Source organism: Glossina fuscipes, unplaced genomic scaffold (genome assembly GCF_014805625.2).
Source record: "Glossina fuscipes isolate IAEA_lab_2018 unplaced genomic scaffold, Yale_Gfus_2 177, whole genome shotgun sequence".
Classification (NCBI taxonomy): Eukaryota; Metazoa; Arthropoda; class Insecta; order Diptera; family Glossinidae; genus Glossina; species Glossina fuscipes.
The window spans coordinates 472,191-526,196 of record NW_023998520.1 but is presented as its reverse complement, the minus strand read 5'-3'; the positions used below and the strand labels follow the sequence as shown (position 1 = coordinate 526,196).

The 54,006-nt window shown below is 36.5% G+C and overlaps 1 protein-coding gene and 2 long non-coding RNA genes across 3 annotated transcripts in view; 1 reads left to right on the top strand and 2 right to left on the bottom strand.

The window, feature by feature from the left end:
• LOC119641769 overlaps positions 1-2,784 on the bottom strand; it is a 36,352-nt gene extending 33,568 nt beyond the window's left edge. The window contains exon 1 of the mRNA XM_038040609.1: positions 2,197-2,784. The gene's annotated coding sequence lies outside the window, so the exon portion shown is untranslated. The remainder of the gene's footprint in view (positions 1-2,196) is intronic.
• Positions 2,785-23,722: 20,938 nt separating this feature from the next.
• LOC119641771 lies at positions 23,723-27,096 on the top strand. Its single transcript, XR_005247885.1, has 3 exons — positions 23,723-24,029; positions 24,090-26,289; positions 26,349-27,096. It is a non-coding gene; the product is annotated as an uncharacterized LOC119641771 (long non-coding RNA).
• A 2,737-nt stretch (positions 27,097-29,833) lies between these two features.
• On the bottom strand, positions 29,834-32,112 carry LOC119641772. Its single transcript, XR_005247886.1, has 2 exons — positions 31,663-32,112; positions 29,834-31,559 (listed from the first exon to the last, which is right to left on the bottom strand). It is a non-coding gene; the product is annotated as an uncharacterized LOC119641772 (long non-coding RNA).
• Positions 32,113-54,006: the final 21,894 nt, after the last annotated feature.

Here is a 54,006-nt window from a genome sequence, read left to right as displayed (position 1 = left end):
TTTTATTCAAAATTTCTTGCAACGAACCTTGGAGAGACTGAGTTATACCTCGCCCAAGAAAACTCGTTACAATACAAATAATATAAAAGCCACCCGTTTGTCCGTTCTTTGACAAGCCAAAGAATTTATAAGACCATTATTAAGAACGTAGTTCCGTAATCAAAAATTTCACGAAGGGGCACATTTTGCGGATAACACGTGGTTATTTGTAAAGAAAATCCCTATATATGATTAAGTTCCCTATGGATGGATTGATATCATTTCTATAATCTGAATGAAAAGTTTATTTAGATTCTGTAAAAACCGGACTAGTTCATTAGCTTTTGGCAAGAGATAAAATGTTATGATGTTTAAATTTTTCGATCCGCAGATTTTAGCTAAAGTATTTGTCAAAACTCGCTTTACTTGGCAGCTCTCAAAATGTATCGAGCCTAAAAGTGGTTTTCTGTTTCAATTTAACAAATAATTTTTGCAGGAACAGGTTTGAAAAAAAAACGATAAACCTCTCAATCTTTCCTGGTGCACGTAATGATAAGGCCAAATCAATTACACAGAAGAGCTTTAAATATGTGCCTAACGTAAATCCACTCTATTCGCCCCAACTGATATATTACGCATTCCGCAAGAAAAAGTACAAAAAAAAGGTTGAAACAATTGTCTACGGGTTATGAGCCAATAAATGCAGACAACAAAGTAACTACCTTGTATATGTAAAATGAAAAGTTAAAGAATGTAAACTCGCGTCATAATTTAAAGAAATAATTTATAAAATCGAGTCATAATTTTGAATATATAAAAATTTGTTTTAATTTCTTTTAACGCAGTCAAATGAGTGAAGATGAGTGATTAATTCTCGCGAAAATCCTTATTTTAACATAAAATAACTAACTGTATGTGATCTTAAATTTTTATACCAATATAGAATGGCGGTATACTACTGCATAGCCACTTTTGCCGAGAAATTTTGGAAAGTACAATTTTTTTCTATATAGCGACATTTTAGAACTGGGCGTTATATGTGGAGTGGTTGAAAAAGCGGACTGATCCGAACCATTTTCCATAGCATTAGTCCTTGGGCCAAAACACGCCACTATACCAAATTTCATCAAAATATCTCAAAAATTGCGAGTAATTAATAGTCGGCTTTGCCCGACTATAATGTTCTTTCTTGTTTTTTTATACTTTTACATTATTTTAGTGCTCAATTTGATGCGCAGTTGAATAATTGCAATATTTCTTTTTATACCCGTCACCGAAGGAAGAGAGTGGTTCAAAACAATTGCAACGAAGGAAGCATCAGAGACCCCTCAAAGTATATATATATATATTCGCGATCAGCATCAAATTCTAAATGGATTTAAAGATGTCCGTCCATTTTTGTGTGTAATGTCTGTTGTAAACATTCTCCTGGCCGCAAAAATGAAGCTATCGACTTCAAATTTGCCAGAAACTTTGAATGTTCTTGCGCACAGGTTGGCATTGAAAATGGGCCAAATCTGTCGAAGGGCACGCCCACACGTAAACTGAGAATACCTCTGTTTTTCAGAGGGAATGAAGAATTGGTTTTTTGCTCATTACTCACTCATAAACTATAGAAAATAAATGTGCAAAAAATTGAACGCATATTCTATGGGCGATAACGTAGCAAAAAAAATTAGAAATTTGACCACGTCTACGCAATATTTTAGTGTAACAAAATTTAATTGCTTTTTCAATAACTTTATAACGCGCAGAAACAAGCTTAAAAAATTCTATAAACCTTATAAATTCTTGGCCAATTTTAAACTTGGAGCACACCTAAACATGTGCGCCTATTCGTCTGCCCATTTGGCTGTTTTCGCAACTTTGTAGTATTGTGTGGTAGACATACTCCCGTTAGTGGAAATTAAGATATCGCCTACAAATTTGCAAAGCAATTCGAAATTGATCTAAACGTTTCAAAGGACACGCCCACACTGCCCACATACGAAAAAAACTTTTATTTTGAAAATAGAAAAAATCAGCGCATCATCACTCCACCTTATAGAGCGTGTAAATTTTGTTCTTTTACTTCTTTTGTCTTTTTCAGAATAACGGTGATGGTGATAAAAGATTCCCGGTCCCGACCCAAATTAATTTTCTTATTTGTTTATGCATTTATTTTTTTCCTTAAATTATAAATGCTTTCAATATTTTAAGGCTTTTACACTTACGTACCTTCAAGCTCTCACTGCTTACAGGTTTTCGATTGCCGAAACCATTCTCCCATAATGACTATCCTCCATATTCAATTACTTAGTCCATTCAAGGCATCGCTTTGAATATTTTATGCCAAGCACTCGCGAGAGTTGGAACGCATTAAACATGTAGCAGACAGAATAATAGAGTGAGAACATAATATGTATGATAAGTATGATAATGATGAAAAGAGCTTTGCATCAATCATACATTTCCGAAGAAACCATTGCTAAAATAAAAAAAAGAAATTCTTTGTACAGAAAGCGTTCCCAAATCATCAAAAATGGGGAGTGTATGGCAAGGCTTGGTCAGACGTTACAAGACACACTGTTACAGCCCAAATGCAAAGTTCTGCCACACCCAACGTACTGACCAGACCACGCGGTTTCTGATCGCCATTTGTTCCGATCGATGCAGCATTGCGTGGCTGACACGCGGTTTCGAAATGCTGAACAAGTACGAAAATGGGTCGACGATTGGACCGCTGCCAAAGCAATATTTTTCTTTTTCCACGGTATCGCCACATTGTCGGAAAGATGGTAAAAAGTTGTAAAAAATAAAGGAAAATAATTCAATATTACAGAAGTTGATATATACACATAGATGCTTACAATATGTAGAACTTTTTACTTATAATAGTCAATAAAACAAAGGTTACTATTAAAATGTATAACCCGATCTATACCTATGTTTATATGTATGTAAAATTCAAGAAATATGTTTCGAATATCAATTCAAATGCTAAGAAAAAGTTTGTTTGTTAAAGAACAATCATCAATATATCAATCTTCACATAGGGCCTGCGCAGGGATTTATTGTTTTTCGAGAGATAAATTAGAAAAAAAAAATTTACAGACTGACCAAACATAACGAAGAATAAGTCCGGCGGTTCAGGAAGCAGAGGAGAAGCCACCTAACAAAAGTAAAAGATTGTCCAAAAGAAAAAATATATATATATCGCGATAATAACGATAGTAAGAGTAATGATTATATACTCTGTTAATTCGTAAATTATAGAACAGTTTCAATGACTGTGAACGCAATGTACACGAAATAGAGTTTTAAATTTTCGACAAGAACAAAAATGTGAAATAACAAAAAGAAAATTCGGGAATATTAAAATAAGAAAAGATGTTACAAAAAGGCACAAACAAAGTCCCGATAAGGGAAATTGTATTAAAAAAAAAGAATAATTTCTTGAAAGTGAGAAAAAAAGGAAATGATAACTCGCCTATGGAAAAATTATCCGGATGGATATACGAAAAGGAGACAGCGAAGGAAATCTTTTTTTATGTGTTTCAATAGCGTAACGTAAAACGTGTAAAAATAACCGCCCAAGAAAAACATTTTACGTTGATATTTACGCATGGAGTGCTTAAAAATTGTAAAGAAAAACCAAGCTAGTTTAAACTTTTGCCATAAGAAAGCGTTGTAAACAAAATACCGCAAGATGTGCACATAAATGCGCTAATGAAACTCATATGCAAAACCGTAGAAGATTGTTGATGGAATAACAAGAAAAATATATGAACATTCGATTAAAAGATGTCAAACAGCGACGATCGACGTCCTGAAGGAAAGTTCTAGTTTTGTTAAAAAAGTAAAATATTTTGAGGACACAAAGTCGTTCCTCGTTTTGGCCTCACGGGTTCTCCGTCTCTGGTGGGGGAGAGAGGAGTGCTAGGGAGTAAGGTAGCATAAGATAGGTTAGGCATAGCGTAAGAATAGGATAGGTATAGGATAATAATAGATTAAGATAGGATAGTAATAGATTAGGAATAGATTAAGAATAGAATAGGCTAATGTTAGTTAGTTAGACAGTCGAGCTTTGGGCTCCGACTGAGAGTGTCGACGCTAGATACTCGATGAGAGTGTTTCGTTTTCTCTAGTAAAGTCAAGTGTAACCGAAACAAAGAATTTATTGAAATAAAGAGTCTCTGCAAAATTAAAATATTCTTGCGTTATTTTCCCCGAATTCCCTGGGCCCCTGAGCTGCCCCAGCCTTTGAGGAAAGGGACGGAACCGTCCTCGCAAGTGGCGCCCGAGCAGGGACTCTTTATTATTTTCAAAAAAGAACGCGAGTGAAAATTAGTGGAAAAAAAAGAGAAAAAAACAGCAATTCAACAGAGACAAAAGTTTTATGTGCAAAACACACAACAAACAAACCACAAACAATGGAACAAAAAAAAAAGACAAGAAAATTCATACAAAAAAAAGGGGAACAATGTCTTAAATAAATTCTAGCATAATCGCGCACAACTCCAAAAATTAAGTGAAAAAAAAAAACGGAAAAACCTTAGATATGAAGACTATATGGTCAAAGCAAAGAAAACACAAACAATAAACTCTCCGATTATCGTACTGAATAAGGCATGAAATGCACTTTAAATAAAGTGCATGCAAAAACACCTAAAAACGAACACACAACAACAACGCCGGGCATTTAGAAGCCCATAACAATTCACATAAAACCAACTACCGCGATGTCATCCCCGCGAAACCGTCACCCGGCGAAAAGAGAAGAAAAAAACAGAGAAATCCGCGGCGAATTGGGCGATCGCCAGAATAGCGTTGTTGCAGAAAAGTAGGTAGTCGAGAACAAGTGGATAAACTACGCGTGTCGCCTGCGGGCCGGAAAAAATAAAAGTATACAAAGTACAAATGAGTGGGAGAACAAAAAAAAAACATCAAAAGTGAAAACCAATTACAAACAATTTGAACTTGATAAACAAGAAAACAGAAAACATCTACAAAAGTGAAAATAAATTACAAACGATTTTAACTTACAAAAAAGAAAAGAAAAATCCAATAAAACTATCAAAAGATACAGTACAAAGGTAAAGTGTTAGCAAAATTATATTCAGAATAAAAGAATACAAAAGAAAACGGAGATAAACTACCACAGCGTTAAGGTCAAGTGAAAGTCAAAAAAAAAGGAAAAATTAAAATACCAAAGAATATCTTAAATAAATTTCACATAATATTGCAAAGCCCGTGGAAAAGAATATAAACGTAAACAGCCATAATACTTGGCAAATAATGTCTATATAAAATTGAAAGAACTGAAACTGAGTGAAGAAGAAAACTTGATGTGTTTGTAAAACGTAGGTAATGAGAAGTACAGACGAAAGTGTGACGTGAGAAGCAAAGGGTCATTAGCAATTGCGTGTGTTTGTGAGTGCGTGCAAACAAAGTTGCGAGTTTGCACATACAAAAGAAGCACTTTTACATAAACAAAAATAGAGAATTTACTCAAAACGCACAACATGTTGCGCATAAAGGTTAACACAAAATTGTAAAAATTAATGAAAACAAACTTACCGAAATTAAACCTATAATTAAACAATTGAAAAAAAAGAAAATAATCACGTAAAACCAGGGGCAAATGAAGGTCAAGCCAGACCACAAAACGACAACAATTCTTGTTCTTCCCTAACATAATTACTGATCGAAGAGGAAGCATTAATAAAGGGATATATGAGAGCATGGGTAACGTATACTGGTAGTTAAGATTGAGAAGAGAAAATCGAGAAATCCAACAAGACATCGAGGGTTGCAACACAAAGTGCCAAGTGGAAAATATCTTTTTTAGCCTCCTATGTTCTCGGAACGCTATGAAAGTTGAAATGCTTTGCTAAAAAAAAAATATAATAATAACCAGAAAAAAAAGGGAGAGAAAAAACAAAATATGAGTGCAGTTCGTTATGTATCATATGTAAGTAATAATGTGCCCTGTTTGCTAACGACGTCATTAGCACATTTCTACCAAAGCAAATAAAACGAAGGACAAGCCAAGGTTAAATACATCCACCAAAAGAGAACAGAATAAAACAAAGGAGAAGTTATCGGGAACAAAAACACAACACAAACTTTAATCAATAACAAAAACAAGAACTCGTAGAAGCATTTCATTTGTTTCAGGTGCCTAAGCCAACAGCAGCAACACCCTCATCAGCTCCATTATCATTCTGTTCACCAACAACGGCCGCAATAGCAAGGGAAAGTACAATAGCAGGCAAGTCCGTTGTACTCATCCGACAACTGCCAACCAACCTTCAGCGTGTCTTCACTCACAACAACAACCTCAAGAACCTTCTCAAGCAGCAGGACAACAAAACTAATGACCTCACCACACACCAGGGTAACAATCAGCGCAACTACAACAACAATCGCAATAACAGCAGCAAAAGCAACGACAATTTCTCCAACATCAAGGACAAAACCCCAGCAACAGGTACCCCCACAGTTACAACAGGGTAGGAGTCCATGTCAGTAAGCAGTTTATATATTACTAGTTCGAACGGAATATAAATCAGTGCACTTGAGCACAGAATGTAGGTTTCACCACGGCCACCAAACCCCTAAACAGGCGACTCAATTGAAAAAAAAAACAACCGAATATTGATTGAACAACATAATTCCAAGCTATCGCGAAGGTCGAAATTACAAAGTGAAAAGTGAAGAAAAAAATACAAATTGACCACATTTATGATAGCGGGGTAATTCGTCACGAAAGTAAACTATCGTCGACAAAAGCAATAACTCAGATGAAGATCGAAAGATAAATAAATCTATTTTATAGATAGCTTCGTATTTTCCCCATTGATTCGACCTAGTGATATAAAACTTAGGCTTTCCCCGCTCTAATTAGAAGCAAACATAATCGAGAAATAGAGAAGTAAAGCAATTCCGTACTCGGAACGTTTCATAACGCTGGGAAAGGAAGTCAGAGATTTATGGTACCGATTGAATAAGGCTACAAATCAAACTAATTGAAAAGGCAGATATAAAAGAAAACCCCAAGTTAACGAATGTGAAAACACAAAATTGCTTTGCGCAAGACCTCAACACATCCCCGACATTCTTCCATAACACTTATCGATCTTTTATAATCTCTCTCTTGATAATCAGATCAACTTCGCCATAATAATTAAGTAAAGCAAATATAACTTAAATTCAAAGCATTATATATGGAGGTTAAGCTACTAACCTCTAGAAATTGTACGGGCCAAAAAATAATAAGAAAAGACAAGTAAACGAAAAACAAAAAAAAAAAACAAGGGAAGGTCGTGTAAAATGCATGTGTAAAATAAACGAGAAAACAGGAGATCGAAATCAAATATAAGCAAAATTAACGATTTTGAAAATCACACAATTGCATTATACAAGACTTTGCTACACCCTCTTCAGTTTGTTATCACGCCTATCCATATTTTTGTAATATCCCCCGATTATCAGAGTAAGCTTGTCATAGCATTTAGGAAGAGGAAAACTAAAAATTAACGATCGATAGCGAAGCACTTTTCCCTTTCAATAAAAACTAAATCATACCAACCCAACAATATAAACTTAGAAAATAACATCGCATAATTTTCTTGTGAAAGAATCTTCGGTTACAAATCCTAGGAAATGTAATGGGCGAACGGCCTGCATTTCTATATTAGAAGGTTTCGTATAGACCAAAAGTTTCACGTAACCCTGAACTTACTCCCCTTAAAATAGATCTCGACCACCTCCGAAAATCTGTAGACATCTTCTAAAAGCTCCGCTGTTCGGTGGGTATCAGCGCGACAACTATCTTCATCGCAGAAACCCTGGCGCGCGAGATCGAGAAAAGCTGAAGGACAGGTGCGCACCGAAGGAAGGTCTGCCGACGGGACCGTAGTGGAAACCAGCAGTGCTTTCACGTGTCCGGTCAATTTCGGAGGCCGTACCACCTACCTCCAACTTGTCTTCATGCGCGGGGCAGCAGAACCACTACTGCTAGGATACAATTTCCTCAGTGCGTTTGGGACTAAGCCGCAGTGCGCGAACAAAACGGGCATATGCTATCCAAACGGGACACGCTACAGGGCAAATGCGCCCTCCGGAAGCCTGCAGACCGTAATAGACGACCACCACACAACTGGGAGGCCGCGATTAAGCACCGAAGAAGAGCAGCGACGCATCGAGCGCTTCCTGCAGCAAGAGCTGCGGAATTTATATGGGGTTACCACCATCGCGGAGCACAAGATCGTCATGAAAGACGACCGACCGTTCAAACTCCGATACGCATCCCGCAACCCGGCTATGCATGCGGTGACCAACGCCGATGTTGGCAAACTGATTTCCAATGGGCGAATCGAACCCGCCAAGAGCCCGTATAACTCACCGACCACACTAGCACGCAAAAAGAACGGCACCTGGCGTATATGCATGGACTTTCGCCATTTCAACAGCAAGTCGGTACCTGACGCATACCCATTATTGAAAATTCAAGCTATCCTAGACCGGTTATAAAGGGCCCTATATATCAGCAGCCTAGATCCTAAAGACGGCTATTGGAAAATCCCGCTAGAAGCAGCGAGCCGAGCGTATACGGCATTCACGGCACCCGGACGCTGGCTTTTCCAGTGGAAGGTCATGCCATTTAGCCTCCACTCAGCACCCGCGACGTTCCAACGAGCCCTAGACAGCGTGATTGGCCCGGATATGGAGCAACATGCATTCGCGAATCTGGTCGATATCACTGTCATCGGGAAGACATTGGAAGAGCACTTAACCAATCTCCGAGAAGTGTTTTGCCGCCTCAAAGCCGCCAATCTACGGATCAACGTTTAGAAATATGAGTTTATTAAGAGGACACTGAAATACCTGGGACACGTCATCACTAAACAGGGTATTTATACAGACTCCGAGAAAACTGCCGGCATCAGCGAGACGCCGATACCCACGAGCACCCGTGACATCAAAAGATTCCTTGACTTGGCTTCGGTGTACCGCCGATTCGTACCGGAATTCGCAACCCTCTCGAAGCCGTTCAGTGGATAGCCAAGAAACTACAGGAGATCCAGGAAGAACCCCAGAATTTCCCCGATTTCATCATTAGTGACGGGCGACTATATCGCCATTTTCCTCGGAGCAGCATGGACGAGGGAGAAGCAGCATGGAAGCTATGCGTACTAACACCCGAGAGAACCGAGATTTTGCGGGAGAAGCACGAGAAACCCACAGCGGGACACCTCGGTATATGCAAAACGACGCGACGAGACTGCAGTCGATATAAGTGGCCGGGGGTGCACCGAGTCATCGCCCGGTATGTCCGGAATTGCCGGAGCTTCCAGCAATACAAACCAGTCCAGCAGAAGCCGGCGGGAGAAATACTGACGGCCTTGGCGCTAGAGCCGTGGTCGGCAGTCTGTGCAGACTTCGTGGGGCCACTACTACATTTGAAGGCGGGGCACACGATGCTCCTGGTATTTGTGGAGCAGTTCTCCAAATAGGTGGAATTAGTCCCACTCATACGAGCCACCACAGTCAAACCGATAGATGCCTTCCGAGAGCACATCCTCAGTAAGTTCGGTACACCGCGAGAGATTGTCACCGACAACGGGATGCAATTCACCAGTAAACAATTCCGGAGCTACCTCCAACAAATCGAAGTCGGACACCGGCTCATTGCACCATACACCCCCCGGGAGAACCCCACCAAGAGGGTCAATCGAACGGTCAAGACGACGATCGTACATTTCTGCCAACACTAACACTCCGCATGGGACCAATGGCTGCCGGAAATCGCCCTAGCAATGAACACAGCGATTTCAGATTCCACCGGCTACTCCCCGGCATACATTATCCAAGGGCGCCAACCCGGACTGTTACATGCTTTCTATGATCAAGGGGCTCTAAGGCGTGCCGGCCCAGCCCCAGACACCGCGGCAGCGAGCCCAGATCCTAAAAGAAGTCATCTACAACGTGCGTCGCACCCTCGAGCTTTCGTCATCCGAACAACGAAGGTGCTTCAACTCCCATCGCCGCCGTTGGCAACCCCGAGTCGGCAATTCGGTGTTCATCCGCCATCACCCCCTTTCGAAAGCGGCCACCCAGTTCGCCGCCAAATTGGTGCCTCGGTTTCAAGGGCCCTATACGGTGGTACGATTCGAATCCCCGAACATCATCCAAGTCGAGGACACCACTACACGGGCGCTAAAGCGCATGCACGTGCAAGACGTCAAGCCCGTCAAAGACCTCACGAGGCAACCCGTCTCCAGCGTAGGGGCAGTTCCGTACAACACTAATGACAAATGTCAACCGAGTAGCACAACGACAGCAGCAGAATCATCGCAACAGCATCAACAATTACATCAACAACAATCACAACCACATCAACGGCACTCACATAACCAACGGTGGAGACAATACAAACAAAATCACCAACAGCGTCAACTTTTCCTAACTATTACCACAACAATGGCAACAGGTGGCTATCGCCACACAACTATAATCCCAATACCAGAAACTACCACTACAGCACAACGACAACAGCTATCAACCAATCAACGTCGCTAGCGTTAACATCAACTGCTACCGCAACAACAAATAACGACAGCAATGACAATGAAAGTCACGACAACCACGATAAAATCAACGCCCCAACAATGATAACTACCACGAACCACACTCATACCAACCGCAAGGAGCGCACCGCAACTTTGTCAATATTCCACCAGCCTGTCGACACAACAACAAAGTCACCCGCAGCCAAGGGTCTGTCAACCCAGATGCGCTCAATGCGGCCAATGTTGGCACGATCCGTACCTCCCTAGCCAGTGATCCGGCGACTCCGGGCCGGAAAGCCAAAGGCACACCAAAGCGGACGTGACTAGCGGCCAACGATCCGACAACCCGATGTCGGAAAGCTGCACCAAGATCACAATTGCACCCTGCTCTGCTCCAGCAACAGGCTCTGCGTCGTCACCTGTAATGGCACCCTGCTCTGCTCCGGCAACAGGCTCTGCGTCACCCCGGGTAATAATAGCACTCTGCTCTGCGCGAGCGGCAGGCTGTGCGACCACTCATCGACATAATAGTCATCATCAGCAGCAGAGACGCGACTGCAGCAACCTACAGCAGCGCCACACCGAAACCGTCATCGACCGGCCAATACCGGAAAGTTGTAACATCTGCCACTCCTCTTCTCCCCGACGAACGGAGGATCTGTGAGGACCCAAGGTCGTTCCTCCTTTTGGCCTCACGGGTTCTCCGTCTCTGATGGGGGAGAGAGGAGTGCTAGGGAATAAGGTAGCATAAGATAGGTTAGGCATAGCGTAAGAATAGGATAGGTGTAGGATAATAATAGATTAAAATAGGATAGTAATAGATTAGGAATAGATTAAAAATATAATAGGGTAATGTTAGTTAGTTAGGCAGTCGAGGTTTGGGGTCCGACTGAGAGAGTCGACGCTAGACACTCGAGGAGAGTGGTTCGTTCTCTCTAGTAAAGTCAAGTGTAACCGAAACATTTATTGAAATAAAGAGCCTCTGCAAAATAAAAATATTCTTGCGTTATTTTCCCTAAATTCCCTGGGCCGCTGAGCTGCCCCAGCCTTTGAGGAAAGGGACGGAAACGCCCTCACAATATAAAAACTAATGAAAAAAAACATAAGAAGAAAAAAAAAAAGGAAAAATAGTAAAGAGAAAAAAAAACCTATAAAAACTATTGAAAAATATATTGAATTTCGAAACAGGAGTGGTTACACAATAGAAAGAGAAACAATTTCAATGTACAACGGGCCTCCCAGTGAGTTGGACGGAAGCATCCGGTTAGAGCACTATCCGCGGTCGTGAAATGTAGAAAAGGAAGAAAGACAAGACGCAAAAGTACACTCCGGACTACATCACACGAAATAATAAGTAACCTTTTGTAAAGAAGTATACTCAATGTAATGATATAGGTTGAAAAGTGTGAAGGTTGTAGTGTGATCGCATACCGTCGTATGCATCCATTTTGAAGTGCGACAGAATTATGCTGAATTTGCATAATTCTGTAAAAAAAAAAGAAAAGTAAAACAAAAATTTTGTCGCACTTCAACTGGCTGGGTATACCATGCCAGGCGCCCCAATTAAAATAAGTGCTTACACTGGCATTAAACCACCTATAGTTTTAAGTATAAATAAGCCAGATCATGAAATAAAGAATGAATTGTTTGTTAATTGTTTTGACAGCAATTCAATCTAGCGTTCTTATTCGCTGAAACACCAAAGGCGTTGAATCCGCCTATGTTTTTATTAGGGACCGTCTCTTGCCGAGTTCTTTGGCACAATATGAGACGGATCGACTTGGCGTTCCGAAGCCGAGCAGATTAGGGCTCCAAAGATAAGATACTACCACACTGGAGAAGGATTCATAGGGAATCCTCCCAGATACTACGACGTTTTTTCTATCTCCACTACACGTAGCCGCTAACACCAATCATTTATATCACTGAAGTACATTTATGTCAACACCGTACGTCTATAATATTACAACTTCAATATTCCGCGGTTTTGTCCCTAATCTGCTCGGCTGCAGAACGCCAAGTCCGTCTCACATAGTGCCAATAGAACTCGGCAAGAGACGGTCCTTAATTTCTTGAGTTTACGCGGATTGCACGCCTTTTGTTCATGAGCGAATGAAACGCTTGATTTGAATTGCTATTAGACAATTAACTTCTTTATTTGGCAGGTAAATTATTTATAATTAAATCTATAGGTGATTTTATGCTAACGTTATCAATTATTTTAATTAGGGCGCCTGGCATCGTATTGCATTTCGTAATGCAATACCCAGCCAGTTGAAGTACGACAAAATTTTTGTTTTACTTTTTTGCACTTCAAAGTGTGTAACGGCCGCGAACAAACCTCGGGTAGGGTGTCTGTCGGTCTGTATCAACCGCAAGCAGCGGAATAACGGCATGCCGTTAGACAAAATCATGCGATTTTGTGCTACTGCTTATAAATCACGTGATCTTGCGGTATATGTTTGTTTTATTCTTTTCTGTTTTCCTTGCTTACAAGTGCAGGCAAAAATCGTATGATTTTGCGGTATCTTTGCTTGCTTTTGCAAGTACAGGCAGAATCGTATTATTTTGCGGTACTCCTTTTTTTTTCCTTTTGCTCTTGCAAGCATAGGCAAGAAATCGTATGATTTTGCGGTATCTTTGCTTGCTTGTGCGAGAGTAGCGGCAAGCCGCTATAGAGAGAGCAACAGGAAGAAGAAGAGGGAAATTGAGTAAGCACGAGAGGTCTGTCTGCGTTTTAATTTCAAGTTAGAGGGGAGAACTATTTGGCATCTGGTGAAGTTCAGACGTATTTTCGAGCTTTTCATAAAACGGATAAATAAAAATAATTTTTTTTGAAATTATCCTTCAAGTGTGATAAAAAGGACTAGCAATAACCAATGTGAAGTTTTTTTGTAGTGAATGACATCAATGTGACTTTAGTTGGAATTAACTAAAATGAAACTACGAAAATGAAATCTAAACCGTTTTTATTAAAAGAAGTAACAAAAAAAAAACAATGAAAAAAAAAAGGTAGAACAATTAAAAGAAGCACAAGAAGAGGAAGGAGAAGCAAGTCAAGAATAATGGCTGCACCTTTCTTTCAATAGGAAATTTTTAGTCAAACAAGAAGCAAAAAGTATTATCAAGTGGATAATGTAGAAAAGTATTGGTAAAAGAGGACATTTATAAACAAATGGTGTAATCTTTATTAATTTTTCTTAATGTTAAATTGTTGATTTCCATAAGAAATCCTTACCACAAAAAAAAAGGGAGTTCAACGAAAATTCCAAAGCGTTAATGAAACAGTTTATCATTTTAAAGAAAAAAAATACCTTTCCAGATAAAAAGGCTGCTAAAAGCAAAAGCCGTGCATAAATTTCCCAAACTTTATTATTGTCAAATTACTGCAAAAGGTTCTTCAACATTATTATTGTAAACTTGCTTGTTAAGAAAAAAAAATAACAATAAAAATAAAAGACAAAAAACAGAAAAAGATTCCAGTTTGTTACTTGTCAACTGCGTGTACACCCGTGCACACACACAATACTGGAAGTTAAAGTTTTTATCTAAGTGAAGGAGTTTAATAGAAGGAGGGGAGAAAAGGAAAAAGGCAAGAAACACATAAAGGTATGGCCACAACCCGGGGTCCAGCACTCAACGACTTAACCAGGTAAAGAGGCAGACACTACACCGGCGCCAATTGGATTATATTGTAAGTTATCTTAGTCTGTTTACTTCCTTTTTTTGTGTCCCCGATGAGTGGCTAAGCGTTACAGCTGCCACTGCTGTAGCTGAAAGGAAAAGGGGAGGGGGGGGGGGGGGGGGGGTGCATATGTGGGGCAGACGTCAGACGACTACAGACTGACTTACGGTGGACAGAGGGACGGTAGACAACCGACGGGACCTTTTCGTTTTTTTATTCTTTGTCAGGAAAATATATATGCTCTACCGGCAACAAAGTAGCTAGAATCGTGACAAGTGGATGCATACGACAGTATGCGATCACACTACACTTTACTTTTGTTGTTTTGGAAATACAAGTATTGAAAGAGTGAAAGTCAAATATTGGTAGCGGGGAGGAACTTTCAAATAGAGTATCTCTGAGCACAGCGTTTGCTTCTAAGTCGATACGCCACACACGGAAAATTTAAATTAAATAAAAAAAGGAAAATTTAAATTAAATAAAGAAGAACAATTTAAATTAAATTAAAAAAAAAAACATTTTCCGATATAAAGTGATCGCTCAGTTTTTATAGAGTAAATGTTCGAATTTTTGTATTCGAATTTTTATTTAATATTAACTTGATTTTAAAGGGTTAAACCTTATTTTTACGGTTACAACTTCCTATTTCGGCAATTGAAAAAAAAGTTATTTTTCTAACAATACGAGTGTACGCCTTTGAGATCTCACAGGCTTTCCACCTACGAAATATTACTCCCATTTAGTTAACCACCCGTAAATACTATTACAATAATTTAAGAAAAATATTTTGAAATTATTAGTAAACCGATACAAATTTTATTGTCTCCCTTAGTATAGGGTGCCTCCTCCCCCGAAAATTTCAACCGGTGGAAAGATGACGTAAGATATATAGTATTTTAAAGAAATTGTATTACTAACCAACAGTTTGCTAAGACCGGCGAATAATTTACGAACAACATTGGCCTGCGCCCTCCGTAAAGATGATTTGGGGGAATAGCTCACCGAGTTCCAACTCGGCACATCCGGGTTTGTGTAAGACCTACGCAAACTTTGGGGGTGGAAATCACAGCTTGCTTACATTACCACGCCTACTCACTTTACAAGAAAAACTCAAAGCTGATCAGTTGTCACGAGCAGGTATCGCTGGAGCTTCAATCCCCACTTATCCTGCCGCAGTAGATCATGCAACAAACTTTCCCGAAGTGATGGTCAATCAACTCATCCAATTGGCCGTGAACTCGCCGCAACCAGGAGGGTCAACGTGGCCAAGTATTTTTGCAGAAGCGAACAAGAATTTAATACTATGGCTCAATTATCCGTAAATCATATCATCCCTTTATGTCAACACCAATTGCATTTGAGCCCACAACAGTTATTCAGTTTCGTTATCTGACTAATAATGCACCAGTGATTACATCAAGCTATGTGCCCGAAGGGGATGTCGTAGGGTCATCGTCACTGTGGAATACAGCTACCGGAGGCTACCGATCGCCGCTAGATATTGCCCGTAAATGGTGACTGAATCATACAGGATCCCAAGATCCACTACAATTTATTGAGAGAGTAGAAGATCTATCCGAGAGCGATGGGATTGATCGAAATATTCTACCTGGTACGATGGTGATCATGCTACCAGGTAAAGCGTTCACTTTGTTCAGAAATAACAACTGCCGATGCACTGAACGACTTAAGAACGGGTTTTTACGCTTTTTCTTGCCAACACTGTATTTCCCAAACCTAGAAGAAGAAATACGGAAGAGTCCCCCGATGAGGGGGCCTCCACGTGAACAACATCGTACGATCAAACAATATCACCAATCAATGACTAGAGAAGATGATATACTATGTTGGCGATATGACCAAAGGGATCATTACCGCCAATATTGCCGTAATACTTCAACCACTCTTGGTCATGGTTGTGGACGACAAGGAGTTACGACCAGCGAATATTGTCAACGCGAACAGCGTGCCGAAGGAACTTACCAGTCAACAATATTTTACCGAACCAGGGAAAAGACCGAGCAAACCATCGTATGCGGGAAGCCTTCGGTCCGAACAATGACACACCTCGCCAATAAGAAATGTTACCCCACATGAGTCGTCAAGATGCCTAAAGAAAACTGAACTTCAGTTTGAAACGAGCCGCCATAGCGAACATCGCTGGACTACATGTGCAACCACCAGTTTCATTACCGAAAGAATTTTGGAAAAGATGCAAGGAAGATATCCTCGAATGCCACACAAGGCCAACATCCATCTAGTCGGTGGGTTGAAAATGCCACAAACAGTTCTTTCACCTATGCAGTTTCGAAGTCTCACGACGCTGTTAGAATTAATCGTAATGCCGAAGACAATCAAGGAGGTGATTCCGGGATATAACTTTCTGCAGGCTTTCGCAACGACGATAACTTGTTCGGATAGAACTGCCTCCTGTCCAGCGAAATTGCAAATCGACAACGCTCAATGTAATACGACGGTCAAATCTCCGATAAAAGAAACCGATGAGCCAAAGGCAACCGATACCGAGAAGAAGCACACCGAAATTAATTCGGGGATATTGACACAAGGCGGAATATTTTCCAAACCCTTAACTGATTCTAGGCCAAGTAAATTATTAGAAACCGTGAATGACTCGTTTCGATTTATTTATAATAATACCGTTTACCGGCCGCGATAATAAACTCAAAACTGATACCGAGTTGAAGAGTGTTTCGGCACTAAAGATGGTTGAAAAGATTACCGGACTTCGGATAGTGGCATCCAAAAACTGCAAACTAAATGAAACAATACGAGCGGATATCGCCGAGCCGCAGAATAATAGCGAGAAGAAGATGATCGATGCCTTTCTCCAACAGGAGTTACACTTACTTTCCGGTATGGCAGGGCCAGCAGATATTGCACTGCGTAAGATAATATTACGGGATGACCGACCGCTCAAGTTTCGATACGCGACAAGGAACCCGGCAATTGAAGCTGTGATAGACACCGAAGTAAATAAATTGTTACCTCAAGGGTTAATCGAGTAACAGCCCATCTAGAATTTTTAGTGTTAAGGTATTAGCAAAGTGAACTTAAGTCCAAGTGTTAAAGCCACGACGTATATAAAAGAATATCAATGAGAAAAGCAAGTAAACATATTATAGGGATTAAACTATTAAAGGTCAACGTGAGTGTTTGTAATCATCTTATATATTTACTTAAAAGGTACGGTCTACTGCACTGAGATGCGAACACGAGATGACCAATTTGCAAGTTTATCCATTGCACTACGCGGAGGCCCGTATGTACATATATATATTCTTTAAATATATTAAAATACTCCTATTTACATTGCATGTAAACAATTGTAGTTACAGATTTGCACTATAAGCAAAAGAATTTATAAATATAAAAACCTACATGTCTATTTAACATATCAGGTTAATTCACTGCCTCTCATTTTATTATTATCTGTACATGCCGAAGAATTGTCATATGCAAGGGTTAGTAATTTAGTACGAAAGCATTCCTCCTTAAGTTGGTTATATTCCAAATAGAGGGAACTTCCATTCAAGTTAAATTTTGTTAACTTTACTTTGTATTCTGGCTCTTATCGTGGTTATAGAAGTAATCGTTGTTATAGCTGTTGTAAGAGTAGGGAAAGCAGCCGTATGTGATGAGTTGCTTTATACAATTTTCAGCCTACTGCTAACTTGCTAACTTCTTTCGTTCGACATTTGATTCAGATGACTCTGTTATTGTGGTTTAATATGTAACAATATTATCTAGATCCTAGCTGCTGTTTAATAGTCACTGATCTTACAACCTTAATTAAAACCGCTTTTAATAATCTAACATGTTGTTCAAAATCCTTTCCGCTAATTCTTATATTATTCTGATGAACAACAACATTGGGAATGTCATGCAGCTAATTTTTGTATTTATTGTATTTTGAAATATGGCAGTCTCCGTTTTAATACTAAGTGGTAGGCGTTTTACTTTTTTAGAATGTCTATATGCGGCACAAAGCAATTACAATTAATCATCTAATTCAACTTGATTGTATGCGTCAATAGACCAAGTTCAGCAAAAATTGTAGCTTCTTTTAGGAGTGCGATTTCTTCATCAATACGTGGCAGCGGATATTTGAAGCCCATCAAATGTTTATTGATGGTGACTTTATAGTTCCGCATAAGCGAATTTCTCCATTTTTTTTTTAAATCTGGCACTACGGCTACACCACGATCTGAGTCATCTACTCGCCCTAGAATACCTAATTAAGTCATTTAACCTTTGTTTAATTATAGTCTTCTAAACAAAGGGCAACGGACTTGAAGATAATTAATGTAATTCTGGTACTATTATTAGTGCTAAATTAATCATTAAATATTTGGTTATATAAGTTTTAATTTAATAACATATGTGTAAATTTTTTGTAATTGGATCTAATTTGACATAATAAATGAAACGCCCTAAGAAATAAGCGACCAAGAACTGGAGAGATGTGTTTATAGAGATCATTTAATAACTGTTTCGTTATAATCTTTTGTCGCATTATGAGAGTTTTTTCTTTCTCGTTAAATGATTGTGGGTAGAGTACGGTGAGTGCCTAAAATTTCACATAATCCTTTGAAGTGTTGCTGAGTGGGGTTAACGGACGGCGCAAAATGTGTAAAATATAATAAGCAGTCGTTCGTATAGATTTAAGTACTATGACTTTTTTCACATAATATTGTTTACAACTCATTTCATAAAGGTGAATGCCTAGTCGTTCTTTTCAAATATTTCATTTCTCCTTTTATTATATTTATAATTAATTTACGTAAAAATTACATAAATCTAATTATTCTCGTCGCCAACTTGTGATTTACCAGGTGCAAGAAAACACGCGTGTCAAGTTAATTTAGTGGTTTTCATTTTATTATTTTCAGCATGTGTGTAAGTGCGTCATCTGCAAAGTTTAGTAATTGAATATAAAGGCATTTCCAGATAAATGTACCCGACAAGAACGTAATAAGCATGAGAATAGTAAAGCAGGCAGGAAAAAATTTGTTAAAATATGTTCGAAAATTGCATGTGGACACAAAAAAAATTTTCTTTTGTAAAGGACACAGACGTAGTGTGATAAGTCTCCGACAAGCAAAAACAAGAAATAAGTGACACTCATAAAAATGCAAACTTGCAGCCGTCAAAGATCGTCGAATCGGAGTAAGCACGACTTGCTGTTAACTTATCCATTGCTATTAAGAATTTGCTTTAGTAAATAAAAAATGTATAAAAATTTGGACAAGAAAATTAGTACATAAGCAACATCAAGACTTCAGCAAAACACAATTCTTTTTATCAATGTCAAGCTGAGTTCATCTTGTCTTTAAATTAATATATGAAATTGGTTTCATTTGTTAAGGATGCTCCAAGATGGGTTTATTTTGACAATTTTGGGGTGAAAGTCTTGGCTGAAATAGCCGAGTAGTGTGATCTCCCAAAATTAAGAAATGTGTGCATTTTTATACCATAATTATGCTTCTTCTACATTGTAACATTTTACATGGCGACTCTCCAATCTTGACTCTGTCCACTTACGGAAAGTTTTTCTAAAAACCTACCTAAACTCCAGCCAGATTCTGGTTTCTTACTGTGGGCAGCTTAAGCGGGCTAAAAGTGTTTGCTCAAGATAAGCTTGTCTGGGACTGATTGCTCAATCGGCCCATCCGAAAATTAGTCTGTCTGATTTTGCGAAACACCTGCAAGAGATGAATGTCAACAGTCTTTTCTCTTCTCGTGGGTACTTCAACAGGATGTAACCGCTTGGTTCCCGAACTCTGGAGTTCAGCTATCAGGCACGTAAAGGTCGTCCTAGAGGAACGTAGTAAGGCCATGGAGATCACAGAGTACGTCCTCTGGATGAGATACTTAGTTGCTTCTGCTGCTCAAGTTTGGACCACCGAGTTAAAAACTGCAGGGTCAGAAACATGGTTTGTAGACACTGTGGTTAGACCACTGCTAGGATGTGCTTACGAATGCCGCACACTGTAGGAACAGTGAATTTAGGAGCCTTCCTGCTCTCTGCCGTGTCCAGAGAACAAAAATATGATTGCGTGTTCGGCTGCTCGATATTAGTATGGCTTTTCTCATACTTCAGAATAAGTGAAACCTGAAACTGCAATGTGTAAGACGGGCAGTAGTTTTGCACTGGTGCAGAAACCCTTCTCTTGCGGAGAGAGGCTTAGGACATAGGAATATTTCTTGACTCTGCTGCCATTGTGAGGGACGTGAATGTGGAAGCGACAGTTCGGGACAGTTGTGCATTATTTTACAATACATGCTTAAATATTTAAAGATATGTGAATGTATGTGTCCGTCTAAAAACATTTTGATACATAGGGGTATAAGCGTACGGGTAGCTGTATTACAAGATATTTAAACACTCAAAGTTACATATATACGTATAGATGTACGTTATAATGTATATGGTTAAATAAGTATTTTATATGACGTGGAGGTAGTTTGCTGTAACACTATCACCGATATATTGCGGCTCCCACGAAATATTTACTGCCGATATTCAATTGTTTTCATTTAGTTTGTATATTAACATCATTAATAGTATTAACTTCGCGAATATGATTGTATTTATGCTGATATTAATTGTACTGGATTTGATATTTGTATGTATTATCTACTTCATCGTTTCTTCGTGTTGAATTTCCTTAAAATATAGGGATTCTAACTTTATATCTAAGGATGTAGTATCAGGTTTTTTCTTAATTTTAGTTATTAAGTTTGGTAGGATCAGTTGGTTGTAATGTTTTCTTTTTAGATCAGAAAAAATCTTATTGAGGACGTGTCTTTTGCAATTTTCGAATTTGATTAGAAATTGTTTTTAGATTTTATCTTTCGCTTGTGGGAACTGTGGAATATAGAACCCTTTCTCTTTGCTATCGCGCTCACGAAGGTATTGACAAACGTAGGCATAGAGTAACACAGCAGAGTAAAAAGGGAGGTGTTTAGTTTAAATATATACTTCAGTTTACTCGTATTTTGTTTAGTTTTGTATTTGTTTTAATTTAAATATATACTTTCACTTAATATTTTACTCTTGCTTTGCACATTCATGTTTGGTTGAACGTGCACTCATTAACACAGCATTGTTCATGCACATGCATTTGCATATTCATCTTTCTGTGTTGGTCTGTTTTAGCATAACTGACCATAGACAACGATATCGCAAATTACATAATCTAAACCTTAACCGTCGTTGTTTATGTTAATTTGCGTATGTTGCATTTTCGTCACACACTCCAAGCTGTTCATATTACTGGAGTAAACGAACGCAAAAATGCAAGTGCATTATTTTATAATATTTATTCATTGCAGAATAATTCTGCTTTAGTTTATAGAAATTGTAATTTATAATTCACGTTTTTTCCAATAAAACTTTATCATTGCTGTTTAAACATTGATCATTTTTGTTCTATTAGCGTTTCTTCCAATTCCAAGTGCTGGAAGAGACAATTAATCACTTGGTAGTTTTGGTGGTTTGGTCGGTGGTTTGCTTGGTGGTTTTATATAACCCTTGACTATAGTTTCGTTCAAATATACTGTACGAAACAAAGTTGAATATATCTTACTCAACCAGGAGGAATAAACAAAATATGCAACGATCGGCAATTGAGTCTAAAAGAAATTTTTAACAAAGACTCGCCGAGTAAGTCATTAACCTTATGAATTAAAAATTTTATCGAATTTAATAAATTTATAAATTACACAATATATAAAAAAACCCGAAATGGTTAATAAATTTCATCACCTTGTAATTAACAATCAACTATTTAATTATTTTAATGTAATTATTTTAATGTGTATCTCATGTAAAATAAATTACTTTGTTGTGATTCAAGCTATATTAAAATTCAATTCGTATTTACTGTTAATACTGATATGTGAGTGCTAAACAATGTTTTGTTGTTTTCAAAGATAAGGCAAACGTGCATATACGATTGCACATTATTTGTATACGTTGACGTCTTGATGCTGTCGTGCTGTAGTAAGTGTGAAGGACATTCTTACCAACTTAGTGATATGAGATCGGCATGCCATTAAGGATATTGTTTTATGCTTGTGATTTTAACTCGTAGATATCAGATGACAATTACTTTGCTGTGTTACAATGAAGGAAGGCGCCATTGATTCAAAGGCAGTGATAACTTACTGTAGGTGGTATCGTATATAAGATAATAGAGCCGAAAGTAACTTTTTTTTGATGTATATATAAAAAAAACCAATAGCCTGTGTTGCTAGTGCTCAATGTCTCTTTTTTTAGTCTAAGAATTCAATTCATTAGTCTAAAATTAAAATAATAATAATAATAATAATGTTAACCAAACAAGTACACCAAGTTTCGTGCCGGAGGTAGGGTGTGCAGGTTTGTTTATGGATGTGAGTGTACTAACGGATAATAGATACGCAATGCGAGCAGACAACAGCGAACGACCCAGAAAGTTTTTGAATCGATCCAAGCTTGTCTACCTTTCTCTCCCCGTGATGTCTGTCCGCATAATTTGAAATGTCGTTGGATTTTGAGGCTATTGAATACTACACGCATTACATCCTAAACTACTTGTGATGTAAGGGTATGTTAATTTGACGCAAATATATACAATACCCGGAAAAACTTGAAATAGGCCCATCTCATATTAAGCGAAGGAGTGTAGCGTTTTTAATTACCGACCATAATGTTACTTGCTTCTCATCTAATTTAGTATCAGAGAGAATTGGCTTCACTCCCAATTTTTATCACCCAAACCATACGAGCTTTTTATAAATAAATCGAAACCTTGCTAACCTTGCTTGACACGTGTTGAATGAATATGCTCGAAGTTAGCTGATTTTTCTGTTCTCTCTTGATATCGCTCTTAATCACTTTCTCTTACGTTGCAATTGCTTGAGTGGTCGGTTTTTTACGTCATCATTCATAATCAAGTACCGCATAAATTTGTGGGAAAGAACAACTCGCTCATCTTAATCTTAAATTAGATCATTTCATATTTTTTAAAATATCGATCCTTTATTAAGAATTATGAAGAGGAAAATAAATAAATAACAAAAAACGAATAATAATAAAAAGAAAAAACTAACACTAAATAATTCTTATTATTATTATTATTATTTTAATTTTAGACTAATGAATTGAATTCTTAGACTAAAAAAAAGACATTGAACACTAGCAACACAGGCTGTCGGCTCTAAATAATTTTTAAAAAATTATATAATAATAATAATAATAAAAAATTATAAAAGCATTTCATTTATAAATATATGATTTATAAGAGAAAGAATAGTTGAAGCTTTTTTTATATCTAAAAAATGATACTATATCCTTGTAAACGAAGGAAACCGATAATGATAATTTGGCACCGGTTCCGTAAGTACGCAAAGATTCGCCGCCGAATTTTCGGATATATTAAATGCAGCCATTTCTGCTTCTTCCTTCGACACTTCTGAAGCCATTACATCTTCAAAATCTTTGCTTAACAACAATTCTTGGGAAGCACTTTCATTAACACTATCATTCAACTGACACGCATTCTCTCTATACATTCTCCAGCTGTTTTCTTTTTGAATTCAACTGGCACGCATTCTCTCTGTACATTCTACAGCTGTTTTCTTTTGATTTGCAAAAATAGGAAGAACTTACCGGAATGGTTAGCGTCATAACAAAGAAATTCAAATCTGTGCCAGAAGTGTGGCGTTCCGCTGCTAACACATTGTTTGCCATAGGAATCAACAGTTGCTGCATAAGGCATTGAGTAGTTTGGCAGAGCGAGAACGTAAGTAAAATACCTTCTGACACTACCAATAAGCAGTTTGATTTCATTTCCTTTTTTCAGATGTAAACACGATCATTATGTTTGCGAATCTGAACCAAAAATATGGACGATGCGAAATGGCTCAGACTCTGCTTGATCAGATCGTTACTTCATATCCCAAACGAGTCGTTTTCTGAGCAATTGCTTGTTGCTCGTAAAGTAGACAAAGAAAAAAAAGAAAATGAAAGTGATTATACCCGCCTTTCTATTCGCACTTTGTAAAACAGTTGGGAGTATTTAATACACTTATATCAAATATCACAGGAGAATGGGTGAACAAGTGCAAACGGGATGTGTATCTCCGTAATCGTCATCAATATGCGCTACTGTAGCCAGATTTTTTTGTCAGGACTCACGAAGAGCTAATGACGATAGAAGCACTTACATTGCTAAACTTCAAAGTCATGCGAAAATCTAATCGCAATAATACTCCCGGCAGGGAATGCTCCTAATTCGCGGTTAAATGCGAAATGGTTGAGAGAAAAAAAGAAATAAATAAATTGTAGTTAATTCTGTTTGACGAATGATATGGAAAAGTTTCGAAAAGGAATTTCCATTGGCAAAATTTGTAAGGTATTGTGACCGTTATGTAACCATATATTGAGAGACGAAGATGTTTAAATGTATCGACCGATTGTCTTACGTTCGATCCATCATTTAAAATATCCTCGTGTGCTAGGCATAAATAAGTAAAAAAGTCTCAATTCGCTTTGAATGAATATTTGATAACCATACGCATAAATTTAGAGATTAATTTTACCTCCAATTCTTAATTAAGCTAAGAATAGGTCATCTGGAAAATATTAATAGGATAATAGAGCACGATCTTGTACAAAATGTTGTCTTAACTGAATATGATTTGAATGAATTAGGTGAAAAATATTGAAACTGAATTTAGACTAAATTATTTAAAATTAAATCGGATTAAATCGGATTGAATTGAAATTGCATAAACTTGAACTGAAAAGTAAAGCAAAAGTTATAGTCGCTTATCCAATCGTGGCTTCTTCAAATTCTAAATTAAGGCACTCTCATAGGTTGAAGCCTGTCATACATATTAAATCCTTTAAAAATTCAACGAAATCATTAACATTTTTCTAATCTGATTTCTTCACACTTGTTTCTATTCTATGGAAATAAAAACTTACTTTTATTAAATGGCCATCACCCGCTATAAGGGGAATCCAGACAAGTTAGATAGATGTTTAACTATAGTTGAGCAAATCGGGCTGCACGTGAAAGCAGTAGTCTGTAATAGGGGCCAACAAAATATGTATACGCTGGCGAAATTCAAAAACGGAAAATACAAAGAGGAAGATAATGTCCAATTCTTCACCCCTGCAGCAGTAGCAACCTTAAAACTGGCAGTTCAGCGGAAAGTTATCAAGGAGAACAAAGTAATGCGAACATACGAAGCCATCGCTTCTCTAATCAAATTCGTCAAAATTTTTCACAGTAACAAAATCTGCAGCGCCAAATGGGAGGAGCAGAAAGTGGTGCTAGCGGAACTTAAAAAATATTTCAATAATAACTTCGACGCGGACGAAATAGTTGACGCAACCATTGAAAGCATGGACAATTTCATGGAATTAATAGATGGGCTGCGAAATGCTTACCCTGGCGTCAGTAAGTAAAAGAACCGGACCAGGCAGCCGGAAATAGTAATGAAGCTGGTCACCCGACTAATGAACCGGCAAGTCGAAGTATGGGGAAGCGGCACCACAATAGCTCATGATTATGATCTAATCGATAAGTTTGATTACACGATACAAGCCCAGGCCGAAGAGGAGTTTGTGCCATATGGTCTGGATGGGGTGCCATTCAACGTAGCCCCCACGCGACTTACGAGAAGGGATAAGGAGTATTTCATGGTGCTCACGGGCTTTGGCATAGGTCAATATGTACGGGAGCAGTTGAGATGTCCGGCATGCCTCGAGAACCTGGCCATAACAAAAGAAGAGGCATGCTCAGAAGCTAACGGCGTACTTGTCGCCAAGCATCCCGATCACAATACAATCCTGGCGCACGAGAATCTCGAACTACGAATTTCCAGAACACAAAGTCGATGAGGTTTTTTTAAAAGCCTTCAGCGTGCACCTGAACATTATGGAATATCACATAGTGGAGCGCCGAACAAATCTTCTGGGCTTCATCATCAATTTGTTGCTGAGTCGAAAAAACTGGGTGCAAGAAGAGTTGAAAATGTGTCATCATTTTAAAGGTAGTTTGGGATCATCTTTATATATAACATTCAGTAACCACGATGTTTTTCTTTTGCAGATATCAGCACATCAGCAAGGATCCAGATCAATTTATAAGTATCTTCTATATACTTATTATGTACCTATATTATGTATTAACGGAGCTTAGATTTATTTATTATTATATAGATATTATATAGATATATTATAGTTTTAAATTAAGTTTATAATGGCGTAGGCCTACAGCTGAGCCAGCCATTTAAAAAAATTGGCAACGCGCCTATCACGGCATGCCAAGGGTCGTGCGGAAAACCGTGAAATTTATATTGATATGTTCAATTATAATAATGAAAAATTATAGAAAGACTATTCTTCCTTCCACATTGGATTGGCAAGAAAAAACTAAAACTTCATTCGTTTTCTCTTAATTGTATTGATCTAAAATTAGTAAAAATGTTACAGTGGGCTATTATTTTAAAAAGTATTTCGATGAATACCCGTACTGAGCGAAGGTGGATAGGGTATTTAACGCACTTTGTTTAAAAAGTGCCTTCTTCACTGTAACTTTTTCTTATTCCTGCAGCTTAAGTTTTAATTCATTTTTTTTCGTTAATTCATTTTTAAAATAAACTCATTTCAACCAAAGTTTGCAACTTTTTTTAATTTTACATCATTATTTTGTCGTAATGCACTCAACATGTCTGCATGTAAAAGCCGAGTTTATAATCTAAATATTTGAGGCACATTTCTTATGGGCTTAGTACATTTACACTCAATATTTAAAACAAAATAATAATAAAACCAACTCTTTGAATTATTCTCAATTCTAAACAAACACAGAATAATTTTTTATACGCTTACTCTCAGATGCTTCCAAATTCTTAGTCGTTTTTTCAATTCAACAGACGGTTGTTTACAAATACAGACTGACTTTTTCAATTATTCTCAATTGTAAACAAATACAGACCGACTCATTGCATTATTCTCAATTCTAAACAAATACAGAGTAACTTGCTCTCAGATGCGACCAAATTTGTTGTTATGCAATCTCGTAAAATTTTGCTGATTTTTTCCTCGTTCTCTCTTATATGACACCAAAGTTTGTTTTGTTTTTTTTTTCCGGGGTATTCAATTTTACCCTATCAATCAAATTATACTCTGATCAATATTCATAATTGCTATTTGATTAACTTGAATTGGAGCTCGACCTGTAGAAGATCCTTATGTGTTAGTAGGACAAATCCTAACAGTAATTCTTCTTCTTTCTTATTTTTTAACTAACCCTTTAATTACTAAATGATGAGATGATATATTAAATGAAGTATTGAGCTTGAATAAGCATATGTTTTGAAAACATAAGATAGAAAATAATTTTCTATTAACTTATTACTAAATTTAATTCACTATAAATAATAAATTAAGTTAGGTTTAATAATTAATAATATTATTGAAGAAACAAATATTAACAAATATTTTTATCTTTTGTTTTTTTCCATTTCAGGTTATTTATTAGTATTATAATATGTATTATTATTATATTATTATTATTCTATTATTATTGTATTATTATTGTGTTATTATTTTATTATTATATATATATTATTATTTTATACTATTAAAATGGTCTTCATCCCTGACGTGATTTTTAGTGACTGTAAAGTCAAAGTGTTTTGACTATTTTGAATTTATTTTTGGGCGTGTCCAACGTGTGCACTAAACAAATAGGGAAGGACTGTTTTGCACGGTCTATTCAAATAACCAAATGGTCAGGGGCTTAATCGGTTAGTATGATTCGATCAAACGTCACGTCAGGTCGTACCAACTTTTTATATATGGTTCTTCCAGGACTTATAACTGGAAGAAACCGTTAAGAAATAGATAACGATCAATTTCAGATAGTACAAAGACGAATTTTATTGTTAAGGACACGGATTATAAATTATAATTCTTATAAAGTAACTTAGAATTATTTTGCAATAAACGAATGTATAAGTTGATGCACTTGCAATTTTTGCATTTGTTTATTCCAGAAATATGAACGACTTGAAGTGTGCCATGAAAAATGCAACATAAACAAATTAATGTAAACAACGACGACACACTTCAAGGTGTGGATTGCATAATTTGTGATATCATTGTTTATGGTCAGTTGTGCTAAAGCAGACCAACACAGAAGCATGCAAATGCAAGTGCATGAACAATGCCAAGTTAATGAATGCTCATTCAGCCAAACTTGAATGTGCAAAGCAAGAGCAAACGTTAAGTGACAATATTCATTTAAAATAACTACAAATACATGATATGAATAAACTAAGATATATTTAAAACTAAACAGTGACCTTTTGAAGAAATATCCGGAGTTGTGGGGACAGAAAGGGGGTTATATTCATGGGAAGGTAGCTGGTAGGGCATTAGCCGACGAACTAACACAAAAGATAATTACAACTGTAACGACAGAAGACGTAAGAATAAAATGGAAAATTGTTAGAAATAGCTTAAAAAGACTAAAGATGTCAGAGAAAACAACAAGTCTTAAACACTTATAAACACTTTGAAAAAAATAGCGAAATTCAACATTGAAAGCATATAAAATCTTATTAAACAATCTTAAACAGTTTTAAACACTTCTAAACACTACGAAAAAATTGCGGAATTCAGAAAGCACAACCCCACAAACCAAAGCAAAAATTTAAAGAATGAAATCTGAAGAAATCGACTTATAAATTAAGACGACAGCGCTTTTTTGACCTCAAGAAATCTAGCCTGACTTTTCATATATAGATTTCAATGCGTATGATTTATAATTTAAACAAAGTTGACCAACAATTTCATAAAAAATTGTCCCTTATTTCTAGAATAATCAACAAATCAATAATATCTAAGAGCTTTGTTGCATGTATCAAAAAGAAATCGAATAATTTCGAATATTTAAGATTCCATGGACTGTATTTGTTTTACAAATTATTTTTATTATAAATATCAAATAATATCAAAATATAAAAAACAATATATTACAATTCGTTTTTTCAATAATAACATTGCGGCAGTGAAAAGCAAGTACATGCTCTACATTAGATACTTCAATGTCGCTGCCTTTCAGATATTTGTATCGTATATCGAAAACCTGCGATTTCAGTACTTGAAAGCGTCTCATACGTCTACCATGCGTTTAAGTTTCTGCATCATTTTAATAAACATTAGGTATAAATAATTCAGTAAGTTTGGAAAATTAAGTAGCTGTTAAAAGGCTAAGACAATGCATTTGACATCTTACATCAACATGTTGCAGCTGTGTCTGAAACACCCAAGTATGCTCTTAACACCTGATGATTGGTTAGAGCTCGGCGATTTCTGCAAAATTTTGCGCATTTCGGGCACTGATATGGTCCACCAATAGGTATTAAAGTTCCATGACCTACCTGCGGTACGCGCACGAATTAGGTTTGGAACGGGCAGTTGACCGAATGACCGCACAGTTATCAGCGGGGACATAGAGGGCGAAAACATAGAAATTAACAGTGATAACGAATTATATCGTATTTAACGAAACGCACATAAAGGAAAGCAGATTTTTAGAACAGTTAGAGAAAGAATAAACAAAGGGATGTACAGATGGACGAACAAAGGGAGGTAAGGCCATCTTGCATTAAAAGCCCCGGTAGTATAATTTAAACAGACAGACCAGTTGGGTATTCGATGAGGGAAGCAGCGCGGAGGGCGAAGAATCAATGCCTTGAACCCGTTGCAAACGAAGATGAAGGCCAGGAAGCTGAAGTAGTTGATGACTTACTAGGCATCGACGCGCTGGGAGGGTTAAGTCCTCAGGACAAGGGTGTACAGGTACACTTCGACGGACAGTACACAAATGAAAAAGCAAGATATTCTCGGACCGAGGATATCCCATACTGTTGCGGCTACTTTAACTTGAAAAAGTTACGAAGACGGAAATCTACCGAACAATCCTCGTCTTCGGTGTACGTATCCTCCTAATGGCTTTCAACATGCTAATCAGCGCCCTTCCCATTGCAATGTAATACGCTTTTCTCTCTCTCACTCACTCGCTCTCTCTATCTTTGTCTATCAGCTGTGCACGTAAAAAATGATATGTTACATGCATTTCTAAGTTTTCTGTAACAATAGATTCATAAACATCGTTATGTTATGCATCAATATTTCGTGATTTTCAAGATAATGGACTTGTTTTGAGGATTAGAGATTGCTTCGAATAAGATTCTTGATAAAATGTTTGCAGAAAATTGTGGCATTAATATAACTAACACAATATTATTGTCTTGGAAAATAATGACACTTTAATGTTTGTGTAAGCATCGAAGTTTGCAATTAAGTCGAGTTCTTCATCTTCGAGGGTTGCTATTTTCTTTTCTAGAGACTATTGAAATTTGTTCATGTAATTGCTAATTAATATTTGGGTGGCTTTAAAATTATTAATAATTGTTGGATTATTTATCTTGTTCGTTAAGTTGTGCTCGTTTGTGTATAGATTGTCGAGTGCATATTTTGGATTTTGTTATCACTACCCCGTAGACTCGGCTATAAACTTCAACCGTAACATATTGATAAACTCGCGTTTGCGTTTAAGGTAAGGATTAAGACAATTTCTTCTTTCTTTTACTAAAGCAAAGCTTTACATATCGCATCCAGTAGAAATCTATTCTCGGTTGTACTAGTAATGCTTATATGTTTTGAAGAGGTTGGTTGTTTCCTTGTAACATTTATGATGTGAAGAATTTTGTTGTAATGTTCGATTCTATTCAGTTGTCCGTTTTTTTTTTTGGTTAAGCCTTGTACGTTTAGCTTTCGCGTTTTCTGGAGTCCAAAAATTGTTATATTATATCGTCATGAATAAATTTTTATTTATTGTATAAAAATGGCTCTGGGATGGAAGATATTTGGTGTGCCAAACAATAGCTAACAATTCCTTTTCATCTGGGCTATAGTTAGTTTCAGTGTATGGTTTGCGTAATACGCCGAAAGATTAATTCGTGAAGCGGAGCACGTTACTTACAGTTGGGATGATATGTCAGGGTCCTTTCAAGGATATCGAAAGATTTTTGATAAAAAACGTCGTTAGTGTTTATTTTTGCATTCTGTTTAAATATTTCGTGAATGGTTTTGCTAAATAAGAAACATCTTTAATTAATTTTCTATAATATCCTGTTAATCCGAGAAATTCTTTATTTGCATCGAACCTATGAATCGGAGTGTTAATTAAAATGAAAGACATAGATAGCAGGGAAACGTTTCAAAAAATTTAAAAAACGTCTGCGACCTAAAAGAAGAAAATAAGCGAAAATAAATAATGTTAAAATCAAGCAAAACTAAATTTCTCAATTCACTTAATGAAAGTCAACTCTAATCGTGTGGCCACTTACCAAATGATAATAACACGTTGGGAGAACCTATATTTTGATTTTTGCAAGAATCGACATTTTCTCTATTTCTCATTTTGCACATTTTGAAGAAATTAGTTAAACTTTTAGAAGGGTGTAAAGCGAAACTTAATAAAACCTGCACATCCACGGCGTCCCAGTTTCATTTCTTCACAATAGCTAAGAAAACTTTCGTCGTATCACTCTCATTTAGGACATTGTATGTAGAAATTTTGTCTCTTCAAATATTAATTAATTTACCTAAACACATGTTTTGTTTATAATGTTTTGTCAATAAATTCTCGAAAAGTTATATTTTCTACTTCCTACACGTCTTAATATATATCACATTTTCCATATCAATCAATAACGATTTCTTTTCTCATCATCAATTCGATTAATTTTTTTTTTCTCTCTCTTATTGTCACATACTTAAATGTTTTTAACACAAATTAAACACGTCTTTTGTATTATTATTGCTGTGCTACATCCAAACAACTATTATCATCTTTTTCATTTCCAGCCATTTGGTTGCGTGTAGGTTTATTTTCAATATATAAACACAGCTATTTGTCTACGTGTAGGTTTATTTTCAATATGTAAACAACCGTTTGGTTGCGTGCAGGTTTATTTTCAATATGTAAACAACCGTTTGGTTGCGCAATACCATAATTAGCTGTTGCTTTTTTAATTGAATAAACACAATTATTAAAAACAAGTAAAAAATGTAATTTGAAGAACGTTTTCTGATTTATTGATTAAAACAAGCAGACAAAGGGCGAAATTATCAGCATGATGGTGATCTCAAGAAATTTTGAGAACAACGTGGCAAACAACTCTATGTTAGCTGCGTCGTCGCTTGCGTTTTTCGAAAAATGCAGAAAAAGCTATGGAAAATGAGAATATTTTGCACCCGCTTTGCGAGTTATCATGGTTAAAGGAAAATTCCAAGGCGTAATTAAGGCGGCTTCTTCCGCAGACCACTCGAAGAATGAATTGCTCAAACTGTGAAAGTCAAGTTTACAATCAATGATATTAGATAAATACAAATGATTGATATGCACACCCAACTGTATATTTATATTACTCTTTTAAATAAAAAATCATTATGCGATAGTGTTGGTTTTCTTTACTATAAACAAAAAAAAAAAACAAAAAACATGTACAATCTGCCTAACTTTAAAGGCGTATTTTAATCATGCAACACAAAGAAGATTTTCATGCCCATTATCAATTTATATTTTTATTTGCAATTTAAAAGTGCCGAATTTTACTGAAATTTCGCATCCAACCATAATTCATGCAAGGTGTGGTAATTAACACGATGTAGAACCTATTCCAATCATAATTTATGCAAAAATCGGTGAGATTTCAAAGCACTTCCAGAAGATGTGTAACGATTTCGTTTGGATCATTATGGTCCTTTGACCACCTTGCGATGGCACGCTACTATAAAGGGTTATCCCGGGGAAGAAGAACAATCGAAAACGCGGTGTATTGGCGTCTCATTGAAGGGTGCGGTTAAGCCACATCCACATGAATCCCGAAAACGCTGCAATAGTTGCAGGCAAAGTCGACTTTGCTCTACGTAATTTTGTGAAAATCCATGGCAGGTCGCTACGCAAGGCAACATTATCGGAAAATAATGCCATCAATGTCTCTCATCTTTACACTATTTTGAATATTATTGAAACCAAAACCCCCGGTTTAATCATAATGAAGTTTATTTAAATAAAAAATCACTGATATATAAATGTAATGAAAAAATGAATTTTATTTTTCAATAAAGCAGAAATAAAACAATCATTTATAATTACATAACATTTATTTATAGTATAGAAACAAAATATAGTATTCATTTATGATGAAAAAAACCAAAGATAATACCCTTTCTTTTTTGCAATTTATTTAGTAGTAGTTTAACGCGAGTTTTATTTCATTTTTGCATCAATCCATTTGTTTTTCACAGCATATAAAACCATATGATTTCGTGTTATTACTTATAAACACGTCAGTCTGCTTTGATTGCCAAACACAACCCACCCAAAATTTTTAAACGTTTGCCAAAAACTTCCGTTGACGCACAACGCAGCGCAAGCAACGTGTTCAACTACATTCAAATACACACGATCAAATTTATTTTGACAGTTAGTGCGCAATGCGCATTGCAAAGTGCAATTCATCCCTTATTTAGATCAGTTTCTTGTTCTTTTTTTCAAACGTATAAATTAATAAAATTTTAGAAATACCCGCCTGCGAAGGCGAGGAATCTCGACTAGCAACGAATTCTCTGGTCGTACAACGAATTCTCTGGTCGTACAACAAACTTTTCTGGTCGTACAACGAATTCTCTGGTCGTACAACAAACTTTTCTGGTCGTACAACGAATTCTCTGGTCGTATAACGAATTCTCTGGTCGTACAACGAATTCGTTGTATTGACATATTTTTTCTTTTGTTTATAACAGACTTTTTTACACAATTTTTAATGAAATTTTCAAAGTTGCTTTTTTTTCTTATAAAATGCCAAAAAATTTTTATTTCGTAATTTTCTTTCCTAAAAATGCTTATTTTTTTCTCTTGCCTTTTCACTATGCATGAAACTACAATGCTTTATAGAATGTAGTTTTTCACACCCTTTTTTCTAGAATCACATTTATCGACCAACAACTTAAATTCCTTTGTCTAGCCTAGCAAGTCAATGGTCGCGGGTTCGAATCTGAAGTGCGGTAGAGTTTTTAATAAAAGCCGAAGATGCTAGTGCTTTAAGAGTTTAGTCTTAGAATTTATTTCTGTGGCGAAATTAATAAAAGCAATAATAATAATAATACGTAGCTGAAAGTTGGCCTTCGCTTTGGTATTCAGCCGTTAAAGAGCTACATATATAAAAGTACCAACTGAATTATTATTTCAGAGAAATTGTTAGTAGCGGTGCATATCACAATTTTTAATTTAAATTAAAGGAACAAGAAATCCATGCGAGGATAAAAACTAATATGATGTTTTACCTTGCTTTGTGTATACTTTTGATGGTTTTAAGAAATCGCAGAGTAATATTTGCTATGGCTTGCAAGATAATATTTTACTTTTCGTTTTTGTACATTTCTGCTTAAAGATGTATTTGGCATGTGTTAAGACTGTTCACAATTTTTAATAGGGAAATGGAGGTATTGGAAATAGGCGAAAAGATTAAACATTCTACGTTTCACGTTTTTATCTTATTTATTGTAAACTTCACGAAGCTTAACAGATGCACTCGTACGAGAGCGATGATATATAGATATATTTGCAATGGAAGTTTGTCTACCTTTATATATTAAACAATATGTATATTTAACAATAACGCTGTCACCGATGCACAAGTTCCGATCAGGATTGGTATTTCATTACGTGACAGATAATAGCAGAGAAAGAGAGATTAAGCATATAAGCACGGCTTTCCACACCAATCTTGAGGTACCGTGTACCGTGATAGGTGCGTTGCCAATTGTTTTGAATGGCCTTTAGGCTCCTTTAGGCCTACACCATTATAAACTAAACTTAAATTCAATGCTGATGTGCTGATATCTGCTAAAGGAAAGTGTTGTTGTTATTGAATTTTGTATATAAACATGACCACAAACTTATCATTCGCCAATAGAAGTATCGCATGCGTATGCTTGCGTGATACTCAGATAATCTGGCGCAATGAAACGGTAATTGGCGGCATATAATTGGGGGCGCCAGTCATCGCCTTATACTTGTTGGTTTTTCTAACATTAAATAGAAATAAGGCAGAGATAAACACAAAAACTTACCATTGGAGTAGAGCGAATCATTTTCATGGTGCTGAGGCGTTGACCGGAGAGGTCGACTTAACTTTTATTCTAATCTAAAATAGAATAGTAATAAGCAATTTATCAATATATATATATAATATTAACTTGAAAACGAGCAAACAATCTCCTTTGATGAAATACATAATCTGACGCGGCGTAAGTCTTGTTTTTAATCTAAAAATGGAATATTAGACATGGAGCATTAGCAACACAGGCTATCGGCTCTAATTTATAAAAGTACATTACACATTGAGCCTAGTAGTTCTGATAAAGTAATACATTGTATTGATATTCTGCTCTGTAGCTGATTGTACAATGTCCGTAGGGTTAAACGTTCCAAATGCAATACTTCTAGGTAAAGTTAAGGCAGTCACAGAGAATGTGCTTTACAGTGAGAATTTGTCCACAGATTGGGGAGGAAGACTTCTTCAAGATCCATTGATGAGTTACAATTGTCTGACCAAGGCCAATTCTCGAATATGTTTGGATATTGGTTTTCTCAACATTTCTTGGATATAAAGGTGGAGTTAATTGAGGATTAATAAAAGAGTAGTGCTGATGATGGTATTGTAGATTTCCTTCTGTAACTTTCTCTTTACCTTTTCTTCCAGTTTATCTTTGAGGATCCAACTTTTCCATGACATCACCCATAATTAGAGAAGCAGAAGCAGCAGACCAGATGATTTTGAGCCGTCCGTGTATAAAAGATTCCAACCGGTACTCTCCAGTAACTGGGTTTTTTCAGCTATCAGATTCTTGAAGACGAAATATGGAGTATCTTCTTTCTTGTGCATAGACAGCAAAATGTCAAAAGTCAGATTCCTGAAAACGTAATTTGGAGTATCTTCTTTCTTGGGTATAGACAGCGAAATGCCAAAAGTGTAGTCTTTGAAAATCCATGGAGGTTTAACACCAAAATAGCGCAAAACTTTTAAAGGAATGTTCAATTCCTTTGCGATGTACAAACAATAGTCAATTGCAGATGGTGACTTTCGAATTTTCTCTGCAATAATAATCTTTCTCACGCTATTACCGAGAATAGATTTGTTTGAATTAAGAAGCTTGGGGACTATTTTGGCTTTTACCTCATAAAGTCTATTTTCTAAAGTTGGGAGACCACTTTCAATTATAATATTATTTATGGGCGTCGTCCGAAAAGCATAACAACTTGCTCTGAAGGCTTGGTGATAGACCGGTTTGAGGGTGTTGATATTAGATTTGCAGTTATTGCCATAAATTATTAAAGCATAGTCAATCTTGCTTAAAACAAGCATTTTGGTAAGGTAAGCAATATTGGTGATATTCCCATAGCTTTTTCCAAGCAACGTACTGTATGAAATTTACCCTTGTTAAAATAGAATTTTTTAACCGAAGTCAGTTTGTTTTCCAACGATAATTGTTGAAAAACGTGAACCCGAGAATATGGAGCGTCTGCACGTTTTGTACTGGTAAGTCATTAATATGCATCAGTAGATTTCCTGCATCGCACATCTGCCTTCGACAAATGCGCATTTTTCTTGATTTTTGTACAGAAATTTTAGCCCCTGAGGAATTTGCCCATGAGGAGACCTCCCGTCCAATAGATCCGAGAATGTTAATTGCCTTCGTGCTATCTTTCTCTTTTGTAAAAATGTATACATCGTCCGCGTAGAGATAATGTTCGATTCTCGGTACACGGCAAAGAATTTTGCTAATTTTGTTGAAGGCGATCTGGAAAAGCGTGACAGAGAGAGGAGTTCCTTGCGGAATGCCATTCATTAGCGGAAAGGAATCAGAAAGATGATTATTAATTCTAACTTTCAACCGCCGATTCGACATGAATGATTTGATGTAGGTGAAGAATTTGGGTCTATCATTCCATGATTTCAAGAGTCTTAAAATAACATGAAGACCAACTCAAATGTCTTTCGAAATCAATTGAGAGAATTGTTACATGATTCCGTTCGGAAATCACTTTGCTTGTAAAATAATCAATATGTAAAAGAGCGTCGATGCACCCTCTACCCCGCTTAAGACCAACTTGTAGCTTTGTTATCAGGTTCTTGTACTCAAGAAACCAAGGTAATCTAAATGACATAATAATTTCCAATACTTTTGAGAGGCAAGATAAAAGAGAGATTGGGTGGTAATCCAATTCGGACAACTGCTGCTAGTTTCCACATGTAGGATATATGGCCAGTTAAAAATACCGTATTATATAGGTCCAGTAATTTTTTTTACTTGAATTAGACAGAGCACTGATCATTTGGTAGGAGATGCTGTCTAGACCAGGTGTCCTCCGCTTCGATATAGAGAGACAACTTTTAAATTCTAAGGTAGATACGCAATTTTCCAGGAAGGTGGCCCATCCGTCAATACAATTTGAAAGAGAAATTGGAGTCCTTTTATTTTCGACGAAAGCAATGGAAAAGTTGCTGTCAGAGGAGTATTCGCACCACACTTTTCGAAAGTAATTAGAAATCTCATCTACGTCAGTTAAAGTTTCATTGGGAGTGCAGATGGCAGAAATTTCGTTCAGGTTTAAAGTCCTATTGAGTCTGTTGATTTTCTTCCCGATAACTTTCATTGATGTATTTCTGTGAATTCTTTTCGAAAATAGTTGGAAACTAAGTGCTTTTGATTTTCTTAATTCCTTCCTGAATAGTGCGCGGGCCTTTTTGTATAATAACAAATGATCATGACCAGGACATCTCTTAAAGCGGTGCCATAGATCCATTTTATTTTTCTTCAAAAACGAAAGCGGGTTTTTCCACCGAGGAACCCTAGTTCGTTTAAAAGAGCTGTTGGATTGAGGAATAGAAAGATGAGCAGCCGTGCGAATCGCTTTAGACATAATAGCAACATCATGGTTGCAGTTCCCGTTAAATGGCTTTGAATTCAGAAATGACTCGGCCTATTTGGAGTCCAATCTGCTTTATCTAGAAGGAATTTGGCCTGTTTTGCTAGAGTAACAGGGGACATTGAAAGTTAACGATCGATTATGATTGAAAAGTGATCACTATTATGTAGATCATCAGACATAGACCAGGAAACCAAAGGAAGAAGTGATGGAGAGCAACATGATAAATCAATATGTGAAAAATTGTGATCAGTTGAAAAGTGCGTTGGTTTTCCATCATTTAAAATGCAGAGATTGCTTTGAATGAAGGTCTTTTCTAAAAGAGTACCAAGAATGCTGTTCGCTGTTGAGCCCCAGATGGTATTCCAGCTATTAAAGTCGCCGCATATAATTAATGGGGGGGGGAGGGAAAGAACGGAGAATAAATTGTAGAGTTCTTGCTGAGAAAACGATTGCGAAGGTGGGATATAGAGCGAAAGCACTGTAAACTTTTGTGTTTAAGGTTATTTGTATCGCTACGGCTTGTAAGTGTGGGCTTAAATTTATGCGCTTTTGAGGTATACTTGATCTTATAAAAACAGCAACTCTTTGTTTGCAATATGAATTTTGAACAGCATTCATGAAATATCCAGTATATAACTTGCGTGGAATAAGATTAAAAGAGCTTCTACTATGGGTCTCTTAAAGGGATATAAAGGTTAGATTTAAATCATTTATGAGCATACGGTGTTCATCAAAACTATTAATAAATCCCTTAATGTTCCATTGTAGAAATTGAAAACCTTTATTTAATTTTAGTCACATGGAAACGGAGTGGTAGGTGGATTATGTTGACATGTCAGCGTCGAAAAGGTCACTATAAGAATTTTGCGTGAATAAATTGTTCTCAGCAGCAGAATAATGTGTACTTAGGTGATTGCGTACATTTGAAGTGCAACGAGTGGACGCACGTGAATAATTTAAAATTGAAGGTTGTTTAAGGGATGAAAGATTGGATTTATTACAACTTGTAATTTGTTGACTAGAATTGAGAACTGTTAATTCTGGAGAATTTAGTTTATTAGATTTTAGGATAAGTGTTGTTGTTTTAATTTTTTCAATATTTGCTGTTGTTTTGTTTTTGTCAATATTATCTTTTGCGGCTAGTGGGACTGGCTTCGCAGTATAATTTTTGGCTGATGGTAGAACAGGTTTGTCATTGGAAGGAGTTGCAGTTGAAGGCTTACTAGGCTCGATTTGCGAGGCGGCAGCAGCGTAGGTATTATTTTTGTCAATTCTTTGGGTTGCAGATGGGTTTATTTCCCGGTACTTTCGTCTCGCTTCGCCCATTCTGCAGTACTTTTCTGTTTTAATTTTTAAAATTTCACGCATTTGTATAAAACGTGGGCATTGTTTCTTAACTGCGGAGTTCTGATGATTGCAATTTATGCAGGAACTACGCGTACAGCTCTCAGCATATGGAGGAAGACCACAGTTAGCACAAGGTGGAGCACTGGTGCGCCTTTTTGCCGTATGACCCAGGCGTTAGCAGTTTTTGCATCTCATGGGATTTGGAATGTAGAGTTTCACTTTATATTTATACCAAGCCACATCAACCGACAGCGATCAAAGGTCATAATAATCTTTTTCTGTAGGAGAGCCAGTGTTTGCGTCGTCATTTAATTTAGTGAATTTATAGACTTCAGTCACTCCTCCATTGCCCATTTCGCGAAATATTTCATCTTCTGACACATGCTTTAAGCTCGGGGCATAAATTACACCTCTAACTGAGATCAGTTTCTCATGTAATTTAGCGGAAATAGCACATAAATTAGCTAATGATTTCGACTTTATGAAGTTTTCGGTTGCGCGCGGGTTCGAGGACAAGTAAATTCTCATCGCGTAGAATCGAGATAGAGTCTATATATTGCTACAGAAATCCCAAATCTAGTCATTTTCTACAACTAAATGTACATTCGTGAGGCGTCATGCAGCTGCAGGCCGATGAAAGCGATTAGCGGAAAAGCAGACACGTAAAAGGAAAGTGCGTATTCGCAGCCGCGTCATGCAGCTGCAGGCCGATGAAAACGGTCACCAACAAAAGCAGGTTAACGAATTAAAAATCAAGTCACAAAATTAGGTGCTAGTAATATGGTGGCAAATATGTATATAAATAGAATATTTGTGAAAGACAGTAGAGTAGAAAAAGAATATTAGAGTTAAGCAGTCGAAAGTATTGCCAAAAAAATAAATTGTAAATAATCCTACATTTAAAGAAATATAATTGTAAATAAAATAACTTTGAAGTGTATTTCTCTTGAACAATATTTCCGCGATCCAGTGATATGGACTGTATCTTGTAAAAAGCGAATTTCATAACAATATGTTGCAATGGTATCTAGGGCTTTTTTTTAGGCAAAAGTACGGGTTTGTGAAATTGCTATCATCAGTTGAAGAAATAACAACATATTTTTTGTCCCAGAAGTTTCTTCCTGTCCAAGCAAATTGGTCCGATGGATACTGCCCCTGCTGCAGGATCCTGCTTCTCGCAAGAAGGCAAACCGTGCCACTATAGTTGCCTGCACGTGCTTGCTGATGCCCCATTCCACCATGTGCTGCCATTGCTGCATAAAAGATATCGTACGCATGGTGTAACGCCTCGTGGACTTGTGGTGTTGGAAAGGCCGGTTTCAGGTGTTTAGAGGAGAGGGTCAAGTTGTCTCTCTTGTCCCTCGCAAATTTTCGACCGCTCTTCTCTTTGCAAGAAGTTGTGTCTGTTGGTTACACTGAACACCCGCTAACCATATCGTGGTTTTAGGTAGAGATAAATTATTAAATTAAGAGATGAATGTTAAATTCCTTGAAGGAAGAATTTCAAATAAAGTTAAAGAGAATGAACATAATTTCTATGAAATACTTCCAGGCTCTGTTTCAGTGAAAGACAAAGGCGAAGAATCTCAACTCAACTCATATTTTCAAGCAGATATGGTTCAAGAACTGTATATTAAAGACGTGCTGAAAAGGTTCAAAATAGACGAATGCAATGGTGTCTCTACGTCAGTGAATTCTAATTAAAAGTTATCAAAAGTTATGCGTAATGAAAAGTTAAATTCTCCGTATCAAGGAGCAATAGGTAGCACTCTATGTGCTGCTGTAATAAGCCGCCCCGAAATCAGGATTGGTAAGGTGACCTTTATGATAGAAAGTCCGCTATCGTGCATGTTTTTAAATTCAAATATCATGGATATCAAAAAACAGCCAACTTTAGTTCTTTCTACTAATGAGGCGATATATACGACTTTGGCAGTCGTTGTATTAGAGTCATTCTAGTTGAATAGTTTGCTAATGGAAGAAAGCTGCGAAGAAGCGCTCAACACTTGGCAGGGAACGTCATTTACCGTGGGCGTTCCAAAGAAGACGATTGTTGGATGTAAGGCAACTAATAGTTTAATATTTAAAGACCGATGACCTTGTGGCCAATATAATAACTAAAGCACTGTCTTTAAAGAGAAATCAAAAATGTTTGGAATCATTAATTTAATTTAGTGATGGTGTTGGTATAGAATATTGAATCCAAAGTAGACTATGAGATATATATTTTGGAAATTGTGTTTTTTTTTGTGTATAACTATCGTACATAAAAAAGGTTTTATGTGACCGGTGACCCTTCAACTCGTCTTTCCGCAGCCCTTGGGCCAACATACCAAAGATTCTCCAAACCTCTGAAAAATTGAGACCTTTGGCTTAAACATAAAAATAAGTGGGGGGTGTGAGATACAGGCTTAACTGCGTTCAGAAACTAATAGTGAACATAAAAAAGATGGGTCTATCGAAAGTTCTTTTGAGTGTAGCATACAGGCGTATAAACTTAGTATATTCTGTATAAACAGCTATGTACAGCATACAAATTTGCATAATAAAAAGTTGAATTTTGTACCTATAATCAAATGGTATAAACATATGTAACGTCTGTGCATCCAAATGTAGAGGGTTCGAGTCGGTCTGTTTTTCCCATTGTTCTTTACGAAAGAGCAATTACTACTTTGCGCTGCTACGGTTTTTTTTTTATAACTCCTTGGTGTAATAACTAAAGTAAAAGAGAGGAATTTAAAGAGAGAAGAAGTCCAAAGTTTGTCTGTGTAATGTAGGGATGGCTATTGCTCAATGTAACTGGTTTGCTTTAATATAATCCTTGCTCACTACGTCTTTGATAGATTTAGACACGAAAAGACAAATCAAGGAAAATATAGATTCGCCTATGAGAGGAGAGGAGCAAAATAAAAAATTGCTTATTTTTCCAAAAAGTTTTCGAGTGAAACGATCGTTTTTCTCAAGAGAGGTTTTTTTTTATTCCGAAAAATTGCTTATTGTGAGATTCTCCCGTGACCCTAGAACAAATAAAAAAAAAAGACGTGCAGACTTGTATGGGTAAAATTGGTTTGAAACATATATAAATTAAAAAAATCATATATGTACAAAAATTTTTTAAAAACTTTTCATATAAAGAAATCACATTAGAACTACTATAAAAATTGAAAATTCCTCAGCTATGGGGAATTTTCTTTAGCTTATTGCTGCGCGCTGTGGTCAGCTCCCCGGCATGCAAAATTGCTGAGAATAGTGTATAACTTATCCTTCAATTAAATCTTAAACCGATAAATTACTAAAATGCTTACAAAAAATATACAGGATCATAATTTTTATTGGGTTCTTATTAATTAAGGAAGTTTAAATGTATATTATTCAAATATATAAATCTTAACGACAAAAACACATACAGGGGAAAACAAGCTAACGACTTTCTGTGAAATTTCACAAGTATAAGAAAAGGGTTGTGCAAATTGGAATATTCTTAAATAATACAAAATAAATAAGAAAAAGCAATGAGTCTATCGCTTCGGTGTGATGTGGAGGGCTGTCATCACTACAACAAGTGGTCGCTCATTTAATTACTCTCTCAAGTTACCATACTCGAAGTTCAAATACTTTGCAACATGTGATCGCTCATTTAATTACTTTCTCAAGTTTTTCGCGCTCTTTCTATTATTCTCAGATGCTTCCAAATTCAAACGCTGATATACCGTCAACAAGTGCCGCTATTTGCTCAAGTCTCTGTAAGGGTTTATAGTAAAAATTTTTCGTGCAATAATGGCCACAGTAGCAGTAATAACTATAATAATAATAATAATAATAGTTGGCTACATGGATTAAGCGCGTCAAATAGTTTCAGTACCATTTCTCATCAATATCGCAGTCAAATGTGTCCCGTGTGTACTATTGTTCATTTAGGCGATAAATTCTATAGCCTGTCATGTAGTCATGTCTTCTGCAAGCATTGTTGGTTGATGTATTTCGAAACGCAAGTATTTCAGGTAAGTTCATCAAGAAATTTGAAATACTTGTCATAGTATTGCCTCGTTGCATTAGCTTTTGCTTCTTGAAATCTAGCAAACTAACTAATTCATTTTCCTCTCTGTTGATGGCGATGAGGTTTTTCTGAGATGAGTAATCATCATCATTTGGGTTTCTCCGAGTTTAGATCGCCTTAGAGCTGGGATCGCTTTTTAAAAAGTTTATAATTTCATAGTAGGGACCTGTTTGATAACAACTCGATGGTCATGGGTTCAAATCCGAAGTGCGATAAAGTTTTCATTAAGCTGATAGCCTTATATGCTGATCTCAAAACTTATTATTATATTTATTATGTCTCTGGCTAAATTAATCATAATAATAATATGATAAGAATTCAAAATTTATTAACATCTCTTTGCTTTATATGGCATCTCCGCGCAAATCGATTGTATGGCGGCAATGTGCAATGTTCGTTTCCCGGAGGATTTAATGTTAACACTAGTAACAAGACCCGTTATGCGAGAAAAATATCAACAATTTGCTTTTAAAGATTATGTGAAATTTCATCCGGAATTGCGTTTCTCTCCAGGGTCAAATTGTCAAATTATAGTGCGTTCACGGGAAATCGCTCCTAAGAGAGTGATATACAAAGTGTGCAATATATTCTTTTGTTTCAAGTGCGGTATGGATTATTATGTTCTCACCGACTGCCAGATCATAAAAAATCGGCTAACCAAATGTGCGGACGACAGCGAGACGGCTAATTATATTAGCGCTAATACCAAAGATTGTTCCAAATGTCATATGTGCATTGAAAAAAATCGCGGCTACAAACATATGCAATGCTTTAATTGCAAATATGATTTTTGCCGGATGTGTTTACTTGATTTATTTTTTTAACTAAATTTTCTTTTCGTTTCAATTTACATCCATTCATATATGCTTTTATTTTTTATAGTTACATCTGTTTAGTTTTAATTGTATGTTTCTTTAATCGTACCATTTGATTTAAGTCAACCCATTTTATTTCTTTATTTGCACATTTATGTTTGGGTAGATTTGCACTTATTAACGTAAAGTTGTTCGATTTGTTCATGCACTTGCATTTGCACTATCATGTTTTCATCTTTGTCTGACTGACCATAGGCAACAGTACAGTTGCTTACGACCTTGAAGTATGTTGTCGTTATTTATATTAATTGGCTGATGTTGCATTTTTGTGGCACACTTCAAGCTGTCCATATTTTTGAAGTAAACAAACGCAAAAATACAAGTGCATCATTTTATAACATTTGTTTACGTAGTAAAATAATTCTGAGTTAGTTTATAATAATTGTGATTTATAATTTACATTTTACCAATAAACTTTATCATTGTTCACCATTGATCGCCTTTTTGTTATCTTTACTGTTTCTCCCACTTTAAGTGCTGAAAGAAAGAACGTTGGTACGAATCATACCAACCAAGTTAGGTCTCTATTATCTTCTATTTTTGCAAACTGATGTGTTACTGTTCTCCAAAAATGGCATTGTAAAATTACGCTAATCTGGTTGTGCCAACAATATGCCCTTTGGACTTTCGATCACTATCAATCTTAGAGCAAAAATTCAACGTTTTTTTTTTATAAACTCTTTCTTTTTCATGCTTTTCATTATACGTCACCTGGGCATTTTTAAGCACCATTTTTTTAAATAACTTTTATAATAACAATAATTTTTCTTCTGTAAATTATTTGAATATTTTGTGTCACCAATGCATCTTGTACATTTCACAGCTTAGAAGTTTGATGGCATTTCACAATCGCGCGTATAAAAGCCAGGTCGATCAATTACCGTTTTTATCTGCCGTGACGCAAAGATTTTTGAAACTTTTGTCCGCTGCCTGTTCGTTCGACTATATATTTCCCTTTTTCTATTCCTATTTGTATGCAACTGATTCATCCCTGTTTGGGCGCCAATGTGAAGATGAAAACGAGCTTGATAAGGCGCACGCTATGAATTACTTCCTTAAGAATTTGAGCTCTTTGCTGAGGTGACTGGGGCTAGATTTGAACGCCGAAGCTCATTTGGTAGAAGCTGTGTGGCAGCGTAAGCTGGCGTCCTTGCATGATGTACGCCGGCGGTATCCGGTAGAGTCCGAGACTGCGTTATTCATGGCCAGGGTAATCTCTGATAGACGTTGGCCCCATTATGCGTGCTCGTCTTGGCAGTACTGCTCGATGGTAGTCCTGATGGTTCTGTTAACCCTCTCGGTAGGGTTTTCTTGTGGTGTGTATGGTGCGATGAACCGGCTCTTGACTCCGATCTGTTGGAGATAATTCCGCAACTGTCTGCTGGTGAATTGCACACCGTTATCAGTGAGCATCTCTCTCGGTGTGCCAACTTGACTGAGGATCCCCTCTTGGAAAGCGTCTATTCATTCGGCAGCGGTGGCGTGCTTGAGCGAGACTAATTTCACCCCTTTTGGAGAACAAATCTACGAACACTAGGAGTATCATATGACCCGCCTTCGTCTGTGGTAATGGGCCAACGAAGTCTAAGTAGACTGTTGACCAAAGCTCGTCCGGCAGTGCCCTTAACATTTGTCCGGCTTTTTTGGATCGGTTTGTGTCTTTAAAAGCTCAAGCAGTTTCGCACCTAACGGGCAATGTCTCGTTGCATCCCGGGCAAGTGATATCGGCTGCAGACTAGAACAGTCTTTCATATGCCGAGATGCCCTGCTGTAGGCTCCTCATGACACTCCTTCAGAATCTTGACTCTCCTGTGTAGACGTTTACTCGGCGCGAATCCCTCCTGCAGGACTTCTGTCGGGCCAGAGTTTCGGCAATAAAACTAATGGCCGCATCAGTATCCACTGTGGCGATGACCCGTTGGCCCGCGATTACTGCCGTTGCGCTGCTTCGGTTGTCCTCCAAGCGTAAATCCGTGCCATTGAGTGCGGCGTCTGCCTCTCGTTGACGGAGAGTCTTATCAGCACTCCTGTATCTTTGGATCTCCGACATCGGAATGCCGGATTGTTGGCCTGTAGGTACGTTCGTGTGCCAACGTTCGTCACTATAGGGCTCGCAATTTGTTGACCTAACCCTAGCGGTGAGTGAAGGCTTGTAACGAACGTTGCCACTTCGAAGTCGATCGCTAGATTGTCATTCGGGCGCGAGTAGCTTGTTTCCTAGGCCGCTATGAACTTCGACTCTGACAGACTAACTCGTTCGCTCTGGCTGGTCTCATAGGCCGTTGGAGGCATGCGGCGTTCACTTCGCTGCGGACGGCTGATTGTAGGCTCAGATGATGCATTTATATCCTTGCGAGCTCCGTTCCACGACATTCATAGATTTCGGAGGGTTTCTAAGACGGCTTCGCTGGGAAGTGGATTGCTGCTATTAACTTTCGGTGCGAAAAAAGACCGTTGCTTTGGTATATCGTGGATCTCGTTACAGAGGATCGATGTAGAGAAGTTTCGCTGACTTGGCTGAGTGGGAGGCAGGTTTTGTTTCACAGTGGACCCATCCTGTAGCGTTTCGCGTTGTGGACGGGGTGCATTCGCTAGGTTGGGGGATACTACTGTTCGCAGGTTCGTCGCGGTGCGCTTCTCTTGGAGCTTCGCGTGACGTGTTGCTCGTCTGGATCGCCTCCATATCGTTAGCAAGACTCATGGGTTCGGCTAAATGGGTGAAGTCTCGGCGTCATATTTACCGCAGGCAATTGGGCGGCGCATTCATCATCGCGGTATGGCGCTCCAGGTCTTAAAAGGCCGGCACATAGTCTTGAAATTTTTGCCTCAGTCACTGGGTACGTCGGCGGATGTCATCTTCGAGTCGGGTAAAGTATCGCGATGGTAACAAGAACCCCAGAGAGCTCGGTACCACGTTAAGGTCCGGCAAACGAGGCTTGTCGATGCTGTATGCCTCTGCTAGCTCTTCCATCGGCTCGATGAACGTAAGCAGCTCTCTGTTACCGGTAATGTTGAGCCTCCATCTTTAGACTACTACGATGGAGGGATTCGTGACGGCTGCTGTCGGGTGCGCTCCGCCAACCGGTGCGGCGAGCTAGGTGATTTCACTGGTAACGTTGACTGTTAGTTGTGTGTGACTTATTGTATGACCTATCTTTTATTGGTATAGTATATAAAATAAAATATTAGAAAACCATAAACTAAGTTCGACAAATTTTGCAGGGAGAGAGATTTTCTAGAAATAAGGCTTTCATGACGTATAATAAAAATTATAGAAAGTTTTTTTCTTTTTTTTTCTTTTTAGTTTCTTTCTTTTTTTTTCTTCCCTCTTTTACTGTAAGAATAAAAATTTTTTACTTATTCCGTTTCAGTAGCTTATGAAATTTAATAGTGTTTCTTGTGACTTCTTTCACATTAAATTTTTAATTTTTCGCTATATTTCATTAATTAATTCTTGTACATTTCATTTCATTTTAGGATATTTTTTTGGACTTTGCCCCTTGTGCGCGTCGACCAAACGTAGAGTACAAATTTGTGTGACGATGGCCCCCTTACGCTTTGAAAATTTAATAATATTCGATGTCTAGGGTAACTTTATCTATGGTCACTATGGTCCTATGGCCCCCTCGCACTAAAAAAGTACTAACTGTTGGTGTCTCGGCTAACTTTTGCTATATTTTATTCTGTTTTCCTACCATGCTCCAATACTAGGATTGGTAACAATGCAAGTAAGCACCGACCGAAGATACACGGGTTGGTTTTTCACTTTCTTTTTTTTTCTATGCTTTTGTTAACAGGCACCATCGCAAGTTAACAATTTTAATGAAGTCGCCTTTCCTTTCAACTTTGGCATGTTTTCTTAATATGCGTCTCGTTTATTTTTCTTGTTTATGTTTCTGTCTACCACCATCTGGCGATGAAAATATTTTTTCTCTATGTTAGAATTTTAATTTTCAATGAAATTTTGCACTAGCTGATCTTTGTTTTATTATATAATTTTTTTACAAATTTTAAATGGTTTTATTGAAATATATTGAGTCGTGATTTTCATAAAAACGTTGACCAATTATTGCATGTGTTACATGTTTATGTGTAATTATAAAAGAAGCTCATTAGAGAGTGTAGTGAATAAAAATTTTACAAAGCCTTCGCATTTCGCTTTTGTTATCATCTATTTGGTTTTCTTGGGTTATACAACAATCTTTTCAGCTTGCCTTCCTTCTAGGTTCATTTTTTTCCAATTTTTTAATTTATTTTCAAAAAGTTTCCGTTTTCCCTTTTTTTTTATGTTTATATAATTTTGATATGAGTTTTATTATTTAATTCAGGTTTACCTTTCCTTTTTCTTTACGTAGTGATATGCCTTTTAACTCAGTCTGGTGGTATCGATGATGCATCGTTCGCTTTTCGATTTTAGTTTTTTTTCTTATTCTTATATTGTCGACAAATTTTCTTCTTCTTCTATATAATTTTCATTTGAATTTTTCTTTTCGATTTAAATTTTCCCTGTATATTGAAAAGTTTTCTTTCTCTTTTTTTTATATAATTTCCGCTTGAATTTTAATTTTTGGTTCTGTTGTTTTCTTTTTACATGCTTACATGTCCTTTCCATTGCTCGGTTGCTACTGCATTACTGAACACTTACTTCTGCTTCCAAAAATCACTCAACTTGTTTTTTCGTTTTGCGTTTTCTTTCGGATTATGGACTACCAAATGCATGGCGTTGTTTTGCTGTAATATCAAATTACAAAATTTGCTTTCTCAATTTATTCCATTCTTTTATTTATTTTTCTTTCTTCTTTTCCTTGGCGTGGTCAGAAGCTGTGGTCTGGCATCTGGCTTAAGTCCGTCTATAAGGCACGTTGTCTGCACTGTTAGTTGTCCGTTGCTTTATTCTTGGTCCGCCAGTCCGTATTCCCTGTCCCCTAACCTCACTCACACGCGCACCCACCCACCCGTACCACGTTTCAATGGTACCTACAGACTGCTAATTCAAGCATCTTTCCTTTCTCTTTTTTTTGTTATGTACGTTCTAGTAAAAAAAAACAATAACAGAGTAATTTTAAAAATCTTTTTTTTTTACTTTTTTTCAATTTTTTCTTTCTGCCTTTTTGTAAGGAAAACATATTTTGGTTCAGGTTGATATTGTGTGCTATATTTAAAGGAATCTTTACATTAACTTATATTAAATTTTTTCAGTATTATCGTTTTTATTGAGATTTCTCTTTCCTTCTTTGCATAGATTTTCTTTTTCTTAGCTCTGTCAAGCAGAGAAAAATTGCAGGCGAACTCACATGATAGTTGTTAACTCCAAGAATTACATACCTATATAACCATTATTTCATAACCATGTTTTTCTGTCGGTTTCTTCACAAGTCCACATTTTATATAAATATTTTGGCCACTTTTTTTAGATATATATTTTTAGTAAATAAAATTTTCGTTTGGAGATTTCCTATCTATTTCTATATACACAGTGAGGAGCCAAAGTCGTTCCTCTCTTTGGCCTCACAGGTTCTTTGTCTCGGAGTGCTAGGCTAAGTTATGGTAAGAATTAGGATTAAGTAAAGGCCTAGATGGACGACGGGAGATAGGAGAGCCCCAGTCAGAAACGGATGTTTGTGGGATTGGGATATCGTAAGATTGCCAAAAGGCAAGCTTGACGGGAGCCGTGAAAGAGCTGGCTTCAAATGCTCCGTGTCAAGTGAGAGACAAGTCTGATCGAGTAAAGGAATCAGAATCAGGAAAGAGCCGAAAACGACAACGCGAATAAGGCAGAAAAACAAAACCTATTATTAGACAATAACAACGAGTGTTTGTACAATTTGTAGGATCTCGATGTAAATTTATAATTATATGTTTAACGCGGTAACTAAAAGGAGTGCGCATTGACATGGAATGAAATAAGCGTGTAACTTTATTGAAATGCTTTCATATTGTAGGAGGATTTAACATTTATTAAGAATTGCAAGCAAAGTAAGAAAATGAATAAACAAAGTGAAACTTCTGAAAAGTCAAACTATTGTTTAAACATTCGAAGAAAATATAAACAAAGTAACAAAACGCTCTAACAAAATAATTCATAGTTTTTGTAAAACTTATGGTGAAAAAAGTGACCAAAAAAAAGTTTTAAATTTTGTAATTTGATATTCACAAATTCGTAAAAAGTCGCCAAAGTTCAAGTGCCAAATAGGAACGCCGCTTTATTGTGTCCTCGTCATTACTGCCAAATTGGAAGTGTTCCGCAATTGAGTTAATGAAAGAATTTGGAACGAAAACGACGAAGACCGCGTAATGTCTCAAAATAAATTTGAAATCAGTCCTACTTTTATATTATATAAGGAAAAAAGCTAACTTTTCAATTTCTACAAAACATCTTAAAGTCCATTTATACTTTATATTTTTTACTTCAATGACTGTCAGAATGAAAATAGGAAAGGGGAAGAAATAGGAATAGAGTGGTGGCCTCTCGCGCTTTTTACCGATAGTTTTCGATGCTCTCCAGATTAGTCAAATCTTTTGGCGGAATACTGATATTGTCACGCCTGATTAAGATTTATGAACTGGTGGCTTCTCAACCCAGCTTTTGCTTTTTCATTTATGATTACCACTATACAAATAAAAATTTAAAACAAAATAGACAACTATATGCAACGCAGACTTTGTACGGTCAAAGAAGCTATCGGCATTACCTTGAGGAATTACCATACCATCACTTCAGTAATCACTTGCGGCAACATCTCTTAATTTGTATATTTTCTATTAATTTACCTACAAATGTGATTTATTATTTATATTAAGAGCCGATAGCCTGTGTTGCTAGTGCTCAATGTCTTTTTTTTAGTCTAAGAATTCATTTCATTAGTCTAAAATTAAAATAATAATAATAATAATATTTATATTAAAGTACACTAAAATTAAATGTAACTAATCTTATATTATTCGATTAGAAAGCGAATACGAAACAATATTTGTATTGAGTGTTTTGTTTATATAGTATATAGGAATAACGTAATGTATTGTTTTTTTATGGTTTTACCTTATTTATGTCCGTCTTGATAGCTGCCGTTCAAGTCCACTACCCATGGCTCTAGCTCGAAGATTCTTTGGTCAGCAGTTTAGTTGAAGTTACAGTTTATATAATTTTACGCACTGCATTCCCGCTACATTTCTTTTTCCTTTAAATGTTTTAATATGAGATATCAAGTTAAAATTTGCGGGGTATTGTAATCCCGTTTTTCCTTTTACAATCAACAAAAAAAACGTATTATTTTTTTTTTAAATAAATCTTTTGCGTCTTAATTAAAAAATCGTTTGCTATTCTTTTGATATCTGTAGAGAAGTCGTTTTTCTTTTTTCTGGCATTCGCAAAACTGGGATAATTTTATCAAAAACTGTTCTGCGTTATCTGACGGGTACAAATGGAACCTTAATTAGTTTTAAATTTAAATGTCTGTCTTTATTTAGCAATATTTCTTTCAGCTTATCATCTTGCTGTATTCAGTAATTTTAAACTCAAATCTAAACTTCGTGGTTCATTTAAATCGGAAGACCTGAAAACTACCCTGCTACTACACTAGTAACTCCTTGAAGACGATGAATATCGTTAGCAAAACGGGACATGTATTTGAGCTGTCTGATTTATTGAGGATTTCTACTTAGTTTGAGTCCAAAGCATCTAACGTCCTGACAGATTGTAATATGATTTGGTAATTCAAATATAATGAAAATGTATTTATAAGTTCCTTCTTATTATTCTATTTTATACACTTATATATATAAGATTATATATTTATCCAAACCACTTGCACGAATATATTGAAGAATTAACAGGAAATATTCAAAAATATGCGAAAATCGAACGGCAGGTCTCTAAAAATTTACTAAAACTAGTTAGAATGCGTTCAAAGAAAGATAAATGCTCTTTTTTTATACACTTATATAAATAAGATTATATATTTATTCAAATTACTTGCACGAATATATCGAAGAACTAACAGGAAATATTCAATTTAAAAAAAAAAACTGAGTCTTGTTATAATTGTTTTGATAATGCGTTGACGTTTCAGACTAGAAAAGCGTGATTGACCTGTCCTTACTCATTACATCTTATCATACCATAGCTGAAAGATAGTTTGCATTTAATTATTCAATTCCTTTAGTAGATGCGGCATATGAAAACTTACATTAGTAACAGTTAAAATGGACATTTATACGTGCGAATACTTTCGCCCAGCAAACCAGCTAGCTCACTTTTCAATCCAATCGTGCGCTTTTTAGTTTTATGCTTTTATGACAAATATCTTTCACTTGTTGGGAGAATTCGTCACGTCTTCCATTAAGTAGATTCCTAAGACTTTAATAAAGCCTCTTAATTTAATTTTTGAGAAAATTTTAAATGTTAAAAAACACTTTTTTACTTCTTACTTGACGATCTTATTCTATCCGCCGTCAAAATTGAAATGACCGATTGTATGAAAGAGAGAAAGAAATGCACGTCTGCAAAATTTCTGCTAATTTACAGAAACCGTTATCAGCTTTCGTTGTATATATGAAAACACATAGTTATTAAAAAAAAATAGTAGAATTGAAAAGGGCTGCCAGCCCAAATACTTCTATTGACAATGGTACGGAGATGAAACAAAATGTGAAAATGCTTGGGTTAAGCCGCCGACTGCATCTGCTTTGTTGCTGCTAGTAGCAGTAGACGAAGTTACTGGTAAAGTAATATCGATGCATATGTCATTGTTATAAGACGAAGTCCCTTGACTGACATTATTACTAGAATTCGAAGTTAAGCTTTGCGAGGTCTGGGCCGAAGATGTGGTGTTTTTAAGCAGATCAAAACTTCTAAAACGTCGACCCTTTCGAGCAGTCTATTGAGAAAATGTATTTAAATAATCGTTTGAGACAGTTTTCTGATACAATAAATACTTTTCTAATCGACATTTTTAAATACTCTGAAAAATAGAATACTTAGGCAATCCTTTAACAACAGTTAAAAAACTCCTCTATTGTGAAACCTTTAAGCAAAAGAAGAGACCAATATTTTATCGTAATAACATTAAAGCTGAATCGATTGGCATTATAACAAGATAATTAAATTACTTTATATATACAAGATTATATATTATATTTCAAGCACTTGTATGAATATATGGAAAGAATTAATATCAAATTTTTCAAAATACGGGAAAGTCGAATGCCACGCCTATAAAAATTGTATAAAACTATTCAGAGACGTACAAGGGGAGATGAATGCATGTTTTTTATACATTTATATATACAAGATTATATATTATATTTCAAGCACTTGTATGAATATATGGAAAGAATTAATATCAAATTTTTCAAAATAGGGGAAAATCGAATGCCACGCCTATAAAAAATTGTATAAAACTATTCAGGA